Source organism: Archocentrus centrarchus, chromosome 14, assembly GCF_007364275.1.
Source record: "Archocentrus centrarchus isolate MPI-CPG fArcCen1 chromosome 14, fArcCen1, whole genome shotgun sequence".
Classification (NCBI taxonomy): domain Eukaryota; kingdom Metazoa; phylum Chordata; class Actinopteri; order Cichliformes; family Cichlidae; genus Archocentrus; species Archocentrus centrarchus.
In genome coordinates, this window is record NC_044359.1 from 15704103 (window position 1) to 15765050 (window position 60948).

General features: G+C 38.5%; 1 protein-coding gene across 1 annotated transcript; it reads right to left on the reverse strand.

Moving 5' to 3' along the window:
* Positions 1-13344: 13344 nt before the first annotated feature.
* gabra6b (gamma-aminobutyric acid type A receptor subunit alpha6b) lies at positions 13345-45766 on the reverse strand. The gene is made up of 10 exons (XM_030746539.1): positions 45635-45766; positions 45360-45484; positions 44940-45007; positions 43736-43956; positions 42166-42248; positions 41709-41852; positions 41156-41308; positions 35808-36085; positions 28157-28413; positions 13345-14384 (listed from the first exon to the last, which is right to left on the reverse strand). Exons 1-10 carry the CDS (start codon positions 45667-45669, stop codon positions 14372-14374), a joined length of 1377 nt encoding a protein of 458 aa, XP_030602399.1. The 5' UTR covers positions 45670-45766; the 3' UTR covers positions 13345-14371.
* Between the last annotated feature and the right edge of the window lie 15182 nt (positions 45767-60948).

A 60948-nucleotide genomic window follows, 5' to 3' on the forward strand; every position in this document is an offset into this window, starting at 1 on the left:
CTTAGAATGCAATATATGGCCCATGAAACTGCAGGCAGCAGCTAAATTAAGACTATCATCTCTTTAGTGAACAATCCAAGAACCAAAATAACAAATCTGAATATTAACAAAGCATACAGTATGGCTTGTGTCTTTGACATGGGACTGAAGCAACACCAAATATGATAGAAATGTGTACTTGTGAGTAATTTGTTAGAGGAAAGTTTAGACCTGATGCAGTAGTTGAGATGTAACCTCTCACCTGTCAGTGTAGGAGACCCAGCCATCGCTACCCTGCTGTCCTCTCTAAAGACTCCCACTGCACCTGCATTACAAAAAGCTCAGTTGCTATGGTATCGAGAAGAATTGTAATGATATACTTGAAGGATTTGCTATGCAGAGACTTTATAGGAACCAGTTTTAGAATGCCGACGAGTGCACTACATCTCCATGCCAATAAGGCAACAAAAGCAGTAGCTATTTGTACTGCCAAAAGTGGTTACAACAATGCTTTGGTTTAAGTAGGGCCCAGGTGGTGGTGGTGGTGGTATCTGAATGAATATTGCACAGGATACTGTTTAGCAATATGCTGACATACTGATAAAGCTTAATGCATTTAAGGGAAAATATATTTCAAGTCTGGTTTTATATTTATACATTCTGAACAAATGTGAACAGCATTCTAATTTCTCTTCTCACATTTTTTTTTTCTTAACATATTTGCCAAAGACACCACCACAACAGCTGGCACATGAACATACTAACGCACTGTTAAAATTAGTGGAAGAAAGTCTTTACAATAGAAGAAGGATGGTTGATGTCCAGTGTGGACAAGCATTATTAAAACATAGTAAAGATGTTTGTTCTGACTTTAGATGTTGTATAAAAGCTTTGATGTCTATTTTTCTTGTTACTTTTTTTTTTCGCCATAAATGTAATAAAATAGATTAAAACTATGCTAACTTTTATTTAGACCTTTTCACCAGACATAAACAGACATGGGCAATATGTCCTCCAATCCACAATATTGGTTGTTTGTTCCAAAACGATCCATATGAGCATTTCCAAAATGAGCACCCCCTACATGTGGTTTTGTGTGTCATATAACATAATGCGACTGTAGCTCAGGAAGTAGAGCAGGTCATCTACTAATTGGAAGCTTGTTGGTTCAATCCCTGGTTGCTCCCGTCCACATGCCAAAGTATCCTTGGGTAAAATATTGAAATTATGAATGGGTGTGAATGAAGCATGTTGTATAGAGTGCTTAAGTTCAGTAGAAAAATTTGCTTGCAAAAACGACCTTGAGGACCTATGAGGTTGGTTTTTTGAAGGAGGATAGGCTCAGCATGGGACAGGATCTACTGTCATGTGGGATTTTTGAAGATGAAGTTGCTTTCAAATTTGACTTACTATGTTGACTAAAACACATACTATGCAAAGGCACAATAGTGCAATTTTGTTAAAAGAGAATCGTAAATGAGCTAAAAATGCTTTGAAGCCCCACATCTTCATAGCATGATGTTTCTGTTCCAGATATGTGAGGGGCACTGGGGTGTATTGAAGGAGGTCATTAGTCACAGATTCTGTGGTTATTTTTAACTGTTCTCAGTGTGCAGGTCTAATCAGAACAGGATCTTCATCAAATTAACCAAGAAGTATATTTTCAACGAGACTGTGTCTGCATGTATACCCTACCATGATGTAGCAGGCCCACATCAATTAAGCAGGAAGGTTGCTGGGACCCTCTGAACATCCAGGTTGCATTTTGTAATAGCTCCACAAATATATTAGTTTTGTGTGTGTGTGTGTGTGTGTGTGTGTGTGTGTGTGTGTGTGCGTGCGTGTGTGTGTGTGTGTGTGTGTGTGTGTGCGTGCAGGTGGTTTGGGGGGGATGGATATTAAATCAAAGGCATATTTTTTCTTAATAATCACCCCTGTACCTTTAGATCTTGATACTGTGTCAATATTTCATGATGGTATAAAAACTAGAGCTAAAAGGTAAGTTTGGCTGCTCCCTTTTTTCTCAAGGGATCACCACACTGGATGGCTCTGCATTTCTGATTTGGTACACATTTTTAAACTAGATGGCCTTCCTGACCCAACCTTCCCATTTATCCGGGCTGGGGACTAGCAATAGGAATACACTAGATTGTGACCACCTGTGGCTGGGGGTGCATCGCCCCCAAGATCAGGGATTGCTCACCAGATCAATTCTAGAAACTAGAACTAACTATCATATAAAGTACATTTCTGCATTAAGACAGCTGATTTTAAAATCCAGATTTGAAAAAAATCAATCAGATAAATCACCAATAATTTGTCACACAGATGAACAGAGTTGTCACCTTATCACGAGGCAAATATCAATAAAATAACTAAAACTAAAACAAAACAAAACAAATGCAGTAATTGAATTGTCTCAGAATTTTCTCATTGAAATTTCAGTATTACTTTTGATCTTATTTTACATCCACCTGTATAATCAAATTTAAAAGACATTCTTCCTGCTGATGTGTTATTTTTGTAATGTTTTCGTTGTGAAGTGTTCTAAGTTTTGTAAAAATGTCCATATTTGAAAAATGAGCAGATAATAAAAGATGTAATTTAGGTGTATATCATCATCACTCTACAAAGCACTCTCTTCCTGTTCGAAATTATTTTGAAACAAGTGACAGAAAGTCACTCTAGCCCTAATGTGCCTCTTTAGACCTCATTTACATTTTGCACTGTGACACATTGCATAATATCATTAAACACTGAGGGTTTTCTCTTTGGGTTGATAAAAGAGACACTGAAAAGGGCCACAAAAGCCTTGCTGAATCAGTGCTCTCAAACACTTCAGGCTTATATATTTCCATATGTACAACAGCTAAAACGTGATACGCCTGGTGATGGCTCCATTCAAAATACTCCACATCAAGTGAAGCCTCCAAACCTTCATGTACTGTACTGTTACTGAGCAGAAAATGGAATTGGAGATCTGTGTGCATGAAACTATATTACATCCTTCAGAAGAAAACGAGATGGAACAAAATGGAATGAGATTCAGCAAGCACCTCCACACAAAACAGCACAGTTAGTGTGTCCGTGGCTCCGTCGCAGAAGGAGAGACAGGAAGAGAGAGCCTGAGACTGTTTCCCATCTGTGTGACACTCAGAGTTCCCGGGTTAGTGGCTGGTTTGTGCTGTTGCATTTCTTATTGAGCACCAGCTTGCCTCGTCAGGCATGAGAGGGCTTGAGGTTTGCTTGTGTGCCGCTTCTATTTATTCATCTTTTATCTGATTCCACTATCCCCCTCCCTATTTCTGGTTATTATATTTCACTCCTACTGGTTTGCCATATTATCCACTATCCAGTTTTCTCTCACCTCTGCATCTTTGGATCATTTCCCTCACCTTTCTGTTTCTACTTCCCCTCGCTCACTCCCTCCTTCTGGATCTCTATCGTCTTTTTCTCATGTGTTGACAGTGTGGAAAGATGATGAATCAGACTGCATGTGACAGTCTGGCATTTGAGTGAATCTGATGTGGTTAATATGGTGCCTGCTGACAGTGCTGTGGAAATTGTCAGGAGCACTGAGACACAGCTACATTTTGCCCAACTTTGCTCACTCTATTTGCTGCTAGGATGTCTGCATAGAAGGAGCATTTGTTTACTTGAACGCGTCAGCCTGTGGGTGTAAATAAACATTTTTTTTTCACAGTGGTCAAAGGTCAGCAGAATAAGCTGCCTTCTATTTTCGCTACCTACACATATTATCCTTGTTCTAACAGCTCTACCTTCAAGAGTTCACATCCCCCATGACCGTGAAAACCAAACAGCTTAACTGGATGAAGTGAAATGATACTGTACATGCACACATCCAAACAAAGCAGGTGCACTTACACTTTTCTGCACCAAAACTGATTAATTTAAATGAAAATATTTTGATAACACCATCCTTATTGGTATTAAAATTCAATCAATAACATACTGATATGAAATAATAAGCAACGTAAGCGTACAATCACAAATACTCACAACAATCTTTCTTGTTACTTTAAACACTGATAGCTTATTCACTGTTTACTATGTACATATTTTTAAAATGAATTTGTAAAATATTTCTTATATTTTTAAAATATTTTGCTGTGTGCTTTAATTTCTTTAGGGATTGTTGCTGTGTTGTGTTTATTAGTATTAACAAATGTATGAAACTGTGTGTACTTGCAACTGTGTGCACCCTCATATGTAAACAAAACTAGATATTTCCACATGTCAGTCTTTGTGTGTGCGTGGTTAGAGTGTGTGCTCAAACTGTGATTTTTCTCTGCGCGTGTGTAAAAACATATGGTGAGTCAGTGTGTAGGAGCTGTGCGCCTGTGTGCCTGCGGGGGGGAGGGAGAGTGGATAGGTGGTGATGGAGAGGGTAGCGAATACGCCAATAGATGGCACTCTACCCTTTTGTGATTGGCTGCTGTGACCAAGACTAAGACAGGTCTCAGAAGCACCATCTAAACAGAAGAGGAAGTTGGATAATAAAATTTACTTTTTTCCTCCCGAGTCCGGGTTATTTCTGCCTGCCAGCTGCGCTTAATGTAGAGAAGCTGAAATGCAGAGACAGTAGAGAGTGTGATAGAGGTTAAGGTGCATGTTTTTATGGTGCTTTGTTTAAAGAAAAAAATCACCTACACCAGGCTTTGCGTTGTCTGTATGTGTGTTCATGCTTGTATATTATATGTCTAAACATGATTGCTTACCTGTTTGCAGTGTCATAAGCTGTAGTTTACTGTAGCATAACCCACTGATGGAGTTGACCATACTGAGAGTGAATTACATACATGTGTGAGTGAGTCACCATAAATAATTTCTCTACCTTTTTGTCATAACATGCTACATTCACCAGACACTTTATTAGGTACACCTTGATAGTCCCAGGTTGAACTCCCTGTTGCCTTCACAACTGCTTTAATTCCTTGTGGTGTAGATTCAGCAAGGTGGTGGGAACATTCCTCAGAGATCATGTTCATATTGACATAATAGCATCACACAGTTGCTGCAGATTTGTTGGCTGCACATCCAATATGCAAATCTCCTGATGCACCACATCCCAAAGGTGCTCTATTGGATCGAGATGTGACGACAGTTTCATGGTCAAAAAACTGTTTAAGGTGATTTGAGCTTTGTGAAATGGTGTTTTTCCGATAGCTGGAACCAGCCATCAGAAGGTGGGTACACTGTGATCATAAAGGGATGGACATAGTCTGCAACAATACTGAAGTAGGCTATAGCATTTAAACAATTCTCAATTGTACCTAAGGGGCCCGATATCCCCCACAGCATTTCACCACTACCGCCAGACTGGACTCTTGATACAATGCTGGATGGATCTATGCTTTCATATTTTTTGCACCAAATTCTGACCCTACCATCTGAATGTTTCACCAGAAATGAACACTCATCAGACCAGGCAATTTTTTTTTTCCAATTTTCTGTTGTCCAAATTTGGTTGCAGCCTCGGTTTTCTGTTCTCAGCTGCCAGGAATGGTACTGGGTGTGGTCTTCCGACGCTGTAGCCCATCTCCTTTACCTTGGTTGTAACGAGTGGTAACGAGTGGTTATTTGAGTTACTGTTTCTTTCTTATCATCTCAAAACAGTCTTGCCATTCTCCTCTGACCTCTGGCATCAGCAAGGTTTTTTTTTTCCCAGAGAATTGCTACTCACTGGATATTTTCTCCTTTTTGAACCATTCTCTGTAAATCCTAGAGATAATTGTGTGGAGAAAAAAATGCCATATTCAAATTCATTTAAGTCACCTTTCTTCCTTATTCTGATGCCTGGTTTGCACTTCTGCAATATTTAAATCAGTTATCAGTAAGATTAGCAATGTCTACATGCCTAAACGCATTAAGTTGCTGCCATGTGATTGGCTGATTTGACATTTGCATTAATAAGCAGTTGAACAGATATACCTGACAAAGGGGTCGATGAGTAAATGTGAATTCAATAGGAATGACTGTACAGCAGCTGACCTGCAAGTTATCATCTTTATATAATGTGGTTAAAAGAAACAAATGAAACTAGTTGCATTAATAAACTCCGTCAACAAGAAATCTAATTTAAGGTATTTTTTTTGATGAAAGACTTTACAAACATTCCATATAATGAAAATTGTCAAAAATATGAAAAAAAATATCCTGCTGAGAAGAACTATATAAATTGAATATTAAAAGCCTTACAAACAAGATTGTATCTTCAAAATCCTGCAATCAGAAGAGCTCCAAAGAATGTCTGACTAAACTAATAACACACAAACAGTTGTAATTTTGCCATGCCTTTATTGAACACCCAGAATAATCACTCATGGTGCAGGCCAAAAAAAAAAAAGTAGATGAACCTCTGTTAATCACCTCTTCAAACGCTACTTGAAGTCATGTGTTCTGATTAATTTGAGGCAATTTTAAATGAGGTTTGTAAAGATTTCCCTCCTTATAAAAAATACATGCTAAGTTTGAGAACAGCCCAATTCTGGTATTAAATCGTCTCGATCACAACAGCTTTCAGAAGACCTTAAAAGAAGCATTACATAGATGCATCAAGCTAGTATAGCGTTAGAAAGGCATTTCTACAGAAGGGTGTTCATCAGTCCACAATAGGGCAAACTGTCTACAAGCAGAGGAAATTCAGGAGCTTCCCTCAAAAGAGCATAGTGAGAGCACAGCTTGCATCTGAAAAGAACTGAAAAAATGTAAGAAATCTACAGAACTTGCACAACACTACATTTAGAGGGGAAAAAAGGCACTGCACACCAATACCAAAATCCCATCAAAACTGCATAGCATGGTGGAGGGAGCATCATGGTTTGGGCCTGTTTTGCTACCTCAGGCCCTGAACATTTTGGAATCATTGAGGGAATAATGAATTTAAGACACAGCAGCAGTGTATGATCTAAAAGTTAGGAAATGTTGGGTGATGCAATATTGTAATTACCTGATGCAAATTAACAGCAGAATGGTTGGAAAAGGAGAAAGAATGTTTTGGTCAAGGTGGTCAAGTCTGAGTCATGACCTCAACCCAAGTGAGATGCTGTGGCATGACCTCAGAGGGTTGTTCAGTTAAGACATGCCAGAAATATATTAGTAGTTTTATAAGGAGGAATGGTTCAAAATTGTACTGTCATACTGTCATCACCAGCTAGCAGGTTGTTGTTCACCCATTTTTTTTTCAAAGTCTGCACTTTGAGTGATGACTCAGACTAAATGAATATATATTATGCATAATCTGATTTTATTGAACATTGCAATATACAATCATTATGGGAAAACGAGTAGGGGTAAGTTATTGACAAAAGAGGAACTAAAGATATGGAAATATTATCTTTTGTAAAAGATGACAATAAAAATGAATTGGGAACAATATAGAAAGGAGAAAAATAGGAAGAACTAAATTGTGAAAATGTAAAACAAGTACAACTGGTTAATACTATGCAGATGATTATCGAGCAGGGTCACACAGTAGGAACACATACTGTACAGAAAGAGTTAATAATATTCACAAAATATACACAAGAAGATAACAATATATGGCATTCATTGTCTTCTAATGTGTGATTTCTAGGCAAATAAAAAAAAAGCTTGATAAAGAATCAATAAGGTCATGCCCGTGGAAACCAAATGACTAAAGGCCAATGAATGGCCACAGTCACCAGAGCAATAGAATTCTATATAACATAGAGTTCATTACCTTCTACATTCAACAACCCTAACAAACACATAAAGGGTCAGAGTTCATGCAGATGTTGTTCTTGCAGCTAGGTGTAGGTAAGTGTATACAAGTTCAGTCATATAGAAAAAGTGCTCATCCACACAGACAGACGTATACACACATTCTCAGTACTGTTTACACTGATTATTTGACTGAATATTATTCTGCAGAAAAAATGCTCAGTCACTGCTGGAGGTGGAAGAAAGTCAGTTCTCTGAGGCTCCACTTGAGCCAGTAGTTCAGTAGCAGTCTGATTTCACTGGCAGTCCCACAATACATACAGGGCATTAAGGGTTGCAGTGTCCCATGTCCTCAGCCTCTGCCTCATAGACAGAGGAGAGGAGGGTGATGAATAAAGTAGGGAAAGAAAGAAGACACAAGGGCAGTTCATAGAGATTGGTATCACTGTTATTTTAGTCCTCAATTTGACATGTGGAAGAAAATAAATTAAAAGATTTAAGAATGAGCAAATCTTTGAAAATCAGTTTACAAAGATCCTACATCACAATTCCACTTTATTTCAGTGTCAACTGAATGAAGAGCTCAAGCGCAATTTGCCTAGAATCTCAGATTTTTCATGTAGAATACTTAATATTTCATCCTTTCAGAGACCTACAAACTTATTAAAGTAGAAATAGGATCTTTGCCTAACCATAATAAAGTGGCTAACCTAATGGCAACTGTGGTCATACCATGCAGTGATGGCATACTAAACAGCTAGTTATAATCCTTGGCAGTATTCATATTTAGGAAATTTGACAACCTTCTAATATTAATGTACTTGAAATGCTAGTTTGAAAATAGCTCATGAAAACTTTGCAACATTAGAGAATAGAAAGGTTTTGAAAAATGGATCTGAACCTTAGGGTTCAAATTAATTATTATTGCATTTTTTGTTGTTGCATTGCATATTATTATCCTTTTGCATTATTTATTTATTATATCTGTGTTTTTGAACTGAGTTCTACCTTGACTGTTCACAAATGCTCATATAAAATTCAATAATCACAAAAAATGGTTGAATATTAATAAACATCCTGTTATTTCTGTTATTTCAAAATTAAATATTCCAGACTGAATAAGAAGACAGGGACAAATTAAATTCAACATAAATTGTGTTTTCATGAAACTCAAATATCAAACAGCCACTGAACAGACACAGTTTTCATACTTCAAACAATCTTTTGGTGCTGTAGTCACTTTTTTTTTTTATGTGTGTGTGTGTATATGTTTTCATATATCTTTGTTAATAAGTGACACCTTACATGAAACACCCTTTGTGCATGCTGTATGCCATGAGGAAGTAAACATACCAGCTTAGATGTAGACACTACATGTCTTGAACATGTTATCTTTATTACTTAATTGGAAACACTGCATAATCATATGCTAATCCACATAATTGGATTATTAATGAATATGTTTTGGTATTTTGTATAATTGCTGATGATAGGTTTAATTTTCTATTTCCGCTGCTTTTTAATGAAAAAACGTGAGCAATAGCTGTCATCTTGACAAATTATTGGCAACCAATGCAGGAACCCTTTAAGTTCAATTAAAATTATGAAAAAAGAAGAAGAAAAAAAAAAGAACTAATGAAAAAGAAAATGCTTACATTGGCATATAAAGAGCTAAATATTCTCTGGGAAAAGGGGGTTGTTGCCAGGCCCCATAAAGACTCCAGTGTATGAAATGGTTACAGATAATGTGTCAGTAATGGATTACACATTTTTTCTTTTTAAGAATATCTGATATGAGACACTACTACATTTTTTAAAATTAATTTTGTATATTCAGTGCTGTATTTAGGTGTATTGCTTTTAGTCCAACAATGTGGCTCAAACTTATAATTAAATAATTTTCTGGCAAAGCGGAAATGAAAACATATTTTCCCCAGTGTGCTTTCCCTTGTTCTTGTAGAAACAAGTTAGTTTGTGGTAGTTAAATAATGAACTGATGCTTCAGACTTTATTTATATCTGTAGGACATCTAGGGCATATAAACTGACCCCAAATCATGGCAAACATAAAGCATAAGTAAGTTGTATGTGTGCATGTTTTAGTGTTTTAAAATGCACACGTTTCTCCATCTGCTTCTGCATGTGACAGTAAATATTCAGTGCAGCCAATGAATCTGTGGAACACACCATCAAAACCCTTTGAAGATTTTTCTTCACATCCTCTGTACTCCAGCAGAGGAAAATTAAGCCAATGAACCAAAAAATAGTGTTGGAAGGGGGAAAAAATGAAGAGTGGAAAGTAGAGCTGGCAATAAGACAGTTCCTGCAATTCAGTCAGTCAGTCACAATGGATGGATCAGGACAAGTACACTTATTCCCTTACATGTGTTCTAAACACCAGGGCAGGGAATATGTTATTTCAAACATGGATGAAAAATCATTCTGATGTCTGGAAATGCTTGTGAATTGCATGCACACAGAAAACAAATACATACAACAAAGTGGCTCTGTGTGGATGCTATACCTCTGGCTCTGCAATAATAGGTCCTGCCCTATCCAGTCTTAATGGATATATTTTTGTTAAATCTCAGAGATTTGAAATGGATAAATAAGAGTGACAGAGAGATGTAGTTCCTGTTTAAAATTATTCCAGAACCTGGGGCCAACATGCCTTTGAGCTCCCTGGTCAAGTTGGCAAAAGGAGAAGGTATATTTGCTCTCAAAGCAAAATGAAATACAATGTACTGAGGAACCAAAAAAGAGAGCTTGGCAAGATTTTTCTTGATTGTGTGAAAATTCGGGGTGATCATAAAGTTCTGCATATCCATAAAAATTAAAACTGATTTAAATTTTGCAGATGTGCATAAATGTTGTATCTTGTCCACCTGTAGACTCCTGATAACACCTGTCTTATTTTATTTAATTTTTTTCATATTTCTACTTTCACACTTTGGGTTTATGTGTCCCAGTGATCCCAGGGGCTTTTTCTCTTGGGGCTTTTGGCCCCTGGTAGGGTATCCCATGGCAAACTGGTCCTGGGTAAGGGGCCAGTCAAAGAGCGATTCCAACAACTCTTATAGTAGGGTGTATAGTAGTGATGTGGGCTTGCCCACCTGTAGGGCCACCACCCGCTGTAGGGGTTGGTTGCAGTGTGTATTGGGCATCTCCTGAAGAGGAGACTGATTTCCTTACTGACTCCAGTGACTCCATCGTCCTAGTGGGAGACTTCAGTGCTCACTTGGGAAATGACAGTGAGACCCGGAGGGGCGAATGGCCTGCCTGACCTGAACCCGAGTGATGTTCTGTTATTGAACTTCAGTGCAAACCATTGTCCATAACAAACACCATGTTCAAACATAAGGATGTCCATAAGTGCACGTGGCACCAGGACATCCTAGGTCACAGGTCGATGATTGATTTTGTAATCGTATCATCAGATCTGCAGCCGTATGTTCTGACACTCGGGTGAAGAGAGGAGCTGAGATGTCACCTGATCACCACCTGGTTGTGAGTTGGATCAGGTGGTGGGGGAGGATGCTGGAAAGACCTGACACACCTAAACATATAGTGAGGGTGCACTGGGAATGCTTGGCAGAGACCCCAGCCTATGAGATCTTCAATTCCCACCTCTGGCAGAACTTCAACAACATTCCAAAGGAGGAGTCCAAATAGACCATGTTCCGCATTGCCCATGCTGAGGCTGCTGCACGGAGCTGCGGCTGCAAAGTGGTTGGTGCCTGTCATGGTGGTAATCTACGGACCTGATGATGGACACCAGAGATGAAGGGAGCCATCAAGCTGAAGAAGGAGTCCTTTCGGGCTTGGTTAGCCTGTGGGACTTCGGAGGCAGCTGATGAATACCAGCAGGCCAAGTGGAACGCGGCTTGGGCAGTGGCCGGAGCAAAAACCCCAGTGTGGCAGGAGTTCGGTGAGGCCATGGAAAAAGACTTTCGGATGGCCTTGAAGCAATTCTCGCAAACTGTCAGCTGACTCAGGAGGGGAAAGCAGTGCTCTACTCACACAGTACTGGTGGAGCACTGCTGAATTAAACTGAGGATATAGTCAGGTGGTGGAAGGAATACTTCCAGGACCTCCTTTGATCCCACTGACACACCTGACATGCCTTCGGGATGTGGTGGTGGTGGTGGTGGTGGGGGGTCACTGATGTAGTTAAACAACTCCTTGGTGGCAGGGCCCCTGGGGTAGATGAGATTCGCCCTGAGTTCCTGAAGACTCTGGATGTTGACACACCTTTGCAATATCATGTGGAGATTTGGGGCGGTGGCTCTGGATTGGCAAACTGAGATTATGGTTTCCATCTTTAAGAAGGGGGGCCAGAGGGTGTGCTCCAGCTATCGGGGGATCACACTCCTGAGACTCCCCAGGAAGGTCTATGCCAGGGTGCTGGAAAGGAGAGTTCGCCTGTTAGTCAAACCTCAGATTCAAGAGGAACAATGTGGTTTTAATCCTGGTCATGAAATGCTGGACCAGCTCGTTATCCTATCAAGGATATTCGATTGTGCGTGGGAGTTTACCCATCCAGTTTACATGTGCTTTGTGGACTGTGGATGATGTGGTCCTGTTGGCTTCATCAGGTGGTGACCTCCAGCTCGCACTTGTTCACAGCTGAGTGTGAAGTGGCAGGTATGAGAATTAGCACTTATAAGTCTGAGGCCATGGTCCTCATTCAGAAAAGGGTGGAGAGCCACCTCCGGGTGAGGGATGAGTTGCTGCCCTAAGGGGAAGAGTTTAAGTATCTTGGGGGCTTATTCACGAATGAGGGGAGAAGGAAGCAGTAGATTGACAGATGGATTGCGGCTGGGGCTGCAGTGATGTGGACGCTGCACTGGTCCACAAGGGAGAGCTGCGCATAAAAGCAAAGCTGTCCATTTACCAGTAAATCTTCATCCCCACCCTCACCTACAGTATGGTCACAAGTTTTGGGTAATGTCCAAAATGGATACAAGTGGTGGAAATGAGCTTCCACTGAAGTGTGGATGACCTCTCTTAGAAATAAGGTGAGGAGTGCAATCATCTGAGAAGCTCAAAGTAGAGCCACTAGTCCTCCACATTGAAAGGAGCCAGTTGAGGTTTCGGACATCTGATTAGTTTGCCTCTTGGGTGCCTCTTGGGTGAGGTGTTCTGGGCATAGTGGCAGGAGGCCCTGGGGCAGACCCAGGACACCCACAGGCAGACCCAGGCTTGGGAACACCTCTGTGTTCCGTCAAATAAGTTGGAGGAGGTGGCAGGGGAGAGGGAGGTCTGGGTTTCTGTGCCACGCAACCCAGCCCTAGGTAAGCAGAAGAAAATGGATAGATGGCTTTTTTTCTTTTTTTCCATTTCTGCCACAGCTAAAGCATATACACTTTTTAGAGTGTAGATCTGCTTTTCTGTTATGAAGGCTTCAATGGGCCAAGCTTAGTGATTCTCCTCTGTAGCATGATGAATAATTTTTACTGGTGGCCTTGAAGTCTTTGTCTGGCATCTTTCTACTCTATGTTTACTTATATTTGCAACCACCTGAAAGTCAGAAAGCTGAGCAGATCTTATAAAGTTCCTTATCTGAATAAAGGGATTAGCATTATATTTGTTGGAAGTACAAAAAAAAGTTTGATAACCTACAATCCTGATATGTGGCTGCTCTGATTCTCCTTAGAAGTAAACATAGTAAATTATTCTAAAATTTATATTTGAATATTCTTGGGTATTCTTTCTGGATTATTTAAACCAGATCTCATCAAAATTTTCATAACTATGATAAAAGCTGGGCCAGATACATCCCAGACAAATGGCAATCTGTAGTGGAAGGGACTGCAATTTCCAAATGGGTGGCACATGGTCAGGAGCATGACCAGGATCATGGTTCTTCTTTTATTTTTTTCTTTTGTGCACTGTGTAACTCCAGGTTCAGACTTTCAAATTCTGCAATCACCTTGAGATGTTTAAGGGAAAGTGTTTGGCACGAATGATCCAGATTGGGTTACAATGTGCTCACAGTACATTCAAAGATAGATTTTGACCACAACAACCCAACTGTCACTTACCACCAACTCTACTTGTCTCCTTGAGTTGGCTCCTTGGAAAGGTAAATAGAGTAGGAGCACTGGAAGCAGTTTTGCTCATCACAAGGATTTAATTAATTAATTCCTTGGGGGCTGCTTTTGTTTTTGTTTTGATAGGCAGAGATGTAAAACTTTTTTTTTGCATCTCATAAATGTATATCAAATCAGCCATAACAATTAATCCACACGCCTAATATTAGATTCCACTTGGTCTACAAAAATAGCTCTGACATGTTGGGGTATGGACATGGGATCTCTTGGGTATCCTCTGGTACTGTATCTGATGTCTGAAGAGTGTATCTTCTGTGAATTTGTGGCTTGTTCTGGAGAATTCCACTCATGCTTCATCAGAATAGGCCGTGGGGACTGTTATCTTTTGTCTTTGTCATGCTCTTCAAGCCATTCCTGCATTGGTGGGGTGTGTTTGGTAGGCATTTCAAGTCAAAGTCATATCCATAAGAATGCCAGAGACCAAGGTTTCCCAGAAGAGTGCTGCATTTAAATTAACTGATTAATCTTGTTCACTTCAGTGGTCGCTGGTTTTAATGTTGATAAATGCTGATAAAGATATATCTGAATATGCATGTGTGAATGTGTGTCTGACTTCTAGGAGAACAAACCCTAGGTTTAGACGGTATCCCTGCAAGACAAAAACAAGAAGAAAAGGTAGAATTAGTCCAAAAAAAAAAAAAAAAACTCAACTATGTATGCATCAGGAAGACTGGATTTCATATTTTATCACATTCAAGTATAGTAATATATGCATACAGACACCTACACATGCATACCTATTCAAATTCACATCTGTCCATATGTGCCTGAATACAAGAACAAATGTACACTGGTATAAAGCAACTGCATGTTCTGGTTAAGTATTTCTGTAAAGCCTAGCATCCATTCCAGCCTGAATTTAAAAGTGAAATTATTCAGTGTCTCACTGCTACTGTTGTCCTCAAAGACTCTGTGAAACCCAAGTGAGAAACACAGCCAGGTAGTTTACACCTTACCATCTCTGCCTGATGTGTTGAAGCAGGAGACACTTTTGACAGCACTGAGAGTCATTTTTAGCCAGAGAACTTTTACATGGCTGATGGCAAAAGTTTTATGTGTGTTTTTGGTCGCTAGAGATTTGGGGAGGCATTTCAGAGTAGAAAGGCTAAGTTTTTTTTGTTATTTTCTTTTTGATGCATAAATTTAAACCAATTCTTTAATAGTTTCAGTATGCACGTGTAGTTTTTTTGTCTTTGACATAAAACTACATTTGCCAAATGTGCCAGAGCAACAACCTTGAACTCTCCTATGCTGTGATAGATTAAAATGAGGCATTCAGCATTTGCATATCCAGTAGACACAGATGTTTGACCACAGTGTCATGATATTTCAGCCACAAGTATATAACATTGGTGTGCGACCACAAATGCAGAATTGTATACTGATTAATGCTGATTTATTGTCACAACTTTGCAATACACAATACACTCAGGGATTAAAGTAGGCTGGAATGATCTGAAATGGCATCCCAGCACCTTCAGTTAATGACTAAATAAATCTGATGGGCACTTTAATACAAAACACTAACAAGCCTGTCATGCATTCATGCTGCAGATGTCAATAAATTTACACTAGCTGTACTTCGGTACTTCAGCATCGAGCGAGCACTACTCAAGAGGAGCAAACTTTAACAAAATAACTTTTTGAGGTGGCAGATAAACTCAAGTGAAACTTTTCAAACATCTCAACAAATCACTATAGACAAGAAGTTTTCTGTGCAGTTTGGTACAAAATGTGCTTACAATTGTTGTATTTTCCAGGGAGAATAAAGAGTTAATATGTGTTAATGTCACACTTCAGGTTGAGATAGATGGAAGAAATAGAGGACAGGAGAGGAGGCTAAGAGATAATTTCAAAGGTAAGTGCTGCACACCATGTGATTTTTGGTAAATTGGTATTTTAAAGCCTAGGCCTAAGTCATATTAGCTTTCAGCAGATCGATACACTATGTGTTGCTTAAGCTGGTAATTTCATATCATGAAATGTCTTTGACAGCAAATTAAATGATAATTTAATGTAATATTATTCAAAATTATACCGATCAGTGTGTGCTAAACTGGACAGTGTGCATTAGGCATGTGGCATAGTTTGTACAGTTTGCAGTGGTGGACGGCAGACTGTGGTCTTTGCTAGTTTAGGCTTGAGGCAGCAGCAATGGAATTACAAAAAAGTGAGACACAATTCTAAAAGAACTGTGAAATGAAATATATGGGATAATTTTGTAACTGCAAATATGCTGGTAGAAGTAAAAAATTCTGTACATGCAGTTTTTAATGCCCCATTGACCATTTAAATGAAATATCATTTAGATACAGCTCCAACATAACTACCAAAATAACTTTCTAGATGTGTTTCAATATAGCTGCTGAATAACAGGACTTACCTCTAGAAGAACTCATGAATTTGAATTTAAGCTGATGAAGTGACACCTCCAATATTCCACCTTTGTACACTGTAAACCCAGATTTTGATTCGACTTAAAAATATTGAGTTCATATTACTTAAAATGACCTAAAATGTCAACATTACTTGTTAATGCTGAGTAGACTGTACTTTTTGATGGTCTGTCTTATTGTAATTGTGTGTTTGAGTTCAAACAACTTAATATCGTCAGGTTTTGGACCTGCTAAAAATCTAGTTTATACCTGTTTTAACAGACTGCATTAATACGCAGCAGCACGGTGATGTGGTCTTTAGCACTGCTGCCTCACAGCTAGAATGACATCTGGAAGGTCTGGATTCATTTCCACCTTGGCCCAAGCCTCTCGCTGTGTGGAGTTTGAAAGAGTAGATATTTGGTATTTTTGTTTGGTTTTTGTTCACCCTCTGGTTCTCTACTTGTACAGTTTTTTTATTGTTCCATGGACAAATGTTATTTGAAAATGTTACAATCAGAAGACATGCAGTTACTGGGATTAGGTTAATCGCTCACAGGTGTGAATGGTTGTCTCTCTGTGTTAGCCCTGCAACAGGCTGGTGACCTGTATGGGGTGTACCCTTCATCTTACTGCCTTGTCAGCTGGGATAGGCTCCAGCCCTCCCCACCCCAACTATGAAAAGGATAGGGGGATTGATTAAAAGACATTTTAATTTTTCACGAACTATAAAAGATAAATTTGGTCAATTAGAACATAAAATTTAGTTCAACTGGTAATGGAGTGGTGCTTACTTAACAGTTTGAGTTAAATAAATGGGTGGTGAATGATTGCTTTAAACTAAGTATCTTCAGTTACTGAAACTCTGTTATTAGTACATTTAACTTATATCTTCCATTCCAAAAGGGCCTCAAGTACATTGAACATAGACCACTGCACTTATTCAACCGTTTCATTACTTAAAAATTTAAGGCAACGAGTTACCTTGGTTTTTTTAAGTAGATTCAGGGGGGGCTGGAGCCTATCCCAGCTGACAAGGCAGTAAGATGTAATCCCAGTAACTGCATGTCTTCTGATTGTAACATTTTCAAATAATATTTGTCCAACAATAAAAAAACTGTACAAGCAGAGAACCAGAGGGTGAACAAAAACCAAACAAAAATACCAAATATCTACTCTTTCAAACTCCACACAGTGGAAACAAACCTAGACCTTCTAGATGTCATTCTAGCTGTGAGGCAACAGTGCTAAAGACCACGCCACCGTGCTGCTGCATATTAATCCAGTCTGTTAAAACAGGTATAAACTAGATTTTTAGCAGGTGCAAAACTTGATGATATTAAGTTGTTTGAACTCAAACACGCAATTACAATAAGACAGACCATCAAAAAGTACAGTCTACTCAGCATTAACAAGTCACTTGGCTGTCACTTGGTGTTGGCTCTCACTGCGGTATTGTATCACTTTCTGTTCCTGTTTCGGAGCACAGTGTTTTGCTGTCTGTTAGCTGTTATATCTGTATAACTCGATTTATCTGGATAATAACATATTTTAGTGTAATCTTCACCTACTTTAAATAGCATACTCTTTGCTGAATCACCTGTATTCACATTACTCACTTTATTTGTTTTTAGAAATTCGCTAGCTTAGCTCAGCTAGTAGCTTAGCCCTTAGCCGACTCACTACCAGCATGGCTTCTTCTCCTGTCTCTCCTGCACTTTCCTGCTCTGGGTGTCACATATTTAGTTACTCCTCGGCCTCCTTTAGCAGTAACGGTACTTGTAATAAATGTAGTCTGTTTGTAGCTCTGGAGGCCAGGATTTCTGAATTGGAGACTCGGCTCCGCACCCTGGAAAATCCTGCATCTAGCCAGGCCCCTGTAGCGGGTGCGGACCATGGTAGCTTAGCCGCCGTTAGCTCCCCCCCAGCAGATCCCGAGCAGCAGGGAAAACAGGCCGGCTGGGTGACGGTGAGGAGGAAGCGTAGTCCTAAGCAGAAGCCCCGGGTACACCACCAACCTGTTCACGTCTCTAACCGTTTTTCTCCACTCGGCGACACACCCGCCGAGGAACAAACTCTGGTTATTGGCGACTCTGTTTTGAGAAACGTGAAGCTAGAGACACCGGCGACCATAGTCAAATGTCTTCCAGGGGCCAGAGCAGGCGACATTCATGGAAATTTGAAACTGCTGGCTAAGGCTAATCGTAGATTTGGTAAGATCGTTATTCACGTCGGCAGTAATGACACCCGGTTACGCCAATCGGAGGTCACTAAAATTAATATTGACTCGGTGTGTAACTTTGCAAAAACGATGTCGGACTCTGTAGTTTTCTCTGGGCCCCTCCTCAATCAGACCAGGAGCGACATGTTTAGCCGCATGTTCTCCTTGAATCGCTGGCTGTCTGAGTGGTGTCCAAAAAATGATATGGGCTTCATAGATAATTGGCAAAGTTTCTGGGGAAAACCTGGTCTTGTTAGGAGAGACGGCATCCATCCCACTTTGGATGGAGCAGCTCTCATTTCTAGAAATCTGGCCAAATTTATTAACCCTCCTAAAAACCGACTACCCAGGGTTGAGACCACGAAGCAGAGTTGCAGTCTTACACGCCTCTCTGCAGCTTCTCTCCTCCTGCCATCCCCTCAAAACCCCATCCCCATAGAGTCGGTGCCTGCTCCCAGACCACCAAAAACCAAAGCTAAAATCAGCAAAAAGCTATTTAAGCATAAAAATTCAAAAACAATAAATAATACAGCTTCATCAACTGCACCAAAAAATAAAACAATTAAATGTGGATTGTTAAACATTAGGTCTTTCTCTTCCAAGTCCCTATTAGTAAATGATTTAATAATTGATCAACGTATTGATTTATTCTGCCTTACAGAAACCTGGTTACAGCAGGATGAATATGTTAGTTTAAATGAATCAACACCCCCGAGTCACAGTAACTGTCAGAATGCTCGAAGCACAGGTCGAGGAGGAGGATTAGCTGCAATCTTCAATTCCAGCTTATTAATTAATCAAAGACCCAGACAAAGTTTTCATTCTTTTGAAAGCCTGACTCTTAGTCTTGTCCATCCTAATTGGGAAAATCAAAAACCTGTTTTATTTGTTATTACCTATCGTCCACCTGGTCCTTACTCAGAGTTTCTGTCTGATTTCTCAGACTTTTTATCTGATTTAGTGCTCAGTTCAGATAAAATAATTATAGTGGGTGATTTTAACATCCATGTAGATGCTGAGAATGACAGCCTCAACACTGCATTTAATCTATTGTTAGATTCAATTGGCTTCTCTCAAAATGTAAAGGAGCCCACCCACCACTTTAATCATACTCTGGATCTTGTCCTAACATATGGCATAGAAACTGAAGACCTAACAGTATTCCCTGAAAGCCCCCTCCTGTCTGATCATTTTTTAGTAACATTTACATTTACTTTAATGGATTACACAGCAGTGGGGAATAAGTTTTATTACAGTAGAAGTCTTTCTGAAAGTGCTGTAACTAAGTTTAAGGATCTAATTCCTTCATTGTTATGCTCTTCAGTGCCATGTGCCAACACAGTGCAGAGCAGCTACCTAAACTCTGCTCCCAGTGAGGTCGATTATCTCGTCAATAGTTTTACATCCTCACTGCGTATAACTTTGGATACTGTGGCTCCTCTGAAAAGGAAAGCTTCAAATCAGAAGTGCCTGACTCCGTGGTATAATTCACAAACGCACAGCTTAAAGCAGATAACCCGAAAGCTGGAGAGGGAATGGCGTCTCACTAAATTAGAAGATGCTCATTTAGCCTGGAAAAAGAGTTTGTTGCTCTATAAAAAAGCCCTCCGTAAAGCTAGGACATCTTACTATTCATCATTAATTGAAGAAAATAAGAACAACCCCAGGTTTCTTTTCAGCACTGTAGCCAGGCTGACAAAGAGTCAGAGCTCTGTAGAGCCGAGTATTCCTTTCACGTTAACTAGTAGTGACTTCATGGATTTCTTTACAAATAAAATTTTAGACATTAGAGAAAAAATTATTCATAACCATCTCAAAGATTATTCTTCATGTTCGGCTGCTTTCAGCACTGATGGTATTTGTTTAGACTCTTTTGCTCCAGTTGATCTTTCAGAGTTAACTTCAATAGTTTCTTCCTCCAAACCAGCAACATGTTTGTTAGATCCCATTCCTACTAGACTGTTCAAAGAAGTCTTTCCAATTATTGATGCTTCAATCTTAAATATGATCAATCAGTCTTTATTAGTTGGCTATGTACCACAGACCTTCACGGTGGCTGTAATTAAACCTCTGCTTAAAAAGCCATCACTTGACCCAGCTGTCTTAGCTAATTATAGGCCAATCTCCAACCTTCCTTTTCTCTCAAAGATTCTTGGAAGAGTAGTTGTAAAACAGCTAACTGATCATCTGCAGAGGAACGGTTTATTTGAAGAGTTTCAGTCAGGTTTCAGAATTCATCACAGTACAGAAACAGCATTAGTGAAGGTTACAAATGATCTTCTTAGAGCCTCTGACAGTGGACTCATCTCTGTTCTTGTCCTGTTGGACCTCAGTGCAGCTTTTGATACTGTTGACCATAACATTTTATTACAGAGATTAGAGCTTGCTATAGGTATTAAAGGTACTGCACTGCAGTGGTTTGAATCATATTTATCTCATAGACTCCAATTTGTTCATGTAAATGGGGAGTCTTCTTCACACACTAAGGTTAATTATGGAGTTCCACAGGGTTCTGTGCTAGGACCAATTTTATTTACATTATACATGCTTCCCTTAGGCAGTATTATTAGAAAGCACTGCATCAATTTTCATTGTTATGCAGATGATACTCAGCTTTACCTATCAATGAAGCCAGATGACACACATCAATTAGTTAAACTGCAGGAATGTCTTAAAGATATTAAGGCCTGGATGACCTCTAATTTCCTGCTTCTAAATTCAGATAAAACTGAAATTCTTGTTCTCGGCCCCACAAATCTTAGAAACATGGTGTCTAACCAGATACTTACTCTGGATGGCATTACTTTGGCCTCCAGTAACACTGTGAGAAATCTTGGAGTCATTTTTGACCAGGATATGTCCTTCAATGCACATGTTAAACAAATATGTAGGACTGCTTTTTTGCATTTGCGCAATATTTCTAAAATTAGAAACATCCTTTCTCAGAGTGATGCTGAAAAGCTCATTCATGCATTTATTACTTCTAGGCTGGATTATTGTAATTCATTATTATCAGGCTGTCCTAAAAGCTTCCTGAAAAGCCTTCAGCTGATCCAAAATGCTGCAGCTAGAGTACTGACAGGGACTAGAAAGAGAGAGCATATTTCTCCCATATTGGCTTCTCTTCATTGGCTCCCTGTTAAATCTAGAATAGAATTTAAAATTCTTCTCCTCACATACAAGGTCTTGAATAATCAGGCACCATCTTATCTCAAAGACCTCATAGTACCATATCACCCCAACAGAGCACTTCGCTCTCAGACTGCTGGCTTACTTGTGGTTCCTAGGATACTTAAGAGTAGAATGGGAGGCAGAGCCTTCAGCTTTCAGGCGCCTCTTCTGTGGAACCAGCTTCCAGCTTGGATTCGGGAGACAGACACCCTCTCTATTTTTAAGATTAGGCTTAAAACTTTCCTTTATGATAAAGCTTATAGTTAGGGCTGGATCAGGTGACCCTGAACCATCCCTTAGTTATGCTGCTATAGGCCTAGTCTGCTGGGGGGTTCACATAATGCACTGTTTCTCATTCACCTTATTTACTTTGTTTATACTCCACTCTGCATTTAATCATTAATTGATATTAATCTCTGGCTCTCTTCCACAGCATGTCTTTCTCTCCCCTCAGCCCAACCAGTCGCGGCAGATGACTGCCCCTCCCTGAGCCTGGTTCTGCTGGAGGTTTCTTCCTGTTAAAAGGGAGTTTTTCCTTCCCACTGTCGCCAAGTGCTTGCTCATAGGGGGTCGTTTTGACTGTTGGGTTTTCTCTGTATTATTGTAGGGTCTTTACCCACAATACAAAGCGCCTTGAGGCGACAGTTTGTTGTGATTTGGCGCTATATAAATAAAATTGAATTGAATTGAATTGAAGTAATGTTCAAATTTTAGGTCATTTTAAGTAATATGAACTCAATATTTTTAAGTCGAATCAAAATCTGGGTTTACAGTGCAGGGGACACTACTAAGATTAAACTACGTAATTTGTAACAGTCTTAATACCAAAGTGTCTGAATATGTGCCCATGTGATGGAAATTAAATATGTGGCATTTGCTATGACGTTTGTCATTCCATTATCACAAGAATTTTTACTGACAAAATAAATCATATTTCTTTAAGAAAAGTTCCAAAGAGTCTGACTTAAAATGAATCATCAGTTTTGTTCCAGGGTGCACTGACAGGTCAAGGAAGCAGACAGACTCTTAAAGGAAGTGAACTTGTGACTTTTCGGGAACAGCACCATTTATCTTAAGGCTGCGTCACCTTATTAACTGCATTTGTTCAAGTAACAAGATGACAATTTTGCATCTGTACAGTTGATAAAAAGGACTGATAAGCAAAAGCATTGGTAGAGTCCCACTGAGACAAGACTTTTCTTTGCAGTTGAATGGCTGTGTGATTAATGCTGAGAAAATGAGGTAGAGGGACAGCACTCTGCTTAGCCTGTCAGGCTGTCCCGTTTTATCAAGGAAGATTTAGACTGCAGACTGTGCACCGTGGTAGAGTGGAAGATGTGGTAATATAGTGAAGAGAGATGGTGGCTGAGAGAGTTTGAAAGAGTGACACTTAGATAAAGGAAGAAATAGAAAAAGCAAATGGGTGTAAGGGATGACAGACAATAGAGAAAATCCATGTAAAAACAAAACAGTTCTCTTGTTTGATAACTTATCTTATTAAGATTTGCAGATGTTCACATTTTTTCTGCATGAGTGTGCACACAGACATCCATGCAAACAAAGGTAGATGTGTGATGAATACATTCATGGTCACAAACTGTGAGACAGACAAAGGCAGATGTAGCAGTTCCCACAAGACCCAGGAGAGAAACATGATAGATAGAGGATCACTGTTTACATCGGTCTTCTTCGCTGCCTGTATGAGTGGCCTGTAATTGAATCATCATTACACCAAAGCTATGGCTATGGCCCTGCAGTCGAAAATAGGAATTGAGTTTGAAAGAGCATTTAGTGGTTTTGATTTATGAGCAACAAAGGGGAAGATGTTTTTTCAAGCCTGGAACTCTGATGGCCAATAAAGAGGAGCAAGGCTTATCGCCTCCTGTACCCACTCTGACACACATACACCATTTAGCCTGCTAGGCAGCCAGCAACCAGTCAACCAACCAGCTGGGACCCTTCACGGAAGGAAGTGTTTTCAGCAAATTTGTTTCCTTCATGTCTCGCCCTGAATGGTGCTATTCATTAAAATAGCCTGCAGTCGGTAGGCACTGCTGCCATGGCACATTTATACACTTGTATGCCTGTATCCTCACAGAAGTAGACACAGACACACAAATCAACCTGCATATACACTCACACCAACTGAAAACCTTTTCTTCTGGTTCACCTCATCTTTGCAGGAGGCCTTTCAATAATAAAAGCAAAGATACAAAGAGAGAAAAGGGCCTGTTGCATGCATAGCTATCTGCTTTCAGTTAGGGCCACTGGAGCTGTATATTTATTTCTCTGGAGTGAAAAGAGTTGCTTGCTTTCATTTAATGGATACAGTATTTGGATTTATGTAGGTCTTACTCAGAATCAAGAGGTCACTAGTGTAGGTGGTGCTGCATGTAAGAGCAAAAAAAAAAGTTAAGTGTTAACTGAGAAAGTGTGAAGTAGTATGCAGTGAATTGTGATTCAGCCATAATCTATAGTGAAAAGCAGGAATGCCTGCAGTTTAACCAAAGCTGCTGTGCAGTGCCTCTTTTTAAAAATATTAATAACTATAAAAATTTTACATATAATTATAGGCAGTGTGTGCATCACTTCAGCCAGAGCTCAAAATATCCATCAAATATAGTATCTCAATTATCCCAGACAACATGCAAATTAGCTAAAAACGCAACTCCAGTCCTCAGCATTGAGGTAATGCAACTGAAGTCTGATCCACACAGATGTGTTTCCTTTCTTCCATGCAGATAATCAACACATGTTACTGCTAAAGAATGAACTTTACAGTACAACACACCTTATTAATTACAGGAAGATTGACAGCAAATTTCAGTGTAATTTTCCTTGCATTTCATTTTTGGTAGGCCTGTTGACAAGCTGTTGATGCAGAGAGTTAATTACACAACTATATATACTTCATAATAACAAAACACAGGAAAAGAATTGTGATTGTATTCAACATATAAATCATCAATATGCCTGTAGAGATATAGCTATAAAGTGAATTTTTCTCTGTACTTCTGTTTTTGTGGACTGGGTTCAGACGCGGTACTGTTAGTTTTCAAAGTCACCTCAGCAGATAACTGCCCAGCTCCTGCGCTGACAAGCATGCCAAAATTCCTCATCATCCCAGGAAGAACTGTATTATCTTGCCAAGCCCAACGGTAACTTACTGCTACCTCTGAGACCCACTGTGGTTAGAAAAGGAATAATTGGGTTTTAAAGATGCAATATTTACTGCTGAAAATTTGTGAGAATGTAAAGTTAATGGTATAACATTTTAACAGGTGCATCTTTTCACAGCATATCGCTATCAGTAATATTATCTTCCCCAAACAGGGTGTGTTTGTGAACATTATGCTTATGTTGTCCCCTGCTGACTTGCCAACTTTCAAACATGAGGTATTCTGTACTGAGAAAACCTTCCTAATCTTTCTGCTAAGGACCCATTTTGTGAGCAGTAGTAAATTCTACACCACCACCTGCAGCAAGCAGTTTGGTTGGAGTTTTTGTCAGTGTTAGACAATTCAACTCCTACGGTCATGTAGCCAGTATCGATCATAATGACAACCTGCGGTTATACTTGTTCTTTTGCAGTAGTTACTTCTAACACCACTGAGGATTTCAGTTATTAGCCCTGGGGCACTGTGTCTTGTATCACCTCCTTCTTTCCTTTCATCAGTCCTCTCCACTAACTGCACTTTTTCAGTCACACTGAAATCCAGTGCATGCGAAGAAATTTCTGTGCGACATATGCACATGAATTCCAAAAGAAACACACATGCATACTTTATTATATGTCATTTTCTTATTTCTAATTGCTCGTGATTTTCACAGCTGAAATGCCGTCACTCTGCAGTTTTTTTTTTCTACAGGCCATTTGTCAGGATCCGCTTTCAAGCTTGCAGTCCCTATCAATTAACAGAAACAGTTAAGAGAGTGTCACTAAGCGGGTTAGTCACACAGAGCTATTCCGATGCCTTCTAACACTGTCATGTCATTTGACTTGTCTCAGCTCATGCCTTGGGGCTTTTCCCTTTTTAGAGAAAGAGCAAGGAAGAGAAATAAAAGGAGCTGAACCCACACAGTTGAAAAGCCCCAGAGTCAGAAGTGTTGATGCACATTGATAGTGTGCACATCGATAGTGTGAACACAAACACGCAACCATGCAGACACATTTGCTTACAACATATGACTGGGACAAATCAAGCACACTAAGTTGCACTCGTACACATACACAGTAAAGTGAGTCTTTTATCTCTAACTGGTATAAATCTCAGCATTCTGTCAAAGTGTCATCCAGGATGTGTAGATGTAATATAAGAGAGCACAATGCATCTCTTGATGTCATCAAAACACCGTAGCACTATTTCTGCTTTAACAATAACAAAGCCATGAAGGCTGCTGTGTATATCAGCAATAACTGTAAATTATGTACAGTATATCATGTTTTTTTCAAAGACAGCACTTGTGAAAAAAGGGGGAAAAAAGTGATTTTAAATGGCATTACTGCCATTTGATATTAGATGATTGATATTATTTACTAAAATAATTCAGTCGCAAACTTCAATTCAGTAGGACTTGAAATTCCCAACTGAGGCCAAAAACCTATTAGTAAAATGTTTATTGAGATAATAAATTAAGTGTGAAGTAGACTAATTTTATCATTGACTTCTGTACACTTGGGCTTGTTTTGAGCTAGGAGAGCCCCCCCCTGTTGGCCATTACAGATATTACACAGTTTTATGCCACATTAGGAGGACGGTGATTTTATAAATAGGTCAAGCAATCATGAATGAATTATTTTGTCTTTATTTTCTTTGGCTTGACAGTCATGCCTCATTACAGCATTACACTACAGCTATTATGGATGTTTAGAAGTGTAATCTATATGTGGCAATTGAAGGCTACTAAGCTTATAAATGTTATTAAGAGAAACAGATGACTGCTGTGTGTTCATCCTATTTGGGCCATACATGTAGCTCATTGCATATCAAAAGTACAGACACATAAAAGCTGATGCAGTTTGTTTGTATTAAGCCTGCAACCTATCTCCAACACATCTGGGAAAAAAAAAAACATACGGGAAAAAATTCACTGTAAGCTCTAAGATCTTTGAGTAATTGATGAATAATATATGGCCTTCCAGAATAGCATACGCACATCCAAAAGAAAAACGTAAAACTATATATAATGAATACTTCACATTCTCATATTTTCTTTTCTCTCTCTCTTACACACACAGACACATTGATACACCAACACACATAAATGCACACACACACACACACACACACACACACACACACACACACACACACACACACACACACACACACACACACACACACACACACACACACACACACAGCAGGCAAACTTTAGAACACAGTTCAGTTATATTTTCCTCAATAACCCAAAGTCCCTAAGTGCAACAAAACCCACCAATAAGGAAATCAATACAAGCAATTTCTCATACACCTGGTGAATTAGCAAAATGTAAACTCGCAGCACCACCTGCCCACATAATCAGCCTGCTGCCCTTCTTTTCAGCTTTCAGTTGGCATGTTTTACACAGCCATGCAGGGCACGAATCTTGTATTTCTCTCGATTGCGGGAAATGCCTATGCATGTATGTGCATTTGTATTGTTTTTGTGGGGACCTAAACCAGATTACACAGTCATATTGTGGAAACATATGATCCTTTGGAGAACAAACAGCAAATTTCCATGTTATAAATGAAAATTCTAAATTTACCAAATCTTGACTCTTAAATTTTACTATGAAGACCTGGTTTTAGTGGTAATGGCTAAGATTAGAGTGAACCTCCAGTTATCGTAACTGTTGGAAAGACAAGTGTATGAGAGAACCTCATTATGCAAAAATTCAGTAACAGAGAAAAGAAAAGACTAAAAAAAAAACACAGACAAACAGCCAGGTTTTGAGTGACAAGCACATTCTATTACAGCTCAATAATAATGTGGTAATAGTGGGGTAATAAGGTGGAAACAATGCAGGAATAATATGGAAATAACAAGTTATTACCAGTTAATTACAAAACTAATATCGTAGTAGGGATCAGAAACTGGGGTAATGAAGCACAAACAAATTGGTAACAATGTAATAACCCACTACCAATAAAACAGTAATATCTGTGCTTTGGAATTTTTATATATTGACTTTAAAGTGGTAGTAACCTCATAATAATAATGGAGTATTGGTTGATGCTTATAACCATTGTTGATGCAAAATAATCCTTGCTTATTTCTTTGACATTACCTTGATATTTAAGTGGCAATATCTTTACCTTTTATCTTATTACCATAATATTACCACATTATTACCTATCTTTAATATAAAGTGCATGTGGTTGTCTTGCTTATCTGTCAATAATATGATAAGCATTCTATCTATCACCATAGCTATATTTTGCAGTAGTCTGGTTAAGGTTGTGCAAAAAAATAAATAAATAAATAAATATTATATTCAGTAAGGCCACAGTCACATCAAAACCTCTCTCTGTTGTCTCTCTCTGAACTCATACTGTGGTGGAATAAAACAGTGTTGGAATCATTTGTAACAACATGCCATCTGTTCACCTGGACATCTCCATTGTGTCCTTGGTGAGATAGACAATCCAGTAGACCAGGTTGAAGGCGCCAAACGAAAGGGGAAAAAGGATGCGTGAGTATTTGTCAATGATGCTGGTGCCAGTCAGAACATTGTTGGCTGGTACAGCTGAACCTTGCTGCAGGAATGCCTGGGCATTGACCGGTGGGTTGGGAAATGTTTTGGCAGGGCGGTCAAACATCGGGGTGGAGTTCATCCTCTTTTTCAGCACACTACTGGCATCCACCTTGGAGAGGAAAATAAGAAAGATATACAGTAAAGAGAAGCTGATTCTGTCGGTGGAAAAACAACACGTCATAATGTATCTGAAAACATCAATGATTTTAATTAGAGAAGGGATAAAGGGAAAAAGTCCAAAATGATAATAATAATTAAAAAAGAGTTGATTAGTGCATATGTGTTTTCAGAACTATATCTAGAGTAACAATGCGTAAAACAACAATTACACTCAACAAAGAAAATCAATGATGTGTTGTTTTTGATTGCAATTTCAATCAGCCCATTCTATCAAGACTGGTGCAGTTGTGGGAGGCAAACAAAACATATTAAACAAAAGAAGCTCAATATATTGACACATGGTTTTCTTATGCCTCATCAACTTTTAGTAAACTGGTGCGATCTCAACACATGTTCCCTGCTCCAATAGTTGTAAATCAGATACAGTATGTGTACAGAAAGGAAGGGGAGTGTACATCTGGAAAATGGGTCAAGTAACAATGTGTTGCCTGTAGGTAGAGTAAGAGAGTAAGAGCAAGACAGAAGAGCACAATCCCTTTTAAGAACCAAATATATAATTGTATAAGAAAATAGTCACTTCTTAATTGATCAGTGGCTTCACTGAGCAATTATGGAAACATTTAAGAATTCTAAACATTTAGCATGTTTTTCTGCACCTTATCGGTGCAAGAGTGTATGCTTTATAGCGCACTTCTTGTTTACATGGGCTTATTGTGACACGTTTCAAAGAAATTTCTTACTAAATTGCTTCATATCCAAGTTACTGAGGAGTGATTTAAGATGTTCTTAATTTATCCAAAATATTTAATTTATTATTCTGAATTAAACCATACTTTAGCAGAATAGTAATCACTGCAGAGGAGAGTTTGAACAATTCTTCACAATTTTTTGGGAGCTAAACTCCTTGTAGTTTACCAAAAGATTCAGATACTTCAGTGTGGATATTTTTTTTTTTTCAACAGTCTTGGAACAAAAATTGAACTTGTGAGATTTAGGCAGGATTTGTGAGGCTACAGGATTACATGCTCCTCTACAGGTTGAGAAACTATTAAACTGTTACAATCCTCAGGCTTAGGGGAACCATTCCAAAAAAAAAAAAAAAAAATCATGGTGGCCAGTCTGAAAATAGATTAGACCTTTAGCTATTAAAGTTTCACAAAGCGCAGTATGTTTTGCAAATGCAACATTAACACCCAACACTAAATTAAATGTAAAGTATGTTGTCAGTCATTCCATGGCAGCTGTGATGAGTAGTACAATCATGCTGTGAAATCTGGATATATTACAGATCAGGAGCTTTAAATGTATCTAGCATTTAAACTTTTTAAATTGCTGGGTGCCAAGCCACAAGAGTGCAAGGCACAGTCATGTGATACGTAGGCGTTAGAAAAACAGAGAAAAAAAGGACGAAGGCTTGAGCAATATTTTAAACCCTTCCATTCTCTTTAAGCTTTATAATTATGTGACATTTAGGCAATATCTCAAGCTCTTTAAAACCCTATAGCAACTCTGGGGAAGGGCTGTGAGAGAGAGTAGGTCCAGATGATCTAACCACCAGTCATCTCGAGGTTAAGTTCACTCTTCACTGAATAACAACGTATCCTCTTATCTGTGAGTGGGGTACTGTATGCTTCACAACACCAGGCTGCAGCTTCAAATGTCACCTACCTGCTTCTCTTTCCCTTTTAGGTAACACCATAGAGTGAGTACATGCTGCATGCATTACTTTTGCATGGTGCACATGTCTGCAGCTGAGCCAAATGACAAGCTATCTCTCATGATGACAAAAGGATCCCTTAGCTTCCCCTTAAATCTCATGGGAGATGAGGTCCTTGTCCCTTATTCACTGCTCTAGATTTCAATAGACTCACAGAGAAGTGTGTTTATGTATGTTTTGTAGTGTATGTGGGGGATTGTAGACAGCAAGGTTTCACTAACTGTGCACCAAGGAGGCTCATCTCTGTGGGTGTTTGGATGCAAGTGGGTGTATATATGTAAATAATTATTAGAAGGTGAAAGACATGGATATATATATATATATATATATATATATATATATATATATATATATATATATATATATATATATATATATATATATATATATATATATATATATATATATATATATATATATAAAACAGCTACATATGATGCAATAACTGAAGACAAATAAGTTGAACCACTGATGAAAAATAAAGCTGATGAGTGAAAAGACAACCTGCTCAGCAAGATGTCATTTTGCAAATCTGTATAATGCAAATGTTACACAGCATAATTAATATTTCACAAAATAAGGGTTCATAAAAATCTTTGTGACAACTGATTCTTAGTTATACACTACAATATTAGCCAAGAGATTACTGGCACAGAAATAACTATAGAAATACATTAAACCATTCAAACACACTAATGACAACATAACTCTTTTAACCTTGCTAATAATTCAGCAACCCAGAAATCCTTCCCTAGGCAAATGTGTTCTTTGAATCATAACACGGTTGTTTACAGAGATGGCAAAGTTTAAGGCTGAGTATTGGATGCAAACATTTTCTCTTGTGATAAATTAATAAATTTCTAAACTAACTAAATGACTAAATTACCTTGCATGACTAAATTAGGCCGCATACGCTACAAGTATGATTTCAAAGTTACTTAAACTTTTCTACAGTGCCAGTGTAGGGAGAGAGTGGTTGTAGCTTGTGTCTAAAAAGTTCTTAAAAATACAAAATTTCCCAATGATTAAGCCTGGCAGGGGATCATTTTAGACCAGGAAATCTTAACTATGCTGACTAAATAATGAATAGGCTAGTGATATAAGCTTCATGCAGCACAGGCCCCGATGGTTTGATTATTTCTGGTTTCATGCTGAATAAACGATAACAGTCGTTCAATCTTTTTCAAAGCAGAACTTGCTCAGAAAACTGGATGCCCATTGGATTGCCATTACTAAGTTATCATTTATTAATGCCTTTGATGAAAGTGAATCTTTATGATCACATTTCATATACTGTACTATTGCCATGGCACACCATAAACAGCAATAAAATGTAGGGAGATGGAAGACTGCTAGTTGATGTAGAAATGAAAGTTTCAAAATAAATAACTGTAATCACTGCATTCAGTACATGTGTCACTTCAAGACACAGTTAGTAAGGTGAGAAACCATGCAGGCAAAACCAAAACTCCACACAATAACTTTAGGCACAGTACTGATCCCTGAGCTTGAAAAATCATTCAACTTTCTTTCAGTCTAGTTATTAAGGTGACAGGGCAGCAGGACCATTTGAACATCAAAAATGTCCTCCAAACTGTTTAATCAGAGCGTCAAGCTGCAAGCAGCCGTGACTTAACCTATGAATAAAGATCACATCTTTCTATCTCTCTCGCTTCTTATTTTCCTCTGTTAATATGAAAATATTTTGTTCATTTCCTGCACAACATACTGCACCACCTACTCATACACACCACTGGAAGTGCATTCAGCACCTTTTACTCACACTCATAAACACTCCGATTGCCCATTATGTTTACAGTTGTATATTTGATTCATTAAATGAACCAATTTGCTTTTGTGAGGCTTCCATTCCTGCTATGTTTTACTTGACAGTCATAACAGGTCATGGTCTTTTAAATCGTGACTGGTGGATGGCTATTTCTATTCCCGGTGATACACCATTGTTTTTTTTTTTGTTTTTTTTCTATGTAATAAAGAGTCTTTCCTCCTACATATTTGGTGAAAGCAGTCATTTTCCATGATGCATCCCTCCCACTCCCTTTCTCCTCTTAGTGTAACGTTAATGCATACACACGCACACAAACACACACTCTCACAAAACACAAAAACAAACCACACCGGCCCATCATCCATCTCTCCATCTTGCTCCAAAAAAAAAAAAAAAAAAAAAGACTGTGCCAGCTTTCTCAACCCCCTCTCTGCTTCATTGTGGTGGTGGCTGCCCTCCTTCTTGTAAGCGTGCAGTGATATGCTGGATATTTCCTTAATCTATGGCTCTTACATAATCTGCAGCAACATCATTCACAGAGCCACTGGCTGTCTCCTCGTGTCACCCTTTGTGGTTATCACACAGTTAGAGGGATGAATAAAAGACTGGATGGGCTGGATGGATGATATACTGTAGCTAGATGGATAGATAAGACATTGTGGAGAGCGATGAGTGAACTATATGGATGTAGTGGCCATAGTTTTCTTTAGATGATTTACATGCATATGTATGGGTTGGTTGAGTGTGTGTTGCAGATTATATCTTGATGTGAGTTCTATGAAGGCTGTTATGTTTCATTGTGTATATGTGGATAGTACATTCAAGCAAAAAAGTTGGAGAGAGGCAAAAGGGAGATGGTCCAGAGATCTGTGTGTGTATGTGTGTGAAATAGGGAATAGCAGCAAAGCATGGGCTTGAGAAGAAGCAGGGAAAGAGGGATATTACAGTGTTGTAATGATAAGGACAAAAAAAGGAGAAATGGAGGCTTGGATTAATTGTAAACAAAAGCATGATTTTCTGAGGCATGTAAAAGATTCAGTATAATGTGTCCTGTATACATTGTACACGTGGCACATGTTACTGTGATGGAAAACAAATAGTGTAGAAAGAATTTAGGAAAAAAATTAGAAAGTAGAAAAAATCTATGCTCGCTGAGCAGGAACAACATGCTGAAGCAGCATTAGGGCCTCCCTTTGCTCACAAAACAACCTTAAAATTTCTTTGCAGAATTTCACAAGATAGCAAAACATTACTGTACTTTGCTATGATTCCAGCACATGTGCATTTGTCAGCTGCACATTACATATTGTGAAACTCCCATTCCACCAAACCCTAAATCTCTTCTATTTAATTAATTAAGGGGCCATGGAAACTTGGCATGATCTGCATTTGTTAGAGCTCGTCTTTCTACATGTTGTGCATCACATCCACCATTTCAGATAACAAGGTAGGCATCAGCAATCGTGCTGCGGCCAAAGTCACTGGCTTCAGCTTTTTTCCTCATTTTTATATTTGATGCAAATATTAAAATAATTTTTAATTTTTTTCTGATGGAATCTGTTTTTCCTCTTGGTTATGTATCTCTGGGATTTTTTTTTTAAATTTCTTTCTGTGAGGGATTTTGTAACTTTGTTAGGAAAAATGGTATTTAAAAAATGCTGGCCATATCCTTCACCATACACTCTGTCAGAACCCAAGACAACACTCATCTATCAAAACATTTGAAAGGAGACCTAAAGAAGATTTCAGTAAAAAAAAAAAAAATGGCAATACTAATACTAAAATGAGAACATTGCTAATACTAATGAATCAGAATGCAAGCTAAATCTTCACCAAACAGAGGATAAACAACAGTTGTGAAAATGAAAAAGATTGCCTTTCAGATATCATGAAAACAATTAGAGGCAGGTGTTTCGGACGTGTGAGCTTCCACACTTCTCTGTGGAAACTTTGATGCTTTCAAATTGCTGCAAACATCTCTCTCTAAGAAATGCTGGGCCATGTAGGAATCTTATGCCGCTGTATGATGGATCGGAGAGATATCTGATATCTTGTAAATTCGGCTCACTGTTTTTGTATGTGTGTTAAAAATAAAGTGTACATTAAAGTATGGAATAAATCCCTGCTCATTCAGTGTGAAACTAGCCAAAAGAATACAAAGTGCCTGGCACCAGAAACAATATCACTTTTGATGCACACTAGGATTCTTGAGGGCGACAGCAACAACCGCAGACTAAGTTGTGGGCACTGATCAATGAACAATCATTTGTCACAGTGATATCAGACACAATGATGAAATATTCCTGTCATTCCTGGCGTGATGCTGAAACAACTATAGGCTTGTAAAGCTGGACTAAATGCAGTTTAAAATACTTTTCTGCACACTTTGAAATAGTCACTAAAAATTGCTGTTAAACAAGATTTTACTTTTAACTTGGATACATTTTCAAAACAGCAAATCACCAAAATCAGTATTATCAGGTCCTAAGTTAAAAAAAAAAAAAGCATTTGTTTGATCCACATTTTATTATTCAATTGCTGTCACCAGTAATTTATCCCTTTCAGTTTACAGCTAAATTAATATATTTAAAAATATATTAACACACACACTCCCAATTACTTTTCATAGGGAGAATTACTTGTATTTCTTCCTAAAATTTGCATGATCTTTATTTACAGTGTAGAGTGCCTTGAGATAACTGCTCTTGTAAATATCGAAAATTAATTGAACTAAACTGAACTCATCAAGCTTCACGTTTAGTGATTCATTGCTGTTTTTAAAGATAAATGTCACTTTGCTCTACTTTGGAATGCATTCATACTTCTAATAAAATGAAGGCTCTGCTCTTTCTACCACTGCCATCATGAATCAGTGTATCAGAGCTAAACTAATGATAGCTTTTTCATAGAGATGTGCTTAGTTTAGTCAGACATGTACTTATCTATAGTCATAATTGACTGAAATAATTCAGCTGCTCTTTAACAGCAAACTCTTAGATTCCTAACTCAGGATTAGACAACTCAGAATTCAAGGTTTAGACTGAGATTTGGTTAAACAGAAGGTTGCATATGGTACTCTAACAAAACACACACACACACACAAACATAATCAATTTTTTTTATCTGCTGCGTTTTGCCGCACAGATGTGCTTATGTCATTCTGATAGAGCCAACATAAACTCAAAAAGAATGATACACTGAAATTGTTATATAATAGCACAAAGCAAAGAATGGATTCCATCAGCAAGAGAGACAAACACAACAAGCTAGACAGGATGAAAAAAAACATACAGAAGCTTAGCAAGATACCAAAACTGAGTCAAATCAAACCTCAGATATAAAAAGCACAAAGAGTGGGAAAAAGAACCTGATATACAATGTAGAGAGATGATGTGGTACCACACATGCATGTATCTCAACCTCAGGACCACAAGCTCTATGGGCCACCTCAATTTGGCTTTTTAGCCCATCCCAACCAAATGACTCATATGGCTCATAAAAAAAACTGCACCCCATCTTATTTGAGTCATAGTTTAGAAACACCAAAAACTAATAAATACATTCATGGACACATCTGTGTACTCCAAACAGTAGCATTTAGCAATAGGTGCCACAAGATGTTTCATAATGCATGTGCAACAAAATAAATATACTTTGCTTAGTATTAGCCAGATGACACTGATCTAATATAAGACAAAACAAACAAAACAACAAAAACAACAAAAAACAAACAATATCAAGCTATTAAATTTGAAAGCAGCAGCAAGCAAGTAATCTTCAACCAGTTCATTTTCTTAGATATAAGCTTACACCTGTTAATATCTGAATACTTGCTGACACATGTAAACACAAGTTTGAAAAAGTGGGCTAGACTTACTGAGGAAACCTCTCCATCATTCCCTGTGGCTACAGCGGGTGCTGCGGCTGCAGCTGCTGCCTCCTGAGCTGCCGCCTTCATGGCTGCTGCCTTCCTGAGCTCCCTGTTGGCCTGTAGGGTGGAGAAGTAGTTGACGGCTGCAAACTCAATCAAGGCGGAGAAGACAAAGGCAAAGCAAACAGCAATGAACCAATCCATGGCTGTGGCATAAGAGACTTTGGGGAGCGAGTGGCGGGCACTGATGCTAAGTGTCGTCATCGTCAAGACAGTGGTGATACCTGCATACGGGAAGGAGACAGAAGTAGAAGTTAGAAACGTGTACGTCCAGATTTCAAATTTTTTGGCACTTTGATGTGCCTGTGCCTCTTGCTTTTGTAATAATATTGCCATGTTTTGGTAATGATGCAGCACTACATCAGTTAAAATGCAAATATCAAGTACACAGCAACAATAAAATTTGGACATGTAAGATCAGCTGTTTTGCTCTACTTACAGTCTTTAGTTATCTATAACTAGCTCAATATTCAAACTTAATGCACAGAAATGAATACTTTGTTGATTGTTTTAATGTTCTTCTTTTTGTTATTCTATTCTTTTAAGTTATCTGGACAAAATCTTACATTTTTCAGTTGCTTATTATAATCAATCAAGTAAATCCTGGAAATCCTTAGAAAGTAACATATTGTTAAATAAGGACCACTCAGCCTGCCCTTTTAAACTCACTTTCTCTTCCTCCAACTCTGTAGGTCAAATCTTAGAAATAATTTAACCAAATTCTTTACAGCATTTATTACAATGGCACTTGAAATTTTATGAACTTAAAAAAAAATGGGTTCATTACACTTGATTCCAGATGACTATATGATAAATGATTGAGGGAAAATAAGACACGGTGAGGTTCATGAACCGAACAGCAGGAGAACACTGAACAACTACGTTGTGCGTCAGGACTTGAAGGAGAAAGCACTGATGTCCAAATAAAACATCACTGTCCACCCGCAGTTTGCTGAAGATCATCAGCCAAAAGACTGATTCAACACATTTTTGTGGATATATGAGACCAAAATAGAGCTTTCTGGTTGAAATGAGAAGTGTTATGTTTGGAAAAAAGAGAACACTGCATTCCAGCATAAGAACCTTATCCCATCTGTGAAACATGGTGGTGGGAGTATTGTAGTTTGGGCCTGTTTTGGTGCATTTGGGCCAGGGCAGCTTGCCATCAGTGATGGAACAATAAACTTAATTTTTACCAGAGAATTTGACCAGAGAAAACATGAAAGAAAAAGTGATTGTTCTACCAAACAGTGTTTACAGTAGAATAAAGGTAATGTTTTGGAATGACCAGGTAAAAAGTTTGACATAAATCCAACAGAAATGACCTGAAAGACCTGAAGGGAGCAGTTCATGTAAGGAAACCCACTAACAATGCAAAGATGAAGCTCTTTTGTAAAGAAGAATGGGGTAAAACGATCCAGACTGGTGTGGATGGTTGGATCAGCAGCAGAAACGTTTGGGTGTGATTACTGCTTCTCAGAAAGTCAAAAGAAGATAGTGACGGTAATAGTCCACATACAGATATGTGACATTGGGACATTTTTCTAAAGAAGCAAATGAACAAGTGTGACATTTTTGTCTCACTTGTTAAAATTGGCTGTCTTTATCTGGTCTTATGCATTGTATTGAAATCCTGATTATATTTTACATTATGCAGAAATATAGATATTTGGAAAAGTACCACTTTGTGCGTCACATAAAACTAAATCAACTATAACTCGTCCCAGTGATTGCTAATCAAATTATTGATGTATTTGCCATTTGACAGAAGACCCAATTTTTTGATCTGAAGGACTTCATACATTTGTTAAATTTGAATTTTCATGTTTATTCTTAAAAGAAAATACTGCAGCATCCATGATGAAACTGCATACAAATGGTAGTGCTGGACTTTGCAGTACTTCGTGCTGATAAATAATGAAAAACTAGCTTGACATACACTTTTGCTTTGGCTGCTTTCTTTACAGTTTGCCACAGCGGATCATCTGCCTCCATCTCACCCTCTCTTACATCCTCTATCCTCTGCATGTTCTCCTTCACTACATCTATGAACCTTCTCTGTGAGCTCCCTTTTTTTCTCTCCTGCCTAGCAGCTCCATTTTTAACATCTGTTGGCCAATATATCCACTATCCCTCCTCTGTGCATGTCCAAACCATCTCAACCTCGCCTCCCTAACTTTGTCACCAAACCACTGAACCTGAGCTGTACTCATTTCTAATTCTGTTCCTCCAGGTCACTCCCGATGAAAATCTAAGCATCACAATATGAATGTTTGCAGAGAAAGGTATACTTGAGTTAAAATTAAAGGCAGATTACATAAACAACAAAAGATACTGTGTAACACAACTTAAGATACTAATGGCAAAAACATGTCAATTTTTGATGTATTTTCATGTAACAAGAAAATAACAAAGCCGAGCAGAGTGTATTTTCTCATGGAACATCTTTAAAATGTGGCAACAGCCCTGTTTTAGGGCATATAACTAGAATGTGGCATTTCAACTCAGGAAGGGTTGCCAAAAAGTTACTTGAGGGAATGCTAATCTGTCCATAAGCAGACTAACCCCTGCCCCTACACTGGCACGTCAGTAAAAAGAGACCAAATATCTGTAAAAAGCAATCCAGCCTAATGGTTAGACACAAGCCACAAAGTATTTGCTAATATGAGCTACAGGCAAGATGACAGAGGGATAATCAGAATGGATGAATGAATGAATGTGTGGGAACTTGAAGACAATACAGGAAGAAAAAGCTGGGGGGTCTAAAGGTCCATGGCAAGACTTTTAGAGACAACTTTTAAAATACATCCCCTGAAACTGCTATATTCAAAAACGTTCTGTAGTTTTTAATAGTTGGACAGGAATTTCTTTTTTTCCCACCCAGATTCCATCCTTATTAAGTCAGATAAAGATGCTGACAATGAACATCCCTTTTAATAGCCCATTACCAAAGTACATATCTAATTCACTTTCATCAAGCTAAAGCAAGCAGGGAAAAAGGGTCATTGAACACTGTTCCCATGCTTTTACCAAATGTGCACTGTAGCTGTGCAATTTTCATTAGCATTGTAGGAACTTATGGGGGATTTAATGCACCTAATAATGCCTCAAAAACATTTTCTACACAGCACTTCAGTAGTGAAAGCTAACAACTCTCAAATGCAACCTCCTCCAACAGTCAACCAGTGCTGACTGTTTCAATCTGAAGCACAAGTTAAATGATTGCAAAGGGGTGGAGGAACGTGGAAAGAAAGGCTGTCAGGGTAGGAGGGAAAGGCAAGAGAAAAAGAAAGAAAGAGTGTAGGAGGGAGGGGGATGAAGTATAAAGACAGGATTGAAATGAAATGCTTGGGGCATTTATGGGCTTTTATAGGAAAAAAGCAAGGTACAAATTAGGCCACACTCAATTAAGTCTGTAAGACTTGTGCTCAAGGGACTTTCAGCTCTTAGGTTGTTGACAATTCAGCACGCAACATGCTATAGCTTAATGCACTGTCAGTGTCAGGCCTGTCTCCAGAACAAAACAGTCTAGGGTGCAGCTGAAATTAATGGGACTGCATTAGCTCTGGGGCCTAAAGACGATGGTTACCTGCCAAAAAATGATTATCAGATTAAATACACACAAATTCATGCTCAACTATTGTTATACAAAGGTATGTCTTGTGAAGCCAAAGAAGTGTTTGAACTTCATAAACTGGCATGACTTTCACATGATTATAAACACTACGATTGTTTGTTTTGTACTGTCTTAATATACGTTTGGTATGTTTAATATCCTTGAACCTATAGATGATCTGTAGCATCTTCTCTTCTCTTCTCTTCTCTTCTCTTCTCTTCTCTTCTCTTCTCTTCTCTTCTCTTCTCTTCTCTTCTCTTCTCTTCTCTTCTCTTCTCTATTAATTTATTTTAGTCAAGTAGTGGCTTTTTTGACCACATCATTTCCAATGGAACTTTGTTTTGTACATAATCTCTTGTGTTCCCTGTCTTATTGTAGGTTGAGAATGAGCAGGGTTTTTTGTTTGTTTGTTTGTTTGTTTGTTTGTTTACCTGTATCTTTACATTCTAGCCAATACTGAGTGAATTAAAAACAGCAGGATGAGTGAGGCTAATGAGATGCCACAGATGTGCTTTCTACATCAGGCCTCAACTTCCATGCTAACACTAATGATCTACACTAATATCTATTCTAAAGAATGCAGGCTTGTTGGCGCACTGGCTCGTTTCCAAAAAACAAGGGTCAGCAGTGTTACTCTGCTCAGCTGCATCTTGAGTTTTATAGGTAATGGAAAATTCAGTTCAAAATGATAACAATATCTATACACTTTTGCACATTTTCCTCACTTTTTTCTGTGCTTTTCTCTATTTTTGTCTCTGTCATTCCTCTTAGTATATCTCTGTTTTTGTTCAGTGTATCTCACCCTTGCTGCTCCTGAGGCTAGAGCTTGGTGGCAACTGTAGCGTAATGTAATGTGAGCAAGCGGAACCTGTGAGTGCTCGGAAGAGGGCCAAGTAAACATCCTCCCCCTCTCGGCCCTTGCATGACCAATTTCAAAAAGGACATCTATTCCCAATTAATTCAGCTCCACCACAGTGGAGGAGGAATAAAGATAATGAAGGTAAAAACTGACTGTGATGACTGTGGTGATCTTTGTTCTATTGCAGAAGGTTTAATTTTAAAGACAGCTCATTGCAGTTTAATTTGGAGTGCAATAAATAGAGAAAATATACTTGCTTAAAGTTTGTAGAGTTGGAGTCAGAGGTCATGGAGTCAAGCAGTGGGCAGTGAGTCAATAATTTCAGACAGTTATTATTTGACCTCTTGATACTTCAAGAAATTTATGTTATGTTCTGAGAGGGTGAAAAATGTGTGAGCGAAAAAACTGCAAACTTATTACAATGTGTAAAAATAAGATTCATGGTGAGGGGAAAGCCACTAAAAAACAATAGATGATGCATCCTTGGTAAAGCGTTTCTAGGCTAGTTTGTTCAGTTCATTGATAGGCATGATAATCTTAGCCAATCATGCAAAGTTATAATTGAGAAAACTTAACTAAGAAAAAAAAAATCGCAAAAAATTGCCAGAATTATGTTTGGCCAATGAACTGAAAATGGTCTTCAATTTTCCAAAACGATTCCATTCATGTAGTAAATGAATGTGTAAAATGTGTTAGATCTCTTTTTATTTATTTTTTCTAATGCTACCTCAAAGTCTGTTTTCATGGTTTTTTTAAAAAATAAACTTGAAACTCACATTGTGGTTTACAAATGAGTATGTGAATTTAAGGAAATCTTACCAAATACGGTCCGAGCAGGAACTGATTCCTTATTAATCCAGAACGAGACTTGGGCCAGGATGACAGTCATAATACAGGGAATGTAAGTCTGAATCAAGAAGAAGCCCATTTTCCTTTGCAGGTGGAAATGGACGGTCATAATGACATATTCACCTGGGATAGTAAACACCAAAGAGATCTGTTAGTGCTGAAAAATCTATTGATATAGTTGCCAGCCTGTATGATCCATCTGATGAATATCTATATTTTTCTTTCTAAAATTTGAAATACTCACTTTGAATAAAAGTGAGACTGATGATAAACATTGTTTTGTTTATCTTAAAATTGCAAACAATTGAATTCAATTAAAACATTTTTTAACTAAATGCAAGTTATTACATAACATAATGTTATTTTTTAATATACCTTGGTAAAGATTTCATTGATTGTGCAAGAAAATCCTTAATAAAGGTGTCACTAATCAACTCAAAAAGTGACCTTTGCAGGTTGCAGCTCTGACACACAGTGAACACTTCGCTGCCTTTATGACAGTTGATGTAAAACATCTGCTCACCTGTATTGGATTTTAGTCTCTCGCTGGATACTGTCTGACCAATAAGGTCATACTGCAGCAAACTGGATGATTCCTGTGGCACCTCAACAGATGACAGAGGACCTTTCTTCCAAGTGTACACAATTTCACTGATAGGGTAAGCATCTAGACAGCATGGATAAAATAGTAGATTTAAAAAGCAATTTTCAAAAATGCATTTATCCATATCTATATACACACACATACATATATACATATACATACATACATACATACATACACACATATATATATATATATATATATATATATATATATATATAATATATATATATATATATATATATATATATATATATATGACATTTCAAACTGAACTCTTTGACGATATCTTGTCATTTGCTCTGTAACAGACTGATCATTTGAGAGTGATGCTATCTGTCAGGCGAGTAACGCTTAAAAAAAAAATTTAACTCACAACTGCCAAACTTAAGCGGGCAGGCATGTCCATCCATTGGGAAGTTCATCAGACGCATGGGGCACTCGGCATTTATAGTTAATCTGTAAGAATAGAGAACGGTTTAGTTAATTGTATGATTTATATTTCGTTCTAGCGTAATAAGTGCTGCTCTTTCACATTGGGTCTGGTGTGGTGCCATTCTGCATTACAACAATAACAACAACAAAAAAATATATACAGAATATGGGCCTATCAGTATTTTTTGTAACAACAGATGACCTAAATTCTGCAAGACATTTTGGTTGTTGTGAACACAAACAGTAACATGGTGGAGGTCAGCCATGGAAAGCACATTTCACAAAGGATGTTTTTTTTTTTGTTTTTAATGGCAGAAGAAGACTCTCCTGTTTGTTTTCTGCCCCCAAAATAAAATATATACTTACATTCTTTTCATAACTTAAAAAAAATTATTTCAAGAGATTTTTGGGTTTTTTTATTTTATTTTTTATTTGTAAAATTGCCAACATTTGATTCTTTGGAATTATTAAATTTATTAGGTTATGTTGTGTGAATTTTATAACATCCTTAGTTGTTGATAAATTTCAAGGGATGTTTTTTTTTTTTTTTTTTTGTTAATGTAATAAATGACTTTTATGTTGTTCACTTCTCATGTTAATGTTATTTGCAATGACCTAAAGTATTCTTGTTTACCAGAATGAAAGTGAACACAAGCATTCACTGCTACTAAGTAGGTCAGAACTTTGAGGAAATTTCTCAGGCACATAGATGGGGGGGGCTGATCTTAAATGAAACGATTTAAGTAAAACTATTTTTTACTTTAAAATGAAGCTATTCAGAAAAGTTTAGGTACAAGATTTTTGCTGCCTCCACGCTAGCTAGCAGGGGGATTAAATGTAGGTTCAAACTGCAGATACAGCATCATCTTATTCACAAAACTGCAGTTAGCATGCTTGCTATTTAAACATCTACTGCCTCTAAAAGTCTTCCAATATATCTTTTCTCCTGGTGAAGCAATTAATGTAGCACTAGTTTTTCTAACTGGAGTCATCAATACATGAATAAAACAGTAGTATCATTTGCACTGGGTGTCATATGACCTTCATGACCTTCATGTGACCTGCCATCTTGTCTGCAACCCCACCCCATCCCCATTACAAACTGTAATGTGGATTTAAAGGTAGCATGACTTTGATTGTATTATAGTTAACAAAATTGCTCAGATAAATCCTTTGAATTTATTTTTAAATGTTTTAAAGTTGATCCACTTAGATAATCTAATTATTCAAAAAAAAATCTGTTTTTGTGCCATTGCTGACTCTAGGGTTTTTGTTTTTTTTTTTCATTCTACATATCTTCTTTTGGAACAAAGCAGGAGTCATGTTTGTTTGAATTGCTGTCCAGGCCTGTTTTCAGTATCAGATGGCACATATCTTGTTTTTGGAATGGCACTCTGTTTCTTTTCATGTCTGTGCATATTCTTGGATGCCTGTTCATCTGATTTGCTTTCCAGGTCTGTGCTCTATTCCGGTCTTGGCTAGGTTTGAATCTCACTATCCGGCACTGTTACCTCATGGTGTAGAGGATAGTTCCGTTCTGCATGATGCGGAACAGCTTGTTGGGGGTAGTCATGTTGTGAGAGATCGACCTCTTGCCATTCCGGAAAAATGTGTCTGGTGTCCAGATCTTGCTGACCATCAAGTTGTTGAGCCGCAGGATCTCGATGGGGCCCTCAAATTTTAGCCGTTCGTCAATCCATGTCTGACGAAAGAACACATCCATGGTGTATTCCTGGATGGAGGTTAGAGCGTGGGTTAGGAATTTATTTACTACTACTATGACCAATCCTGCTGCTGGTGCTGCATCTACTATCTCATGCCATTATTATGTACTACCCCCGGAGAGAATGGCAGATGGGTTTGTGAGCCATGGTTTCAGAGGAACCTGCTGGATGGAGTATTGGCAATGTGATGAATTGTTTTCTCTCTTTCTTGCTCTCTCTTTTCCTTTCTGGAGTATTCTATTATTAATCGCAATACTGATAAAACTAAAATTTAGTTTATGATGAAAAGCCCCAAGATATAACATTGTGTACATGTCGATCATCTTTATATGTAATATACATGTTTTCCTCAAATGTTTTATTGACTATCAGGTTTAACAATGAAGTGACCTGACTGAGTGATTGATTATTGATAGACAAATGTAGTATAGACACAGTTTATTTTAGCTGTAGAGTCAGCAGTAAGTCAATATTATGAGTCTCTCCAGCTTTTAGATCAAATGGATGACCTTGCTTCTCTTCAAAGCTATACAGTCTATGGAACTACCACCAGCGTATCACATGGCAGTTCTAGTAGGCTTTAGAGGCTGTGAAGCAGTATCTAAAGCTTAAGACTAAAGAGAGTAAAGTACAGCAGACATACATCACTCAGCCTATCCCATGGCAGAAGTAGCCAGCCTATTCCATCCTAACATCAGCCACATCGCTACTGGGGGGGTGGGGGGTGGGGGGGATTGTCAACCAGATTAAAATCCTAAGCTGCACTAATGACATCCTGCCCAAATGCTGGAATAATGAATGCTGGGAGTAGCATCAGTTGGGGCTGAGAGACCATATACATTACAGAGAAAACTGTACAGTGTTTTTTTTCCCCCCGTTTTCACATTTTCTTTGTTTATAAGCAACCAAACACATGCATGTGAATGACATCCACATTATTTTGCTTGTGTGTCCTGTATCAGTATTTCAGTGGTCAATATAGTTTACATACCATCTCAACATCTGAAACAGGTCCAAAGCTGGTGACAAAGATGTCAGTTTTAACCTCTGTAACAGGACCTACAGCAGAAGAATAAGTTGCTTTGATACAGACTATTGTTTCCTTAAAATATAAAGAAGTCAAGGAATAAAGTTCTAGGTATTGAATATGCTATTCAGACTAAAATAGCCACAACAGATGGAATGTGTTCGACACAAAACAAAACAAAACAGTGTGATTCTCAGATTTATTTTCTAATATTAAGCTGATTATTTGTTGTAAAAGGGGGAAAATGACTAACATAGAACAGAAACTATATGAAAGCAAGACACACAACTAGTTGAGTTAAACTTTATCCTTTAAGAAGGAATATCGAGCTCATCATTATGAGGCAATATTATATATAGTGCAATAGCATTTTCATTAGCATACCTCCAAATCCAGGTCGTAGTCTGTTGTCATAGCCATCCAGTAATCTATCCAATATACGCGTGATGTTATCCAAATATATACTGGTCTCACTGTGCTGATTTCCCCAAACACTGCTCGCACTGTAACTAAAGTACATATCCACTGCTGAAAGCTCATTTCTACAGCTAGGAAATCAGTTGCATATACTGAGTTTATCAAAGGCACAAGCATCCACAGTCTGTGGTTAAGGTGCGTAAAAGTCCGAGAACATGCAGAGAAAAGAGTTACATACTCACCAAGACAGAAATAAGCAAGTTACAAGGAAAGCCATGCCTCGACATCTGACAACTAGAAATCCCAGGTCAACTTTTAAAATCAGCACAGTCCATCATTTTAAAAGCATGAATACGAGTCCGGTCTTGCTTTACTTGTAAACCGTGAGAGGATACCGCGCCAGTCCAGCACGACTTGACTTTCCCTCTAGTGCGGTTGCGCCCGCCTCAGCCTGAATCGCTCAGCTGGAAAAACCTGAAGAGTTTTTAAGAGAGTGAAGAGGTAGAACGATGGACGCTTTACGTTAACGGGACAAAGCAATTTACAAGACATACGCTGGAGTTCAACTTTGCTATTTAGATCATTTTGAAGGTTAAATAATGAAGATCATCGTCCTTTATTTTTTTATTTTAAAGAAAATGGAAAAGAAAATAGCGATGAGAGATACAGAGGGGAGGAGGGAGGAGTAGAGGAAGAGAACCTGCACAAATACAGTAGTTATATCAATGAACAGTGCAGCAAGGGACCTTTTTGAATGCAGTTTAATTTCAAATTCCGTTTTTCTCCGTGTGTGTGTGTGTGCGTGCGTGCGTGCGTGCGTGACGCGCGCGCACGCGCGAGAAGTCACAGGACTTGGTCATGCAAAAACCGAAAACTGCAAGTAGAGATAAAGCGCATGATTCATATAGTAGTTAGGTAGTTGAGTGGAGTGGGCGGTAGGTGCATTTAGTGCACCTTCAAACTCCACAGACCCAGAACAAGCGGAAAACACCATGCTGTCAAACTTAGCTTTATGCACCGAATTTACATGGATTTATTTCTGTTGCAAAACAGGTTCAAGAAATTGCATATTTACTGCTACACAATAAAGTTGAGTTTCCACTGGCAAATTTTCTGTACAGTGTATGGCAAAAAGGAAAAACTGGTAAAATGAACCTTGCAAATGAAGTGCAAAAGCGAAATTTATCACTTATTTGTTCACTTATTCATTAATTGTTCCTTTAGGTTGGTGAAGGAAAAAAAAATAGAGTGAGCCAAAGCCAGCGCTGTGTGGGAGGAATTGTTACTGTACTACCACTATGTGGAAAAACGCTAATTATAACTCATGCACTAATCATACATTGTTTTTGTTTTATTGTTCTGAAATTAGAAAAACTAAAAAAAAGGGAGATCCAATGTTCACTGTCAAATGCCAGCAAGTATCAGTACTGTTAGAACATTAATGATCAATTAACTACAATAATTTCAGTGCACCATTGCTTTTTCATTAGTGGTATCATATCATAAGTTATATCATAGTCAGTTCATCAATAATTCATATGAGGAATAAAAATATAGGATATTTTTCCAACAGTATTAAATTGTGAAGACTGATTATGCAACATAATCAAAACTCAAGTTATATAATGATCTCAAATATGATTTAAAACATATGCAAACAACAATGGATCAATTTCAGATCAAGTGTATTCAGAGTTATTTCTTTTAAAAGAAAACTGGATATTGCTGTAATGTGTCTGATGAATGGGAGGTTTTCTCTCAGTTTCCTTTTTAAACCCCTGGCTTGTATTGGCAGACATATAATCTAAGTAAAAATAGAAAGTTTAAGAAAGATTTAAAGTTGACACAAAGTAACTGTGTTTCTCCGTGTGTTACAAAAATCAGTGAAGATCTACATTTCTTTAAAGAACCAGTCAGCAGGAAAAGCAGAGCAGTCATATATTGAGGTAGTACTGTATTAGAAGTAGTTGCTGTGGCAGTTTCATTTTCTCTGTTGGCTTGCTGGTAGATAATGTTATCTGACCCTAATGCTGCGATCAACTTGATCTTAAAAAGCATGAGGTCAGCTCACCAGACTAACCACAGTGCACAGACCATGAAAGGCTTCTGACTCGATTCACTTTGTTGGCACTAGCTGAGACTTTGGACGAGCCAGAGCAAAATGTGAACTTATTCCTCTCCGGTGTAAATGTGCTTCATGTGCTTTCTAAAAGCTTCTGATGTTACAGGAAAGCAGTCACAAGTGTACACAATAAATACTCATGATACAGACAAGAGCCATTACTCTGTAAGCCACCTCTGTACACTGGTAGCTCTAAGTAGCACTGGACACACCACACACATAATAGATCTCATTTTTTTTTTAAGTGCCACCCATTACAAGAATATTTAACATTTACAAAAACTAGCACTTCTGAATACAGAAGTATCTGCAGCTACACAGTGTTGTTCATGTTGGAGAAGATTGGCTTGGTTCAAATGAGGGACTGACGTGAACTCAAATATGTGTTCTTGAATACATCTGTCACTTGTCTACCTGTTTGCTCACCTAATTTCCTTCCATCATGGTTATTTTTCTAGACACATAGCCTTGCTGTCTGGTTAATTGCTTGATTGGATAGCTGATTGATAGAATGATGTGCTCAGTAGTTCGAGGTGTTGCCTAAGTAACCGAAAGACTGACTGACTTATAGACAGCTATTAAAATGCATTTCCTGTCTTGCTGACTGGATCATTGCCTGCCTGGATCCGGCATCTAGAAGTGCACTCTGTCAGTCCTCCAGCCAAACATCCACAATCAGTGGTGCAGAGAGTAGAGAAACAGATGGTTAGAGTAGCTAAATTGGGAGCTGTCTGAATGCATATTGTTTTATGAACAGCCTGAAAGTCAATAGAGATAAAATTCAGCTATGGCAACTCTTTACACCAGTCTTACTGATTATCCTGCCATAGTCATCATGATCTGACATTCCAGTCATAATTTTGTCTGCCCAATTTATAATTTCTTTGTAATTGGTCACTGTGTTCTAAAGCCCATGTCAAGAGAACAATTTCAATTAATGGGAGGTCATTATATCTCACAGAGAATATTTCCATAAAATATAATGACTAAATCATTCATTAGTCTTAAGTTCTGAATTGAGATGAAAAAGGCACAGTGATTATGATGGATTGCAATTAGGTATGCTTCGTTCCATGAGAACAATACACCTCGTATGCCAGGATGTGTAGCAATTCAATTATGTCAATTTAGGAAGTACAATTACTTTGGGAAGATAACGGGACATACTTCAAAATCCAATGTGTTTTGATGAAGGGGGAAAAGCCTTCAGAAGGAGTTTGTTAATTAGTTCATTATTCAACAAAATAGGATTTAATTAAACATGTCATGATATGTACTCTGTACTTGAATCTTCATAACACATATAGCAGCTTCTCAAGGAGCACGATGCAGAGCTGGGAGATTACTGCAGGAAACTTTGTTCAACTTGCTGACCTTTTAAGGGAGGAGGAAGTTTTAGATGGTAGAATCTGTGTGTGGCAGAATGTGCATGTGTGTGTGTGTGTGTGTGTGTGTGTGTGTGTGTGTGTGAAACTTCTATGTAAAAATACTGAGATTGATGTACAAAGCACACTATACTGTAGATAAACAGAAAGAAAAACAGATGACAGAAGATTTGAAAATTCTGAATCCTCTTCTGTGTATCAGTTGTTCAGGACCATGGACAGCTCTGACATCCAACTTGCTTCTATTTTGCCAAAGAAAAACACAATGACAATTCAAAGTCACTGCTGACAAACTTGTACACCGTACCCCACAGCCCCTTTTATGTTGCCTGTTATTACTCAAAAAAAGTGCATTGTCTAAACTTGTTTTTGGCCGCACCACAGTGCTTCTATAAATACATGATTTCTCCCACGTGAGATGGACCCACTGTACTTCATGTGCCTCACAATGCAGTATCTATGGTAACCACTTACAGTAGAAGAAACTCAGCATGTGTGGTGTAATGTGAATGTGTGTTTTGAGATGGCATGAACTAAATGTGTTCAAGAATGAAGAAAGGCGAGCAGTTTTTGGTCAGTGCTTCTTAATGTAACTTTAGAACGATCCAAAGTGTTAGCATACATTTAGGGTAAAGTTAGAATTAAGTTGAAATAAGTGGCAGATACAATTCAGTATGTGGTTGTATAAAGGTCTGGAGTTAAGTTTTGTATTTCAAAATGCTATTTAGAGTTTAGGATTAGGTTGTTGTAGAAAGACTAATGTTAGAGGTTATAAAATCATTTTTGGTACCTGAATTTTCTTCCTTTTTATGGCAGTCTGTAGGCTAATGTTAGAAATATACAGTTAGAGCTTGCAAGTGTTCCTCCATCAATAATGCTGTTGCATAACACCTATATTAAATTCAGTCTGAAATCTTTGCGACTCGACCTGGTTATATTTTTTCCACCAGCCCCCATAGTCGCACATCCACAGTGCACACAAAGCAGTAGTTCTTTAAAATCTCTGTTCCTTACACATGATGCGCTGCACCAGTTCCAGTGGATTTCAACATTAGGAAGAAATTTCCATTGCAGTTTCCATGGAGACCAAACCATATCATAGTATGATAAAATGTTGATTTGGAGAAAACAGTTGTCCTCGCTGCCTTGGTTGACCTCTCGCCTGACTACAGCCAAAAGCTTCACAATGAACTGTGCTGGATAGCTGCCAACTGCCTGCTGTAAAAAGAGTGGAAATAAAAGTAGTGAAACAAAATGAAAACCCATATAATACATACAGTGTAAAAGTTAAATGTTATGCTCCGCCAGTGCTTGTTTTATTATAAAAGAAAAATAATTTCATTCATGACATTCTGAAATCTTGTGATGCATATGATATTCCTGCTTTAGTATGTGCAAGAATAAAGAGTTGATATTCAGTCTCCATGGTTACGATTAACGAAGAAAAAAAATCAATATCAAGTTAAAGTCAGTGAGCCTGCAGAGGTGGTGCTTTGCTAAATCTGCAGAACTAAGTGTTGTCCAACTGAGTTGATTACAAACTTACAAACTTTACAACTTTACAAGCTTTTCATGGACCGTTTAAGTTTTTCATTGTAAGAGAAAAAAATATTCAAGTTGCTTCCTTTAGATACATTTTTAGAAAAAAGTAACATTTGGAATTAGTTTTACTTGTGTGCTGTCAAGTTATAATTTATTATACAAAAGCAAGTCCCCCTTGTTTTTTGTAACTGAGACCACAAGTTGAAAACTAAAGTGCCACTCTGTGTAAATGTAGCTCTTGAGCTTTGTAATCTGCTGGTGGTGTGACGGAATGGCAACACAAGAAGCCAACTACAGTGATATCATCCTGTGTCGCAGTCTAAATCACCACTTTTGATGCCAAGACACCGAACGTGAGGTTTTTGGCACAGACCCTCAAATAATCCTCCTACTCTTCTCTCCTTTCATCACTCCCTTCATCTTTCCACCCATCCAACTGTGGCTAAAGCTGACACTCACCCTGGTCTCCTGTCTGCAGTTCTGGCAGCAATGACCATCGTCTGTCAGGCCGGGGTGAAATACTGAAGCAGAGATAAGTAGAAAGAAAGTGTGGAGGTGGAAATGGAATTGTCCAAAAATCTGCTGTTTTGGTGCTAGCTAGGCAGGTAGGGACACCATAACCTTGAAGAGGTAGCAGGTGGTGCATCCTCTGGTAGTGAAGCTAGTCAAGGCAAGCAAATGAGGCATAAAGGTTGGCTGGTAAAGGTCGATACCACCATGCTCACATTTTGTTCGGTGCAAGTGGAGCTCATTGTCAGTAGTAGCCCTTATCAGGATGCATCCAAGGGAAGCTCAAAGCAGTGTTGGTGGACAGTTTTTAACTGTAATAGATGGAATGCAACCAATATAGAATTTTGAATCTACTAGATTTGGTGAAAAATTCATGAACACAAATTTTGGTGAAGTGCACCGAACTTCTGGAGTGAGTTTGCTGCACTGAAAGTAAAGGGGCCGAATAATATTGCACGCCCCCACTTTTCAGTTTTTTATTTGTTAAAAAAGTTTGACACATCCAATAAATTTCATTCCACTTCACGATTGTGTCCCACTTGTTGTTGATTCTTCACAAAAAATTAAAATTTTATATCTTTATGTTTGAAGCCTGAAATGTGGCAAAAGGTTGAAAAGTTCAAGGGGGCCAAATACTTTCGCAAGGCACTGTATCTGCATCTTGATTATTCAGTGGAAAACTGATAAGTGTATTTCTAGTTCATTAAAAACTTATTAGAAACACACTGATGGGAAATCCTGAATATACAATTTAAAGAATATACAAATTCTAAAACATATTGTACATTAAAGTTTAAATATTCAAACTGTATGTTTGCCTGAGGAGCTTTGTCTCTAGTAAGCTGCTGACCAATACAGGAGCTCCACAAGGAACCGTCCTGATCTTTTTTTCTCTTCACAAGCTACACATCTGACTTTCAGCACAAACTCCAATGTCTGCTTTCTTCAGAAATTCTCTGATGACTCAGTGATCGTGAGTTGTATCGGTGAAGGACGCGAAGAGGAATACAGGAACATGACTAGGTACTTCGTGGACTGGTGCAACCTCAGCTGCCTTCAGCTAAATATTAGTAAAACCAAGGCAAAGGTGAAGGTTTAGGAGGAAGAGGCCCACACTCAACTATAAAATATTTATATTGTGTTTCATATATTACTATGTATAGTAAAACTATGAGCTGCTACTGCTGTTGTAACAAAGCAATTTCCTGCAAAGGAACACATCTGAATATGAACAAATTAACCTTTAGTCCAGTTTAATGGTGTTTTAGGGTATTTTTATTTTATTACTATTTTGGGATCTGATTTGCAAAGCACAGAAACAAGTTAGTGATTTGTAACACGAATTAATGATTTGTAGCAAGAAGGCAGCTATTTGTTTCAGAAGTATACATTATTTAATGTTCTAGTTCCACTTGTGTTGAATATAATCACTCATCTTATGAGTCCAAGCCATTTTAATATATATCACGTCAATTTCATAATGTTATATAGCCCTAATTACTGTTGCTAATGACAACAAAGATCTTAGAAGACAGTGACAGTTTATCAGACATGCAACTCTTTAAACTCATCTACCTTCCCTATCTATGCTCCTTGCAGCTTCACTGTTCTGCCTGTCTCCCTGTCCTTCACATACATGTTTTCTGTCTTTCTTCTACTCACTTTCATTCCTCTTCTCTCCAGAACATACCTCCACCTCTCCAGGCCTTCTTCCACCTCCTCTCACTACAGCTTGTCTGTGATGATGATCCACATGTTTTACCTGGCAAAGATTTTGCATGGTATATATTTTGCTTCCTAATGCAATCTCCCCATTTATCCAAGCTTGAAACCACAATTGAAAGCACACTGGCTTGTGGCTCTCCCATGACTGTGTTATTATAATCATGATTATTGATTGGTAAACAATCAAATCACAATGAAAGAATAATTAGTAGCATTTACTAAATGGTTAACATTTGGTTGGAGATCCATCTAAAACATTTTTTTTTACTTATTTTACAGTGGCAAATGATGCTGATAAAACTTTGCAAATTGTTAAATGCTCTGTAGTGCATCTATAAACATTTTGAGATGACTATCATGAAGTTGTGACTGACATTTATAATACTTGGTTTGACAAGTGTATTGGTGTATGGGAGCGTAGGTGTATCGGAGTGGTGAAAATCACAAGACTGTGTATGTTGAAACTGCTGTTGACTTCCTGTCTTACTCACTCTTTTCTTTTGGTTTTTAGTTGATGTTTAATGCTTGTAGCTGTTGGTTAGGTTTTAGCTCTAAACTTACTTAGTTAGGTTGAGTTACTGTTTCCAATCCAGTAATCAGATTAAAGTTACTTATCCAAGTCACTGTTGTTAAGTTCTGTTCTCAAATTCTTCTGTTAGACACTGTTTTATTTTGGTGAGAACTTTTATTTTGATATATCCTGTGTGGCGAATGGAACTTCCTGCAGAAACTATTGTGTTTTTTTTACTTTGTTTTACGACAAGTGTAAACGTTTTACAACCATGGCTACTGAGCACATTTTCCAGAGCTGTGATGAAGTTGAGAATAAAGGAGTCAAGAGACTAAGAAGTGTGTGATCATTTACGACATGGAAGAAGCTGCAGCAAACCCAACAGGTTATGGGCCCAGGCGCAACACAGAAGGAAGATGGCAGAGATTAACTTTTGATGGCGATGAAAACAACTACGAACTTTGGGAGGTAAAGTTCCTCGGCCACATGAGAATAATAGGCTTAAAGGACACAATCCTATCTACTGGTAATCCAGATCCAAGAAAGAATGCAGAATGCTACGCGGAACTAATTCAATTTCTTGATGACAAAGTCTGTCGTTGGTGATGAGAGACGCTGCGGATGATGGCAAAAAGGCGCTACAAATTCTACGCAGCCATTACGCCAGTCAGGGTAAGCCAAGAATCATCGCCCTGTATACAGAGCTAACGTCCCTCAGAAAGAAGCCAGACGAGACAGTGACAGACTATATCATACGCGCTGAAAAAGCAGTAACCGCCCTGAGAAACGCCAAAGAAGTGGTAAGTGACGGACTGACAATCGCTATGATTCTGAAGGGCCTCCCGGAGTCGTACAAACCTTTCGCCATTCACACGACGCAGAGCAGCGAGGAGTTAACATTTACAGTGTTCAAAAGCAAACTCCGAAGCTATGAAGAAACAGAAAAGTTTGACATTAAACCAAGATCAGACAACGTGATGAAAGTGGACATGACATCGGTGACGTGTTACAGCTGTGGTAACCGCGGCCACATTGCGAGGGACTGCCGGCAGAAGGGAGTACCAAAGTGGTGCAGCTACCACAGGAGCGCGACACACAGCGATGAGACATGCAGGAGCAAAATCAAGCACAAAGATGATGCAAAGCAAACTGCAGAGAGACGAGAAAACAAAGAGAACAACAGACATTTGTATTCAAAGTCAGTCAGTGTTTTCTACCAAACAACTTTAAAGAAAATAGAATAATGGTAGATTGTGGAGCCACATCTCACATCATCAGAGAGGAAAACAAGTTTGTGAGATTTGATGATACTTTTGACCCAGATGAACACTACATGGAGCTAGCAGATGGAAGCAGGATGAACAACGTGGCACTAAAGCGAGGAGATGCAGAGGTGCTTTTAAAGGATTCAGAGGGGAGAGACGTCGTGGTCACACTGAGAGGAGCCCTGCTCATCCAACTTACCCACAGAGTATATTCTCAGTGAAGGCAGCCACGGCTGATGGAGCCACAGTAACTTTCAGAGAGAGACAGAATAAACTCATAACAAAAGATGGGACACACTTCCACATCAGGGAACATGAGAGACTCTACTACCTGAAAACGGCAAACAACTACAAGCAGTACATTGAAGGTCAGGTAAATGACATGTCAGGTGACAAAGTGAATGCAGCCTACGATGTCAAGACATGGCATGAAATATTGGGACACTGCAATGTAGATGATGTACTAAAACTGCCAGATGTGGTTGAGGGCATGAAAATCACAGGTAACTCAATGATAGAGTGTAATGTCTGCACAGAGGGAAAGTTTACCAACAGTAGAACAAGAAACCAGATGCAAAGGCTAAGATGCCCCTAGAGTTGGTTCACACTGATTTAGCAGCCCTATTGAGCCTACTGGGTTAGAGGGACATAAATATGCCATTTCATTCACAGATGATTTCTCAGGTGCCGTGTCAGTTTACTTCCTTAAAAATAAAGGTGAGGCAACTTTAGCGACGGAGAAGTTCCTAGCAGACAGCGCACCATACGGTGAGGTAAATGTATCAGGTCAGATAATGGCACAGAATACATGAGCGGTGCTTTTCAGTCACTGCCTAAGGAACAAAGGGATAAGACACGAGACATCATCCCCTTATTCTCCTCACCAAAATGGCACTGCTGAACGGCAATGGAGAACCCTTTTTGAGATGGGAAGGTGTCTATTACTAGAAAAGAGGCTACCAAAAGTACTATGGCCTTATGCTGTTCAAAATGCTGCTCACATTCGTAACAGATGTTACAACGACAGAACTAAAAACACACCATACTTCATGCTAATAGGAAGAAAGCCAGATCTCTCAAAAATGTGGGTGTTTGGATCAGAGTGTTATGCATACAAACATGATCAAAAGAAACTGGACCCCAGATGTGAGAAAGGAATATTTGTAGGGTACAGTAGGAACAGCCCAGCATATCTGGTCTATAATCCACAGACAGAAAAAGTGTTAAAACACAGACTGGTGAGGTTCATTAAAAGGAACAGTATTGAACAACAGACACAGACAGATGAGTGTGACCCAGAAATCCAGGGATATAACAGAAGAAACCCAGTGACAAAAATGGCATAGATGTACAGCAGAGTCAGACTGATGCAGGAAACCAATCTCAGTGCGAGAATGATGAAAGTGTGAACACAGGTGTTACAGAACAGCTACAAGATGAGGAAAATATAGAAATTATAGCACAAGATGGACAAAGTACAGATGAAAAAAGTGAACAAAATCAGAATCATTACCCACGAAGAGAAAGGAAGCCTCCAAAACACTTGAAGGACTACCTACCAGATTTTGAAAATAATGATGTAACTCAAACCACTGTAGACTGTTGCTACAAGGCAGTGTGTGGAATCCCCCAAACTTATAGTGAAGCCAAGATGTCCACCGATGCACACAGATGGGAACAGGCCATGAGAGAAGAGATCAGCTCGCTTAAAGAAATGACACTTTTGAACTGAACCTTCTACCAGAAGGTAAAAACACAGTAGGAGGAAAGTGGGTGTATGCACTCAAAGAAAACACAGAAAAGGGGCAGATCTTTAAGGCCAGATACGTAGCAAAGGGCTACAGCCAAACAGAAGGTATAGACTATCACGAGACTTTTGCCCCAACAGCAAACATTACATCTGTAAGGGTGCTGATGCAGGTAGCAGTACAAAACAATCTTACCATTCATCAAATGGATGTTAAGACAGCATACCTACATGCTCCAATAGATGAAGAAATTTTCTTGGAGCAACCAGAAGGATTTGAAGAAACGTCAGAAACAGGGGAGAAGTTAGTGTACAAGTTAAAGAAATCCCTCTATGGTTTAAAACAGTCTGGGAGAACTGGTACAAGCTTCTAAATGATCACCTTGAACAGGACAACTTCGTGCGAAACCTGTCTGACCACTGTGTGTATCGCAAGCAGGTCAAAGATGATATCATTATTGTACTCATTTGGGTGGATGATTTAGTCATAGCAGCCAGCAATAATGACCTACTTGACAGTTTTAAGGGAGCCATGAAGACCAAGTTTAACATGAAAGATATGGGAAAAATATCATGTTTTCTGGGCATACGATTGAACAAAAAGAAGGAGAAATCAAAATGAGTCAGAAAGAATACATCCTAAAATGCTTGAAAGATTTAAGATGTCTGAGTGTAAAGCCAGGTCTACACCAAGTGAGCAAAAACAGGATGACCTTAAAAATGAGCAGGAGGATACAGAGGAGGTTGTCAACTCAAAAGAGTACCGTGAGATAATAGGCAGCCTTATCTATGCCATGACATGCACCAGACCAGATATCAGTTGGATTGTGAGCAGGCTCTCACAGACACTGGCAAAGCCAAAGCAAAAAGAGAAAACTTGGTGGCTGCAAAACATGCACTGAGATATCTGAAAGGGACAAGTGACTATGAACTGAGTTTCAAGAAAAGTGAGGAGGACTTGAACTTAATCGCATTCAGTGATTCTGATTGGGCATCTTCAATGGAAGACAGACGCAGCACTACAGGGTATTGTTTCAGCCTTACTAAACAGGTCCAGCCATTTCGTGGAAATCAAAGAAACAACCAACAGTGGCTTTGTCAACTTGTGAAGCTGAATACATTGGTTTAGCAAGCACCACTCAGGAAAGCATGTATCTAACTCAGCTGTTAAATGGTATGGATAAAAGAGGGTACAAATGCACAGTGATTCACGGAGACAATCAGGGAGCCATTGCACTGAGTAAGAACCCAGTGAGCAGACAAAGATCTAAACACATTGATGTAAAGTATCACTTCATTCGTGAAGCATTCAGCCAGGGAAAATAGATGTCATCTATTGCCCAACAGAAAACATGGCTGCTGACATACTGACAAAACCCGCAACCAAAGCAAAACTTGTTAAATTCAAAATGTGGTTCTTTGGAAATTAAGTATCTGGGTTACAATGATGAGAACAAGGGGGGTGTTAAGTTCTGTTCTCAAATTCTTCTGTTAGACACTGTTTTATTTTGGTGAGAACTTTTATTTTGATATATCCTGTGTGGCGAATGGAACTTCCTGCAGAAACTATTGTGTTTTTTTTACTTTGTTTTACGACAAGTGTAAACGTTTTACAACCATGGCTACTGAGCACATTTTCCAGAGCTGTGATGAAGTTGAGAATAAAGGAGTCAAGAGACTAAGAAGTGTGTGATCATTTACGACATGGAAGAAGCTGCAGCAAACCCAACAACTGTGCTTTACTATTTGTGTCATTTTCCTCAGGACAAACATATATTTTTGCTTTTTTCTTGCGTTTCTGGGAGTAATGTCTGGGCTGCGCGACAGTTAAGTCCCGTTTTCAGCATGAGGACAATAATAGCACACAGCAACACAAACGTAAACAATGGAGGGAGGAGAGAGATGCGCGTTTTCTAGCTGAAAAACAGGCACTATTTTGAGTTTGTGTCAGCTAAAGATGGCAATATCAAGGTTAGTTGTGCACTCTGTGCTGGCGACAAAGTGCTATCTGGCTTCAAAAACACTATGTCAGATTGAAGAAAAACATCTGGAGTCGCAGCACGGCAGAGCGAGTCCCACCAGGTGCTGCAACGAGAGCTGCGAAAGGGCCTCGACACACGGGGAGCGACGAATGGGCCGGATCTCCACTGGGGTGAAACCGAACACAAGGGACGCGATAGCGATGGCAGCATTGCGAATCGCCCTCTCACGTCACTAGCCTCCAAGAAATGTGATTGGTTATGAAATTGGAGGGATTTTGACATTTTCAAAGCAACTGACAGAAATCTTGCTGTTAAGTCTCCTCTACAAAAGAAAAAGACAACCCTGGGTTCATCCTATATTATCACAGTCCTCTCTATCCTTCTGTTTAAGGTCAGCCTGGCGCCAGCAAGTTTCCATATGGCTGCCTTTTATGTGTAACTCGATAATCACTGCGTGAAGTGTCATGTAACATAGGAAAGTCAAACACAGCTAAAATGATACTTTCCTTCTTTCTGAAAGTGGCTGCAGACTGTAGTGTAGACAGCGTGTAGCATACCCTCCGCTCATTGGTCAGTCAATGAAACCCTCACTGATTGGTTTAGTGCCACGCGACAGCGACAAAAGTAGAATATTTTTCAACTTGTGTTGCGTCGCCTGGTCGCGTGTGCACATCTACGTGTACGAGCTCGAAATTTCACATGCACGAATGTCGCTGGTCACCTAGCTAGAGGAGCGCAAGCGATTGTCGCCTCATCGCACAAGCTCCATAGGAAATGAAGGGAGAGCAAGCGACGTCCTCCCCGCTCGCGGCCCTAAGGGGCTCGACACACGGGGAGCGACGTCGCTGAGAACGTGTTGGTGCAGGAGGCCCCCCCAGCACCCAAAAAACAAAAGCTGGACTTTGGTGCAAAACCAGTAAGTGGGGGAGAGTTGAAGAAGTTGGTCGGACAGTATGTAGTAGAGGAAATGCTGCCCTTAGACATGCTTGACTCGACCTCACCCTACTTTTTACATTTAACTTTAAATGTCAGGAAATACATTGTTGATGTTACTGTCAAAAATGCACTTCCATTAAAGTCAGTATCGGCAAAACTGATTTTTTTTTTATGTTGAGGCAGCGGAGGTGTTGTCGGCAGCTGCTGAATGTAACTAATAAAAGTAACTTGTAATCTAACTTAGTTACTTTTAAAATCAAGTAATCAGCAAAGTAACTAAGTTACTTTTTAAAGGAGTAATTAGTAACCAGAAATCAGGTTACTTTTTAAAGGTAACTTGCCATCACTGGTTGCGTGTATTGAGGTGGCAGCAGCCAACAAAGCGGCAGTATTGACACCCTGGAAATGAAGATGTGCTTACTGACCAGTAATGAAGCCTTTACTAAATGACAATAGGATGTAAAAATCATAAACGCAGTATGTAAAATTCCATGTTTGATACCATTAAAAACATTGTATTATTCATATATGATTTTATTATATTTATATATTATTATTATATAAAATTATTATTATATCAGTTATGAGATAAAATTCATAAATCAAGTAAATAAGGGTTTTTTTTTCAAACTGTAATGTAACTGTTTAAGAAAGTTTAATTACAAATCAACTTATCATTTATTATTTTTGGTTATTTTTGAAGCATCACCTTCCTCCCTCTGTTTAGGAAGTATCTGGGATGTTGTTAGGAAAAGTTTGTAACTTGTTGCACTCCTTTGTCTTTAACTACTATGTATCAACTTCTTAGGATTCACCTTGGAGAGTTTAATGGTGTGGTAACTCAGTTGGAAGTCTATTTAAGTACTGCTCTATTACTTTAGGCTAATTTATACTTTTTTCATTTTAAAGTCCAATATATAACACTTTGCAGCCTGGAGGTGAAAGTCTTCTACAAACCTTTCACTTGTGAGAGATAAAATTTTACTTATATGATATTTCCTTCACTACTGAATTTTCTGAATATTTTCTTCACGTAGTAAACACTTTTTTTCTCTCTAGCTCTCAGTGACTATATATAGATATCTAGGTCAACTACACTACACTACACATTGGTGATCATATTTTTCTTTGTACCTGATTGACCCAAGAACTGAAAAAAAAATCTTATTTTCAAAAAGTCCTCCTACTCAACAATCAATGGTTGTTTGTGCCTGCCTCAAAAAATAATAAATAAATAAATAAATAAATAAGAATCCTGAAAAGGTGATTCCAGGTATGTAGAAACAGGTGTGACTGTCAACCAAAAATTATTAAGTATCATGAGGAGTCATTTTTACATTTTGTGTCTCTCTATGTTTACTTTCATTTTCATTTGCTGTTTGCTCAGATTTGTCCATTAAAACTAGGCTACTTCTCAGGATTAGGAACAGATTACAGTTTGGGACAAAATAGACCCTTTTACAAGGATAAACACATGTTAGAAAGCTCCATTTTCTAGGTTACCAGGGTGATGAGTTCTGCCCCATATAATGGTGACAACACCAGCACATATTTTACATGCATTTGCCGCTAGAGGTCATTTAATTTCCAAACACAAGTATAAGCCGCGTAAGCTGCTTGCACAAACAACCTATGGGATCGTTCTTTACGGGAGGACAGTCTCATATTGACATAATTTAAAAGTGCCTTCCCAAGCCCTCTAATGGAGGACTCCTGCTGAGTTAAGGAGCTCTAATCAGCAGTGTCAATGCTATAATTGCAGTACGCATAAAAGAGAAATACAGAGAGGTGTTTTAATTACAGGGAAAGGCAGAGTGCAATTTCCTTCTCT

What these genes read in the sequence shown, in the direction of transcription:
- gabra6b (XM_030746539.1), bottom strand. Translation starts at nt 45,669, where the DNA reads ATGGCTTTCCTTGTAACTTGCTTATTTCTGTCTTG. An exon ending in CTGTTTCAGATGTTGAGATG is followed by an intron (nt 43,957 to 44,939) that starts GTATGTAAACTA and finishes ACCTCCATCCAG; the next exon opens with GAATACACCATGGATGTGTT. An exon ending in CCCGCTTAAGTTTGGCAGTT is followed by an intron (nt 41,853 to 42,165) that starts GTGAGTTAAATT and finishes CATGCTGTCTAG; the next exon opens with ATGCTTACCCTATCAGTGAA.